The 72,089-nt window shown below is 35.7% G+C and overlaps 1 protein-coding gene across 1 annotated transcript; it reads right to left on the bottom strand.

Annotated features, from left to right (window-relative positions):
- Positions 1-30,603: 30,603 nt before the first annotated feature.
- On the bottom strand, positions 30,604-67,728 carry GBF1 (G-box binding factor). The gene is made up of 22 exons (XM_051208376.1): positions 67,514-67,728; positions 67,415-67,481; positions 65,963-66,231; positions 63,931-64,173; positions 62,499-62,568; positions 61,052-61,263; positions 60,057-60,155; positions 56,541-57,017; positions 54,321-54,523; positions 53,031-53,302; positions 51,288-51,412; positions 47,746-48,018; positions 46,485-46,804; positions 45,861-46,233; positions 44,676-45,263; positions 41,348-41,753; positions 39,033-39,475; positions 38,042-38,332; positions 35,602-35,943; positions 34,175-34,474; positions 32,262-32,574; positions 30,604-31,232 (listed from the first exon to the last, which is right to left on the bottom strand). The coding sequence occupies exons 1-22, from the start codon at positions 67,610-67,612 to the stop codon at positions 31,054-31,056; spliced, it is 5,964 nt and encodes a 1,987-aa protein (XP_051065055.1). The 5' UTR covers positions 67,613-67,728; the 3' UTR covers positions 30,604-31,053.
- Between the last annotated feature and the right edge of the window lie 4,361 nt (positions 67,729-72,089).

The following is a 72,089-nucleotide window of genomic DNA, read 5'->3' as shown; positions in this document are numbered from 1 at the left end:
AATGATAGGGTGTCTGATCGTGGCTGATATTGATGTTGTTGAGCAACGGTGTCATTCGTTGTGGAATGCCGCCTACGAGAGACAATGACATTGGTGTTTGTTGGTATAGTTATTGTATTAGTGGTTGTATTTGTGTGTTGTGATTTAGTCATTGATAATGTGATAATTGAGTGAATTGATGTGATGTGAGGTGATGTGATGTGATGTGATGTGATGAGATGAGATGTGTATTTTGGTTTTCGATGTGTTGATTGATTGTAAGATGGAGTATTAATTTTGGTGAATGTTTGTTATATTTGTATTTGATTGTTAGTAGTAGTTGAGTGTTGTTGTAATAATGAATGGTTTGTGAAGATGTTGTTTGTTTGTGTGAGTGGTAATGTGGTGTATGTGGATTTGTTTAGCCTGTAGATCTATTGGTTGCGCCCTATAATGATAGGGTGTCTGATCGTGGCTGATATTGATGTTGTTGAGCAACGGTGTCATTCGTTGTGGAATGCCGCCTACGAGAGACAATGACATTGGTGTTTGTTGGTGGTTGAGTGATTGGTGGTATAGTTATTGTATTAGTGGTTGTATTTGTGTGTTGTGATTTAGTCATTGATAATGTGATAATTGAGTGAGTTGATGTGATGTGAGGTGATGTGATGTGATGAGATGTGTATTTTGGTTTTCGATGTGTTGATTGATTGTAAGATGGAGTATTAATTTTGGTGAATGTTTGTTATATTTGTATTTGATTGTTAGTAGTAGTTGAGTGTTGTTGTAATAATGAATGGTTTGTGAAGATGTTGTTTGTTTGTGTGAGTGGTAATGTTGTGTATGTGGATTTGTTTAGCCTGTAGATCTATTGGTTGCGCCCTATAATGATAGGGTGTCTGATCGTGGCTGATATTGATGTTGTTGAGCAACGGTGTCATTCGTTGTGGAATGCCGCCTACGAGAGACAATGACATTGGTGTTTGTTGGTGGTTGAGTGATTGGTGGTATAGTTATTGTATTAGTGGTTGTATTTGTGTGTTGTGATTTAGTCATTGATAATGTGATAATTGAGTGAGTTGATGTGATGTGAGGTGATGTGATTTGCTGTTATGTGATAAGATGTGTATTTTGGTTTTCGATGTGTTGATTGATTGTAAGATGGAGTATTAATTTTGGTGAATGTTTGTTATATTTGTATTTGATTGTTAGTAGTAGTTGAGTGTTGTTGTAATAATGAATGGTTTGTGAAGATGTTGTTTGTTTGTGTGAGTGGTAATGTTGTGTATGTGGATTTGTTTAGCCTGTAGATCTATTGGTTGCGCCCTATAATGATAGGGTGTCTGATCGTGGCTGATATTGATGTTGTTGAGCAACGGTGTCATTCGTTGTGGAATGCCGCCTACGAGAGACAATGACATTGGTGTTTGTTGGTGGTTGAGTGATTGGTGGTATAGTTATTGTATTAGTGGTTGTATTTGTGTGTTGTGATTTAGTCATTGATAATGTGATAATTGAGTGAGTTGATGTGATGTGAGGTGATGTGATTTGATGTGATGTGATGTGATGAGATGTGTATTTTGGTTTTCGATGTGTTGATTGATTGTAAGATGGAGTATTAATTTTGGTGAATGTTTGTTATATTTGTATTTGATTGTTAGTAGTAGTTGAGTGTTGTTGTAATAATGAATGGTTTGTGAAGATGTTGTTTGTTTGTGTGAGTGGTAATGTTGTGTATGTGGATTTGTTTAGCCTGTAGATCTATTGGTTGCGCCCTATAATGATAGGGTGTCTGATCGTGGCTGATATTGATGTTGTTGAGCAACGGTGTCATTCGTTGTGGAATGCCGCCTACGAGAGACAATGACATTGGTGTTTGTTGGTATAGTTATTGTATTAGTGGTTGTATTTGTGTGTTGTGATTTAGTCATTGATAATGTGATAATTGAGTGAATTGATGTGATGTGAGGTGATGTGATTTGCTGTTATGTGATGAGATGTGTATTTTGGTTTTCGATGTGTTGATTGATTGTAAGATGGAGTATTAATTTTGGTGAATGTTTGTTATATTTGTATTTGATTGTTAGTAGTAGTTGAGTGTTGTTGTAATAATGAATGGTTTGTGAAGATGTTGTTTGTTTGTGTGAGTGGTAATGTTGTGTATGTGGATTTGTTTAGCCTGTAGATCTATTGGTTGCGCCCTATAATGATAGGGTGTCTGATCGTGGCTGATATTGATGTTGTTGAGCAACGGTGTCATTCGTTGTGGAATGCCGCCTACGAGAGACAATGACATTGGTGTTTGTTGGTGGTTGAGTGATTGGTGGTATAGTTATTGTATTAGTGGTTGTATTTGTGTGTTGTGATTTAGTCATTGATAATGTGATAATTGAGTGAGTTGATGTGATGTGAGGTGATGTGATGTGATGAGATGTGTATTTTGGTTTTCGATGTGTTGATTGATTGTAAGATGGAGTATTAATTTTGGTGAATGTTTGTTATATTTGTATTTGATTGTTAGTAGTAGTTGAGTGTTGTTGTAATAATGAATGGTTTGTGAAGATGTTGTTTGTTTGTGTGAGTGGTAATGTTGTGTATGTGGATTTGTTTAGCCTGTAGATCTATTGGTTGCGCCCTATAATGATAGGGTGTCTGATCGTGGCTGATATTGATGTTGTTGAGCAACGGTGTCATTCGTTGTGGAATGCCGCCTACGAGAGACAATGACATTGGTGTTTGTTGGTATAGTTATTGTATTAGTGGTTGTATTTGTGTGTTGTGATTTAGTCATTGATAATGTGATAATTGAGTGAATTGATGTGATGTGAGGTGATGTGATTTGCTGTTATGTGATGAGATGTGTATTTTGGTTTTCGATGTGTTGATTGATTGTAAGATGGAGTATTAATTTTGGTGAATGTTTGTTATATTTGTATTTGATTGTTAGTAGTAGTTGAGTGTTGTTGTAATAATGAATGGTTTGTGAAGATGTTGTTTGTTTGTGTGAGTGGTAATGTTGTGTATGTGGATTTGTTTAGCCTGTAGATCTATTGGTTGCGCCCTATAATGATAGGGTGTCTGATCGTGGCTGATATTGATGTTGTTGAGCAACGGTGTCATTCGTTGTGGAATGCCGCCTACGAGAGACAATGACATTGGTGTTTGTTGGTGGTTGAGTGATTGGTGGTATAGTTATTGTATTAGTGGTTGTATTTGTGTGTTGTGATTTAGTCATTGATAATGTGATAATTGAGTGAGTTGATGTGATGTGAGGTGATGTGATGTGATGAGATGTGTATTTTGGTTTTCGATGTGTTGATTGATTGTAAGATGGAGTATTAATTTTGGTGAATGTTTGTTATATTTGTATTTGATTGTTAGTAGTAGTTGAGTGTTGTTGTAATAATGAATGGTTTGTGAAGATGTTGTTTGTTTGTGTGAGTGGTAATGTTGTGTATGTGGATTTGTTTAGCCTGTAGATCTATTGGTTGCGCCCTATAATGATAGGGTGTCTGATCGTGGCTGATATTGATGTTGTTGAGCAACGGTGTCATTCGTTGTGGAATGCCGCCTACGAGAGACAATGACATTGGTGTTTGTTGGTGGTTGAGTGATTGGTGGTATAGTTATTGTATTAGTGGTTGTATTTGTGTGTTGTGATTTAGTCATTGATAATGTGATAATTGAGTGAATTGATGTGATGTGAGGTGATGTGATTTGCTGTTATGTGATAAGATGTGTATTTTGGTTTTCGATGTGTTGATTGATTGTAAGATGGAGTATTAATTTTGGTGAATGTTTGTTATATTTGTATTTGATTGTTAGTAGTAGTTGAGTGTTGTTGTAATAATGAATGGTTTGTGAAGATGTTGTTTGTTTGTGTGAGTGGTAATGTTGTGTATGTGGATTTGTTTAGCCTGTAGATCTATTGGTTGCGCCCTATAATGATAGGGTGTCTGATCGTGGCTGATATTGATGTTGTTGAGCAACGGTGTCATTCGTTGTGGAATGCCGCCTACGAGAGACAATGACATTGGTGTTTGTTGGTGGTTGAGTGATTGGTGGTATAGTTATTGTATTAGTGGTTGTATTTGTGTGTTGTGATTTAGTCAATGATAATGTGATAATTGAGTGAGTTGATGTGATGTGAGGTGATGTGATTTGCTGTTATGTGATAAGATGTGTATTTTGGTTTTCGATGTGTTGATTGATTGTAAGATGGAGTATTAATTTTGGTGAATGTTTGTTATATTTGTATTTGATTGTTAGTAGTAGTTGAGTGTTGTTGTAATAATGAATGGTTTGTGAAGATGTTGTTTGTTTGTGTGAGTGGTAATGTTGTGTATGTGGATTTGTTTAGCCTGTAGATCTATTGGTTGCGCCCTATAATGATAGGGTGTCTGATCGTGGCTGATATTGATGTTGTTGAGCAACGGTGTCATTCGTTGTGGAATGCCGCCTACGAGAGACAATGACATTGGTGTTTGTTGGTGGTTGAGTGATTGGTGGTATAGTTATTGTATTAGTGGTTGTATTTGTGTGTTGTGATTTAGTCAATGATAATGTGATAATTGAGTGAGTTGATGTGATGTGAGGTGATGTGATTTGCTGTTATGTGATAAGATGTGTATTTTGGTTTTCGATGTGTTGATTGATTGTAAGATGGAGTATTAATTTTGGTGAATGTTTGTTATATTTGTATTTGATTGTTAGTAGTAGTTGAGTGTTGTTGTAATAATGAATGGTTTGTGAAGATGTTGTTTGTTTGTGTGAGTGGTAATGTTGTGTATGTGGATTTGTTTAGCCTGTAGATCTATTGGTTGCGCCCTATAATGATAGGGTGTCTGATCGTGGCTGATATTGATGTTGTTGAGCAACGGTGTCATTCGTTGTGGAATGCCGCCTACGAGAGACAATGACATTGGTGTTTGTTGGTGGTTGAGTGATTGGTGGTATAGTTATTGTATTAGTGGTTGTATTTGTGTGTTGTGATTTAGTCATTGATAATGTGATAATTGAGTGAGTTGATGTGATGTGAGGTGATGTGATTTGCTGTTATGTGATAAGATGTGTATTTTGGTTTTCGATGTGTTGATTGATTGTAAGATGGAGTATTAATTTTGGTGAATGTTTGTTATATTTGTATTTGATTGTTAGTAGTAGTTGAGTGTTGTTGTAATAATGAATGGTTTGTGAAGATGTTGTTTGTTTGTGTGAGTGGTAATGTTGTGTATGTGGATTTGTTTAGCCTGTAGATCTATTGGTTGCGCCCTATAATGATAGGGTGTCTGATCGTGGCTGATATTGATGTTGTTGAGCAACGGTGTCATTCGTTGTGGAATGCCGCCTACGAGAGACAATGACATTGGTGTTTGTTGGTGGTTGAGTGATTGGTGGTATAGTTATTGTATTAGTGGTTGTATTTGTGTGTTGTGATTTAGTCATTGATAATGTGATAATTGAGTGAGTTGATGTGATGTGAGGTGATGTGATTTGATGTGATGTGATGTGATGAGATGTGTATTTTGGTTTTCGATGTGTTGATTGATTGTAAGATGGAGTATTAATTTTGGTGAATGTTTGTTATATTTGTATTTGATTGTTAGTAGTAGTTGAGTGTTGTTGTAATAATGAATGGTTTGTGAAGATGTTGTTTGTTTGTGTGAGTGGTAATGTTGTGTATGTGGATTTGTTTAGCCTGTAGATCTATTGGTTGCGCCCTATAATGATAGGGTGTCTGATCGTGGCTGATATTGATGTTGTTGAGCAACGGTGTCATTCGTTGTGGAATGCCGCCTACGAGAGACAATGACATTGGTGTTTGTTGGTATAGTTATGGTATTAGTGGTTGTATTTGTGTGTTGTGATTTAGTCATTGATAATGTGATAATTGAGTGAATTGATGTGATGTGAGGTGATGTGATTTGCTGTTATGTGATGAGATGTGTATTTTGGTTTTCGATGTGTTGATTGATTGTAAGATGGAGTATTAATTTTGGTGAATGTTTGTTATATTTGTATTTGATTGTTAGTAGTAGTTGAGTGTTGTTGTAATAATGAATGGTTTGTGAAGATGTTGTTTGTTTGTGTGAGTGGTAATGTTGTGTATGTGGATTTGTTTAGCCTGTAGATCTATTGGTTGCGCCCTATAATGATAGGGTGTCTGATCGTGGCTGATATTGATGTTGTTGAGCAACGGTGTCATTCGTTGTGGAATGCCGCCTACGAGAGACAATGACATTGGTGTTTGTTGGTGGTTGAGTGATTGGTGGTATAGTTATTGTATTAGTGGTTGTATTTGTGTGTTGTGATTTAGTCATTGATAATGTGATAATTGAGTGAGTTGATGTGATGTGAGTTGATGTGATGTGATGAGATGTGTATTTTGGTTTTCGATGTGTTGATTGATTGTAAGATGGAGTATTAATTTTGGTGAATGTTTGTTATATTTGTATTTGATTGTTAGTAGTAGTTGAGTGTTGTTGTAATAATGAATGGTTTGTGAAGATGTTGTTTGTTTGTGTGAGTGGTAATGTTGTGTATGTGGATTTGTTTAGCCTGTAGATCTATTGGTTGCGCCCTATAATGATAGGGTGTCTGATCGTGGCTGATATTGATGTTGTTGAGCAACGGTGTCATTCGTTGTGGAATGCCGCCTACGAGAGACAATGACATTGGTGTTTGTTGGTGGTTGAGTGATTGGTGGTATAGTTATTGTATTAGTGGTTGTATTTGTGTGTTGTGATTTAGTCATTGATAATGTGATAATTGAGTGAGTTGATGTGATGTGAGGTGATGTGATTTGCTGTTATGTGATAAGATGTGTATTTTGGTTTTCGATGTGTTGATTGATTGTAAGATGGAGTATTAATTTTGGTGAATGTTTGTTATATTTGTATTTGATTGTTAGTAGTAGTTGAGTGTTGTTGTAATAATGAATGGTTTGTGAAGATGTTGTTTGTTTGTGTGAGTGGTAATGTGGTGTATGTGGATTTGTTTAGCCTGTAGATCTATTGGTTGCGCCCTATAATGATAGGGTGTCTGATCGTGGCTGATATTGATGTTGTTGAGCAACGGTGTCATTCGTTGTGGAATGCCGCCTACGAGAGACAATGACATTGGTGTTTGTTGGTGGTTGAGTGATTGGTGGTATAGTTATTGTATTAGTGGTTGTATTTGTGTGTTGTGATTTAGTCATTGATAATGTGATAATTGAGTGAGTTGATGTGATGTGAGGTGATGTGATTTGCTGTTATGTGATAAGATGTGTATTTTGGTTTTCGATGTGTTGATTGATTGTAAGATGGAGTATTAATTTTGGTGAATGTTTGTTATATTTGTATTTGATTGTTAGTAGTAGTTGAGTGTTGTTGTAATAATGAATGGTTTGTGAAGATGTTGTTTGTTTGTGTGAGTGGTAATGTTGTGTATGTGGATTTGTTTAGCCTGTAGATCTATTGGTTGCGCCCTATAATGATAGGGTGTCTGATCGTGGCTGATATTGATGTTGTTGAGCAACGGTGTCATTCGTTGTGGAATGCCGCCTACGAGAGACAATGACATTGGTGTTTGTTGGTGGTTGAGTGATTGGTGGTATAGTTATTGTATTAGTGGTTGTATTTGTGTGTTGTGATTTAGTCATTGATAATGTGATAATTGAGTGAATTGATGTGATGTGATGTGATGAGATGTGTATTTTGGTTTTCGATGTGTTGATTGATTGTAAGATGGAGTATTAATTTTGGTGAATGTTTGTTATATTTGTATTTGATTGTTAGTAGTAGTTGAGTGTTGTTGTAATAATGAATGGTTTGTGAAGATGTTGTTTGTTTGTGTGAGTGGTAATGTGGTGTATGTGGATTTGTTTAGCCTGTAGATCTATTGGTTGCGCCCTATAATGATAGGGTGTCTGATCGTGGCTGATATTGATGTTGTTGAGCAACGGTGTCATTCGTTGTGGAATGCCGCCTACGAGAGACAATGACATTGGTGTTTGTTGGTGGTTGAGTGATTGGTGGTATAGTTATTGTATTAGTGGTTGTATTTGTGTGTTGTGATTTAGTCATTGATAATGTGATAATTGAGTGAGTTGATGTGATGTGAGGTGATGTGATTTGCTGTTATGTGATAAGATGTGTATTTTGGTTTTCGATGTGTTGATTGATTGTAAGATGGAGTATTAATTTTGGTGAATGTTTGTTATATTTGTATTTGATTGTTAGTAGTAGTTGAGTGTTGTTGTAATAATGAATGGTTTGTGAAGATGTTGTTTGTTTGTGTGAGTGGTAATGTTGTGTATGTGGATTTGTTTAGCCTGTAGATCTATTGGTTGCGCCCTATAATGATAGGGTGTCTGATCGTGGCTGATATTGATGTTGTTGAGCAACGGTGTCATTCGTTGTGGAATGCCGCCTACGAGAGACAATGACATTGGTGTTTGTTGGTGGTTGAGTGATTGGTGGTATAGTTATTGTATTAGTGGTTGTATTTGTGTGTTGTGATTTAGTCATTGATAATGTGATAATTGAGTGAATTGATGTGATGTGAGGTGATGAGATGTGTATTTTGGTTTTCGATGTGTTGATTGATTGTAAGATGGAGTATTAATTTTGGTGAATGTTTGTTATATTTGTATTTGATTGTTAGTAGTAGTTGAGTGTTGTTGTAATAATGAATGGTTTGTGAAGATGTTGTTTGTTTGTGTGAGTGGTAATGTGGTGTATGTGGATTTGTTTAGCCTGTAGATCTATTGGTTGCGCCCTATAATGATAGGGTGTCTGATCGTGGCTGATATTGATGTTGTTGAGCAACGGTGTCATTCGTTGTGGAATGCCGCCTACGAGAGACAATGACATTGGTGTTTGTTGGTGGTTGAGTGATTGGTGGTATAGTTATTGTATTAGTGGTTGTATTTGTGTGTTGTGATTTAGTCATTGATAATGTGATAATTGAGTGAGTTGATGTGAGTTGATGTGATGTGATGTGATGTGATGAGATGTGTATTTTGGTTTTCGATGTGTTGATTGATTGTAAGATGGAGTATTAATTTTGGTGAATGTTTGTTATATTTGTATTTGATTGTTAGTAGTAGTTGAGTGTTGTTGTAATAATGAATGGTTTGTGAAGATGTTGTTTGTTTGTGTGAGTGGTAATGTTGTGTATGTGGATTTGTTTAGCCTGTAGATCTATTGGTTGCGCCCTATAATGATAGGGTGTCTGATCGTGGCTGATATTGATGTTGTTGAGCAACGGTGTCATTCGTTGTGGAATGCCGCCTACGAGAGACAATGACATTGGTGTTTGTTGTTGGTATAGTTATTGTATTAGTGGTTGTATTTGTGTGTTGTGATTTAGTCAATGATAATGTGATAATTGAGTGAGTTGATGTGATGTGATGTGATGTGTATTTTGGTTTTCGATGTGTTGATTGATTGTAAGATGGAGTATTAATTTTGGTGAATGTTTGTTATATTTGTATTTGATTGTTAGTAGTAGTTGAGTGTTGTTGTAATAATGAATGGTTTGTGAAGATGTTGTTTGTTTGTGTGAGTGGTAATGTGGTGTATGTGGATTTGTTTAGCCTGTAGATCTATTGGTTGCGCCCTATAATGATAGGGTGTCTGATCGTGGCTGATATTGATGTTGTTGAGCAACGGTGTCATTCGTTGTGGAATGCCGCCTACGAGAGACAATGACATTGGTGTTTGTTGGTGGTTGAGTGATTGGTGGTATAGTTATTGTATTAGTGGTTGTATTTGTGTGTTGTGATTTAGTCAATGATAATGTGATAATTGAGTGAATTGATGTGATGTGATGTGATGTGTATTTTGGTTTTCGATGTGTTGATTGATTGTAAGATGGAGTATTAATTTTGGTGAATGTTTGTTATATTTGTATTTGATTGTTAGTAGTAGTTGAGTGTTGTTGTAATAATGAATGGTTTGTGAAGATGTTGTTTGTTTGTGTGAGTGGTAATGTGGTGTATGTGGATTTGTTTAGCCTGTAGATCTATTGGTTGCGCCCTATAATGATAGGGTGTCTGATCGTGGCTGATATTGATGTTGTTGAGCAACGGTGTCATTCGTTGTGGAATGCCGCCTACGAGAGACAATGACATTGGTGTTTGTTGGTGGTTGAGTGATTGGTGGTATAGTTATTGTATTAGTGGTTGTATTTGTGTGTTGTGATTTAGTCAATGATAATGTGATAATTGAGTGAGTTGATGTGATGTGAGGTGATGTGATGTGATGTGATGTGATGAGATGAGATGTGTATTTTGGTTTTCGATGTGTTGATTGATTGTAAGATGGAGTATTAATTTTGGTGAATGTTTGTTATATTTGTATTTGATTGTTAGTAGTAGTTGAGTGTTGTTGTAATAATGAATGGTTTGTGAAGATGTTGTTTGTTTGTGTGAGTGGTAATGTGGTGTATGTGGATTTGTTTAGCCTGTAGATCTATTGGTTGCGCCCTATAATGATAGGGTGTCTGATCGTGGCTGATATTGATGTTGTTGAGCAACGGTGTCATTCGTTGTGGAATGCCGCCTACGAGAGACAATGACATTGGTGTTTGTTGGTGGTTGAGTGATTGGTGGTATAGTTATTGTATTAGTGGTTGTATTTGTGTGTTGTGATTTAGTCAATGATAATGTGATAATTGAGTGAGTTGATGTGATGTGAGTTGATGTGATGTGATGTGATGTGATGAGATGTGTATTTTGGTTTTCGATGTGTTGATTGATTGTAAGATGGAGTATTAATTTTGGTGAATGTTTGTTATATTTGTATTTGATTGTTAGTAGTAGTTGAGTGTTGTTGTAATAATGAATGGTTTGTGAAGATGTTGTTTGTTTGTGTGAGTGGTAATGTTGTGTATGTGGATTTGTTTAGCCTGTAGATCTATTGGTTGCGCCCTATAATGATAGGGTGTCTGATCGTGGCTGATATTGATGTTGTTGAGCAACGGTGTCATTCGTTGTGGAATGCCGCCTACGAGAGACAATGACATTGGTGTTTGTTGGTGGTTGAGTGATTGGTGGTATAGTTATTGTATTAGTGGTTGTATTTGTGTGTTGTGATTTAGTCAATGATAATGTGATAATTGAGTGAATTGATGTGATGTGATGTGATGTGATGTGATGAGATGTGTATTTTGGTTTTCGATGTGTTGATTGATTGTAAGATGGAGTATTAATTTTGGTGAATGTTTGTTATATTTGTATTTGATTGTTAGTAGTAGTTGAGTGTTGTTGTAATAATGAATGGTTTGTGAAGATGTTGTTTGTTTGTGTGAGTGGTAATGTGGTGTATGTGGATTTGTTTAGCCTGTAGATCTATTGGTTGCGCCCTATAATGATAGGGTGTCTGATCGTGGCTGATATTGATGTTGTTGAGCAACGGTGTCATTCGTTGTGGAATGCCGCCTACGAGAGACAATGACATTGGTGTTTGTTGGTGGTTGAGTGATTGGTGGTATAGTTATTGTATTAGTGGTTGTATTTGTGTGTTGTGATTTAGTCAATGATAATGTGATAATTGAGTGAGTTGATGTGATGTGAGGTGATGTGATGTGATGTGATGTGATAAGATGTGTATTTTGGTTTTCGATGTGTTGATTGATTGTAAGATGGAGTATTAATTTTGGTGAATGTTTGTTATATTTGTATTTGATTGTTAGTAGTAGTTGAGTGTTGTTGTAATAATGAATGGTTTGTGAAGATGTTGTTTGTTTGTGTGAGTGGTAATGTTGTGTATGTGGATTTGTTTAGCCTGTAGATCTATTGGTTGCGCCCTATAATGATAGGGTGTCTGATCGTGGCTGATATTGATGTTGTTGAGCAACGGTGTCATTCGTTGTGGAATGCCGCCTACGAGAGACAATGACATTGGTGTTTGTTGGTGGTTGAGTGATTGGTGGTATAGTTATTGTATTAGTGGTTGTATTTGTGTGTTGTGATTTAGTCATTGATAATGTGATAATTGAGTGAGTTGATGTGATGTGAGGTGATGTGATTTGCTGTTATGTGATAAGATGTGTATTTTGGTTTTCGATGTGTTGATTGATTGTAAGATGGAGTATTAATTTTGGTGAATGTTTGTTATATTTGTATTTGATTGTTAGTAGTAGTTGAGTGTTGTTGTAATAATGAATGGTTTGTGAAGATGTTGTTTGTTTGTGTGAGTGGTAATGTTGTGTATGTGGATTTGTTTAGCCTGTAGATCTATTGGTTGCGCCCTATAATGATAGGGTGTCTGATCGTGGCTGATATTGATGTTGTTGAGCAACGGTGTCATTCGTTGTGGAATGCCGCCTACGAGAGACAATGACATTGGTGTTTGTTGGTGGTTGAGTGATTGGTGGTATAGTTATTGTATTAGTGGTTGTATTTGTGTGTTGTGATTTAGTCATTGATAATGTGATAATTGAGTGAGTTGATGTGATGTGAGGTGATGTGATTTGCTGTTATGTGATAAGATGTGTATTTTGGTTTTCGATGTGTTGATTGATTGTAAGATGGAGTATTAATTTTGGTGAATGTTTGTTATATTTGTATTTGATTGTTAGTAGTAGTTGAGTGTTGTTGTAATAATGAATGGTTTGTGAAGATGTTGTTTGTTTGTGTGAGTGGTAATGTGGTGTATGTGGATTTGTTTAGCCTGTAGATCTATTGGTTGCGCCCTATAATGATAGGGTGTCTGATCGTGGCTGATATTGATGTTGTTGAGCAACGGTGTCATTCGTTGTGGAATGCCGCCTACGAGAGACAATGACATTGGTGTTTGTTGGTGGTTGAGTGATTGGTGGTATAGTTATTGTATTAGTGGTTGTATTTGTGTGTTGTGATTTAGTCAATGATAATGTGATAATTGAGTGAATTGATGTGATGTGATGTGATGTGATGAGATGTGTATTTTGGTTTTCGATGTGTTGATTGATTGTAAGATGGAGTATTAATTTTGGTGAATGTTTGTTATATTTGTATTTGATTGTTAGTAGTAGTTGAGTGTTGTTGTAATAATGAATGGTTTGTGAAGATGTTGTTTGTTTGTGTGAGTGGTAATGTGGTGTATGTGGATTTGTTTAGCCTGTAGATCTATTGGTTGCGCCCTATAATGATAGGGTGTCTGATCGTGGCTGATATTGATGTTGTTGAGCAACGGTGTCATTCGTTGTGGAATGCCGCCTACGAGAGACAATGACATTGGTGTTTGTTGGTGGTTGAGTGATTGGTGGTATAGTTATTGTATTAGTGGTTGTATTTGTGTGTTGTGATTTAGTCAATGATAATGTGATAATTGAGTGAATTGATGTGATGTGATGTGATGTGTATTTTGGTTTTCGATGTGTTGATTGATTGTAAGATGGAGTATTAATTTTGGTGAATGTTTGTTATATTTGTATTTGATTGTTAGTAGTAGTTGAGTGTTGTTGTAATAATGAATGGTTTGTGAAGATGTTGTTTGTTTGTGTGAGTGGTAATGTTGTGTATGTGGATTTGTTTAGCCTGTAGATCTATTGGTTGCGCCCTATAATGATAGGGTGTCTGATCGTGGCTGATATTGATGTTGTTGAGCAACGGTGTCATTCGTTGTGGAATGCCGCCTACGAGAGACAATGACATTGGTGTTTGTTGGTGGTTGAGTGATTGGTGGTATAGTTATTGTATTAGTGGTTGTATTTGTGTGTTGTGATTTAGTCAATGATAATGTGATAATTGAGTGAATTGATGTGATGTGATGTGATGTGTATTTTGGTTTTCGATGTGTTGATTGATTGTAAGATGGAGTATTAATTTTGGTGAATGTTTGTTATATTTGTATTTGATTGTTAGTAGTAGTTGAGTGTTGTTGTAATAATGAATGGTTTGTGAAGATGTTGTTTGTTTGTGTGAGTGGTAATGTGGTGTATGTGGATTTGTTTAGCCTGTAGATCTATTGGTTGCGCCCTATAATGATAGGGTGTCTGATCGTGGCTGATATTGATGTTGTTGAGCAACGGTGTCATTCGTTGTGGAATGCCGCCTACGAGAGACAATGACATTGGTGTTTGTTGGTGGTTGAGTGATTGGTGGTATAGTTATTGTATTAGTGGTTGTATTTGTGTGTTGTGATTTAGTCAATGATAATGTGATAATTGAGTGAATTGATGTGATGTGAGTTGATGTGATGTGATGTGATGTGATGTGATGAGATGTGTATTTTGGTTTTCGATGTGTTGATTGATTGTAAGATGGAGTATTAATTTTGGTGAATGTTTGTTATATTTGTATTTGATTGTTAGTAGTAGTTGAGTGTTGTTGTAATAATGAATGGTTTGTGAAGATGTTGTTTGTTTGTGTGAGTGGTAATGTTGTGTATGTGGATTTGTTTAGCCTGTAGATCTATTGGTTGCGCCCTATAATGATAGGGTGTCTGATCGTGGCTGATATTGATGTTGTTGAGCAACGGTGTCATTCGTTGTGGAATGCCGCCTACGAGAGACAATGACATTGGTGTTTGTTGGTGGTTGAGTGATTGGTGGTATAGTTATTGTATTAGTGGTTGTATTTGTGTGTTGTGATTTAGTCAATGATAATGTGATAATTGAGTGAATTGATGTGATGTGAGGTGATGTGATTTGCTGTTATGTGATAAGATGTGTATTTTGGTTTTCGATGTGTTGATTGATTGTAAGATGGAGTATTAATTTTGGTGAATGTTTGTTATATTTGTATTTGATTGTTAGTAGTAGTTGAGTGTTGTTGTAATAATGAATGGTTTGTGAAGATGTTGTTTGTTTGTGTGAGTGGTAATGTTGTGTATGTGGATTTGTTTAGCCTGTAGATCTATTGGTTGCGCCCTATAATGATAGGGTGTCTGATCGTGGCTGATATTGATGTTGTTGAGCAACGGTGTCATTCGTTGTGGAATGCCGCCTACGAGAGACAATGACATTGGTGTTTGTTGGTGGTTGAGTGATTGGTGGTATAGTTATTGTATTAGTGGTTGTATTTGTGTGTTGTGATTTAGTCAATGATAATGTGATAATTGAGTGAGTTGATGTGATGTGAGTTGATGTGATGTGATGAGATGTGTATTTTGGTTTTCGATGTGTTGATTGATTGTAAGATGGAGTATTAATTTTGGTGAATGTTTGTTATATTTGTATTTGATTGTTAGTAGTAGTTGAGTGTTGTTGTAATAATGAATGGTTTGTGAAGATGTTGTTTGTTTGTGTGAGTGGTAATGTTGTGTATGTGGATTTGTTTAGCCTGTAGATCTATTGGTTGCGCCCTATAATGATAGGGTGTCTGATCGTGGCTGATATTGATGTTGTTGAGCAACGGTGTCATTCGTTGTGGAATGCCGCCTACGAGAGACAATGACATTGGTGTTTGTTGGTGGTTGAGTGATTGGTGGTATAGTTATTGTATTAGTGGTTGTATTTGTGTGTTGTGATTTAGTCAATGATAATGTGATAATTGAGTGAGTTGATGTGATGTGAGTTGATGTGATGTGATGAGATGTGTATTTTGGTTTTCGATGTGTTGATTGATTGTAAGATGGAGTATTAATTTTGGTGAATGTTTGTTATATTTGTATTTGATTGTTAGTAGTAGTTGAGTGTTGTTGTAATAATGAATGGTTTGTGAAGATGTTGTTTGTTTGTGTGAGTGGTAATGTTGTGTATGTGGATTTGTTTAGCCTGTAGATCTATTGGTTGCGCCCTATAATGATAGGGTGTCTGATCGTGGCTGATATTGATGTTGTTGAGCAACGGTGTCATTCGTTGTGGAATGCCGCCTACGAGAGACAATGACATTGGTGTTTGTTGGTGGTTGAGTGATTGGTGGTATAGTTATTGTATTAGTGGTTGTATTTGTGTGTTGTGATTTAGTCAATGATAATGTGATAATTGAGTGAGTTGATGTGATGTGAGTTGATGTGATGTGATGAGATGTGTATTTTGGTTTTCGATGTGTTGATTGATTGTAAGATGGAGTATTAATTTTGGTGAATGTTTGTTATATTTGTATTTGATTGTTAGTAGTAGTTGAGTGTTGTTGTAATAATGAATGGTTTGTGAAGATGTTGTTTGTTTGTGTGAGTGGTAATGTTGTGTATGTGGATTTGTTTAGCCTGTAGATCTATTGGTTGCGCCCTATAATGATAGGGTGTCTGATCGTGGCTGATATTGATGTTGTTGAGCAACGGTGTCATTCGTTGTGGAATGCCGCCTACGAGAGACAATGACATTGGTGTTTGTTGGTGGTTGAGTGATTGGTGGTATAGTTATTGTATTAGTGGTTGTATTTGTGTGTTGTGATTTAGTCAATGATAATGTGATAATTGAGTGAGTTGATGTGATGTGAGGTGATGTGATGAGATGTGTATTTTGGTTTTCGATGTGTTGATTGATTGTAAGATGGAGTATTAATTTTGGTGAATGTTTGTTATATTTGTATTTGATTGTTAGTAGTAGTTGAGTGTTGTTGTAATAATGAATGGTTTGTGAAGATGTTGTTTGTTTGTGTGAGTGGTAATGTTGTGTATGTGGATTTGTTTAGCCTGTAGATCTATTGGTTGCGCCCTATAATGATAGGGTGTCTGATCGTGGCTGATATTGATGTTGTTGAGCAACGGTGTCATTCGTTGTGGAATGCCGCCTACGAGAGACAATGACATTGGTGTTTGTTGGTGGTTGAGTGATTGGTGGTATAGTTATTGTATTAGTGGTTGTATTTGTGTGTTGTGATTTAGTCAATGATAATGTGATAATTGAGTGAGTTGATGTGATGTGAGTTGATGTGATGTGATGAGATGTGTATTTTGGTTTTCGATGTGTTGATTGATTGTAAGATGGAGTATTAATTTTGGTGAATGTTTGTTATATTTGTATTTGATTGTTAGTAGTAGTTGAGTGTTGTTGTAATAATGAATGGTTTGTGAAGATGTTGTTTGTTTGTGTGAGTGGTAATGTTGTGTATGTGGATTTGTTTAGCCTGTAGATCTATTGGTTGCGCCCTATAATGATAGGGTGTCTGATCGTGGCTGATATTGATGTTGTTGAGCAACGGTGTCATTCGTTGTGGAATGCCGCCTACGAGAGACAATGACATTGGTGTTTGTTGGTGGTTGAGTGATTGGTGGTATAGTTATTGTATTAGTGGTTGTATTTGTGTGTTGTGATTTAGTCAATGATAATGTGATAATTGAGTGAATTGATGTGATGTGAGGTGATGTGATGTGATGTGATGAGATGTGTATTTTGGTTTTCGATGTGTTGATTGATTGTAAGATGGAGTATTAATTTTGGTGAATGTTTGTTATATTTGTATTTGATTGTTAGTAGTAGTTGAGTGTTGTTGTAATAATGAATGGTTTGTGAAGATGTTGTTTGTTTGTGTGAGTGGTAATGTTGTGTATGTGGATTTGTTTAGCCTGTAGATCTATTGGTTGCGCCCTATAATGATAGGGTGTCTGATCGTGGCTGATATTGATGTTGTTGAGCAACGGTGTCATTCGTTGTGGAATGCCGCCTACGAGAGACAATGACATTGGTGTTTGTTGGTGGTTGAGTGATTGGTGGTATAGTTATTGTATTAGTGGTTGTATTTGTGTGTTGTGATTTAGTCAATGATAATGTGATAATTGAGTGAGTTGATGTGATGTGAGGTGATGTGATGAGATGTGTATTTTGGTTTTCGATGTGTTGATTGATTGTAAGATGGAGTATTAATTTTGGTGAATGTTTGTTATATTTGTATTTGATTGTTAGTAGTAGTTGAGTGTTGTTGTAATAATGAATGGTTTGTGAAGATGTTGTTTGTTTGTGTGAGTGGTAATGTTGTGTATGTGGATTTGTTTAGCCTGTAGATCTATTGGTTGCGCCCTATAATGATAGGGTGTCTGATCGTGGCTGATATTGATGTTGTTGAGCAACGGTGTCATTCGTTGTGGAATGCCGCCTACGAGAGACAATGACATTGGTGTTTGTTGGTGGTTGAGTGATTGGTGGTATAGTTATTGTATTAGTGGTTGTATTTGTGTGTTGTGATTTAGTCAATGATAATGTGATAATTGAGTGAATTGATGTGATGTGAGGTGATGAGATGTGTATTTTGGTTTTCGATGTGTTGATTGATTGTAAGATGGAGTATTAATTTTGGTGAATGTTTGTTATATTTGTATTTGATTGTTAGTAGTAGTTGAGTGTTGTTGTAATAATGAATGGTTTGTGAAGATGTTGTTTGTTTGTGTGAGTGGTAATGTTGTGTATGTGGATTTGTTTAGCCTGTAGATCTATTGGTTGCGCCCTATAATGATAGGGTGTCTGATCGTGGCTGATATTGATGTTGTTGAGCAACGGTGTCATTCGTTGTGGAATGCCGCCTACGAGAGACAATGACATTGGTGTTTGTTGGTGGTTGAGTGATTGGTGGTATAGTTATTGTATTAGTGGTTGTATTTGTGTGTTGTGATTTAGTCAATGATAATGTGATAATTGAGTGAGTTGATGTGATGTGAGTTGATGTGATGTGATGAGATGTGTATTTTGGTTTTCGATGTGTTGATTGATTGTAAGATGGAGTATTAATTTTGGTGAATGTTTGTTATATTTGTATTTGATTGTTAGTAGTAGTTGAGTGTTGTTGTAATAATGAATGGTTTGTGAAGATGTTGTTTGTTTGTGTGAGTGGTAATGTTGTGTATGTGGATTTGTTTAGCCTGTAGATCTATTGGTTGCGCCCTATAATGATAGGGTGTCTGATCGTGGCTGATATTGATGTTGTTGAGCAACGGTGTCATTCGTTGTGGAATGCCGCCTACGAGAGACAATGACATTGGTGTTTGTTGGTGGTTGAGTGATTGGTGGTATAGTTATTGTATTAGTGGTTGTATTTGTGTGTTGTGATTTAGTCAATGATAATGTGATAATTGAGTGAATTGATGTGATGTGAGGTGATGTGACGTGATGTGATGAGATGTGTATTTTGGTTTTCGATGTGTTGATTGATTGTAAGATGGAGTATTAATTTTGGTGAATGTTTGTTATATTTGTATTTGATTGTTAGTAGTAGTTGAGTGTTGTTGTAATAATGAATGGTTTGTGAAGATGTTGTTTGTTTGTGTGAGTGGTAATGTTGTGTATGTGGATTTGTTTAGCCTGTAGATCTATTGGTTGCGCCCTATAATGATAGGGTGTCTGATCGTGGCTGATATTGATGTTGTTGAGCAACGGTGTCATTCGTTGTGGAATGCCGCCTACGAGAGACAATGACATTGGTGTTTGTTGGTGGTTGAGTGATTGGTGGTATAGTTATTGTATTAGTGGTTGTATTTGTGTGTTGTGATTTAGTCAATGATAATGTGATAATTGAGTGAGTTGATGTGATGTGAGGTGATGTGATGAGATGTGTATTTTGGTTTTCGATGTGTTGATTGATTGTAAGATGGAGTATTAATTTTGGTGAATGTTTGTTATATTTGTATTTGATTGTTAGTAGTAGTTGAGTGTTGTTGTAATAATGAATGGTTTGTGAAGATGTTGTTTGTTTGTGTGAGTGGTAATGTTGTGTATGTGGATTTGTTTAGCCTGTAGATCTATTGGTTGCGCCCTATAATGATAGGGTGTCTGATCGTGGCTGATATTGATGTTGTTGAGCAACGGTGTCATTCGTTGTGGAATGCCGCCTACGAGAGACAATGACATTGGTGTTTGTTGGTGGTTGAGTGATTGGTGGTATAGTTATTGTATTAGTGGTTGTATTTGTGTGTTGTGATTTAGTCAATGATAATGTGATAATTGAGTGAATTGATGTGATGTGAGGTGATGAGATGTGTATTTTGGTTTTCGATGTGTTGATTGATTGTAAGATGGAGTATTAATTTTGGTGAATGTTTGTTATATTTGTATTTGATTGTTAGTAGTAGTTGAGTGTTGTTGTAATAATGAATGGTTTGTGAAGATGTTGTTTGTTTGTGTGAGTGGTAATGTTGTGTATGTGGATTTGTTTAGCCTGTAGATCTATTGGTTGCGCCCTATAATGATAGGGTGTCTGATCGTGGCTGATATTGATGTTGTTGAGCAACGGTGTCATTCGTTGTGGAATGCCGCCTACGAGAGACAATGACATTGGTGTTTGTTGGTGGTTGAGTGATTGGTGGTATAGTTATTGTATTAGTGGTTGTATTTGTGTGTTGTGATTTAGTCAATGATAATGTGATAATTGAGTGAGTTGATGTGATGTGAGTTGATGTGATGTGATGAGATGTGTATTTTGGTTTTCGATGTGTTGATTGATTGTAAGATGGAGTATTAATTTTGGTGAATGTTTGTTATATTTGTATTTGATTGTTAGTAGTAGTTGAGTGTTGTTGTAATAATGAATGGTTTGTGAAGATGTTGTTTGTTTGTGTGAGTGGTAATGTTGTGTATGTGGATTTGTTTAGCCTGTAGATCTATTGGTTGCGCCCTATAATGATAGGGTGTCTGATCGTGGCTGATATTGATGTTGTTGAGCAACGGTGTCATTCGTTGTGGAATGCCGCCTACGAGAGACAATGACATTGGTGTTTGTTGGTGGTTGAGTGATTGGTGGTATAGTTATTGTATTAGTGGTTGTATTTGTGTGTTGTGATTTAGTCAATGATAATGTGATAATTGAGTGAATTGATGTGATGTGAGGTGATGTGATGTGATGTGATGAGATGTGTATTTTGGTTTTCGATGTGTTGATTGATTGTAAGATGGAGTATTAATTTTGGTGAATGTTTGTTATATTTGTATTTGATTGTTAGTAGTAGTTGAGTGTTGTTGTAATAATGAATGGTTTGTGAAGATGTTGTTTGTTTGTGTGAGTGGTAATGTTGTGTATGTGGATTTGTTTAGCCTGTAGATCTATTGGTTGCGCCCTATAATGATAGGGTGTCTGATCGTGGCTGATATTGATGTTGTTGAGCAACGGTGTCATTCGTTGTGGAATGCCGCCTACGAGAGACAATGACATTGGTGTTTGTTGGTGGTTGAGTGATTGGTGGTATAGTTATTGTATTAGTGGTTGTATTTGTGTGTTGTGATTTAGTCAATGATAATGTGATAATTGAGTGAGTTGATGTGATGTGAGGTGATGTGATGAGATGTGTATTTTGGTTTTCGATGTGTTGATTGATTGTAAGATGGAGTATTAATTTTGGTGAATGTTTGTTATATTTGTATTTGATTGTTAGTAGTAGTTGAGTGTTGTTGTAATAATGAATGGTTTGTGAAGATGTTGTTTGTTTGTGTGAGTGGTAATGTTGTGTATGTGGATTTGTTTAGCCTGTAGATCTATTGGTTGCGCCCTATAATGATAGGGTGTCTGATCGTGGCTGATATTGATGTTGTTGAGCAACGGTGTCATTCGTTGTGGAATGCCGCCTACGAGAGACAATGACATTGGTGTTTGTTGGTGGTTGAGTGATTGGTGGTATAGTTATTGTATTAGTGGTTGTATTTGTGTGTTGTGATTTAGTCAATGATAATGTGATAATTGAGTGAATTGATGTGATGTGAGGTGATGAGATGTGTATTTTGGTTTTCGATGTGTTGATTGATTGTAAGATGGAGTATTAATTTTGGTGAATGTTTGTTATATTTGTATTTGATTGTTAGTAGTAGTTGAGTGTTGTTGTAATAATGAATGGTTTGTGAAGATGTTGTTTGTTTGTGTGAGTGGTAATGTTGTGTATGTGGATTTGTTTAGCCTGTAGATCTATTGGTTGCGCCCTATAATGATAGGGTGTCTGATCGTGGCTGATATTGATGTTGTTGAGCAACGGTGTCATTCGTTGTGGAATGCCGCCTACGAGAGACAATGACATTGGTGTTTGTTGGTGGTTGAGTGATTGGTGGTATAGTTATTGTATTAGTGGTTGTATTTGTGTGTTGTGATTTAGTCAATGATAATGTGATAATTGAGTGAGTTGATGTGATGTGAGTTGATGTGATGTGATGAGATGTGTATTTTGGTTTTCGATGTGTTGATTGATTGTAAGATGGAGTATTAATTTTGGTGAATGTTTGTTATATTTGTATTTGATTGTTAGTAGTAGTTGAGTGTTGTTGTAATAATGAATGGTTTGTGAAGATGTTGTTTGTTTGTGTGAGTGGTAATGTTGTGTATGTGGATTTGTTTAGCCTGTAGATCTATTGGTTGCGCCCTATAATGATAGGGTGTCTGATCGTGGCTGATATTGATGTTGTTGAGCAACGGTGTCATTCGTTGTGGAATGCCGCCTACGAGAGACAATGACATTGGTGTTTGTTGGTGGTTGAGTGATTGGTGGTATAGTTATTGTATTAGTGGTTGTATTTGTGTGTTGTGATTTAGTCAATGATAATGTGATAATTGAGTGAATTGATGTGATGTGATGTGATGAGATGTGTATTTTGGTTTTCGATGTGTTGATTGATTGTAAGATGGAGTATTAATTTTGGTGAATGTTTGTTATATTTGTATTTGATTGTTAGTAGTAGTTGAGTGTTGTTGTAATAATGAATGGTTTGTGAAGATGTTGTTTGTTTGTGTGAGTGGTAATGTTGTGTATGTGGATTTGTTTAGCCTGTAGATCTATTGGTTGCGCCCTATAATGATAGGGTGTCTGATCGTGGCTGATATTGATGTTGTTGAGCAACGGTGTCATTCGTTGTGGAATGCCGCCTACGAGAGACAATGACATTGGTGTTTGTTGGTGGTTGAGTGATTGGTGGTATAGTTATTGTATTAGTGGTTGTATTTGTGTGTTGTGATTTAGTCAATGATAATGTGATAATTGAGTGAATTGATGTGATGTGATGTGATGAGATGTGTATTTTGGTTTTCGATGTGTTGATTGATTGTAAGATGGAGTATTAATTTTGGTGAATGTTTGTTATATTTGTATTTGATTGTTAGTAGTAGTTGAGTGTTGTTGTAATAATGAATGGTTTGTGAAGATGTTGTTTGTTTGTGTGAGTGGTAATGTTGTGTATGTGGATTTGTTTAGCCTGTAGATCTATTGGTTGCGCCCTATAATGATAGGGTGTCTGATCGTGGCTGATATTGATGTTGTTGAGCAACGGTGTCATTCGTTGTGGAATGCCGCCTACGAGAGACAATGACATTGGTGTTTGTTGGTGGTTGAGTGATTGGTGGTATAGTTATTGTATTAGTGGTTGTATTTGTGTGTTGTGATTTAGTCAATGATAATGTGATAATTGAGTGAATTGATGTGATGTGATGTGATGAGATGTGTATTTTGGTTTTCGATGTGTTGATTGATTGTAAGATGGAGTATTAATTTTGGTGAATGTTTGTTATATTTGTATTTGATTGTTAGTAGTAGTTGAGTGTTGTTGTAATAATGAATGGTTTGTGAAGATGTTGTTTGTTTGTGTGAGTGGTAATGTTGTGTATGTGGATTTGTTTAGCCTGTAGATCTATTGGTTGCGCCCTATAATGATAGGGTGTCTGATCGTGGCTGATATTGATGTTGTTGAGCAACGGTGTCATTCGTTGTGGAATGCCGCCTACGAGAGACAATGACATTGGTGTTTGTTGGTGGTTGAGTGATTGGTGGTATAGTTATTGTATTAGTGGTTGTATTTGTGTGTTGTGATTTAGTCAATGATAATGTGATAATTGAGTGAGTTGATGTGATGTGAGTTGATGTGATGTGATGAGATGTGTATTTTGGTTTTCGATGTGTTGATTGATTGTAAGATGGAGTATTAATTTTGGTGAATGTTTGTTATATTTGTATTTGATTGTTAGTAGTAGTTGAGTGTTGTTGTAATAATGAATGGTTTGTGAAGATGTTGTTTGTTTGTGTGAGTGGTAATGTTGTGTATGTGGATTTGTTTAGCCTGTAGATCTATTGGTTGCGCCCTATAATGATAGGGTGTCTGATCGTGGCTGATATTGATGTTGTTGAGCAACGGTGTCATTCGTTGTGGAATGCCGCCTACGAGAGACAATGACATTGGTGTTTGTTGGTGGTTGAGTGATTGGTGGTATAGTTATTGTATTAGTGGTTGTATTTGTGTGTTGTGATTTAGTCAATGATAATGTGATAATTGAGTGAATTGATGTGATGTGATGTGATGAGATGTGTATTTTGGTTTACGATGTGTTGATTGATTGTAAGATGGAGTATTAATTTTGGTGAATGTTTGTTATATTTGTATTTGATTGTTAGTAGTAGTTGAGTGTTGTTGTAATAATGAATGGTTTGTGAAGATGTTGTTTGTTTGTGTGAGTGGTAATGTTGTGTATGTGGATTTGTTTAGCCTGTAGATCTATTGGTTGCGCCCTATAATGATAGGGTGTCTGATCGTGGCTGATATTGATGTTGTTGAGCAACGGTGTCATTCGTTGTGGAATGCCGCCTACGAGAAACAATGACATTGGTGTTTGTTGGTGGTTGAGTGATTGGTGGTATAGTTATTGTATTAGTGGTTGTATTTGTGTGTTGTGATTTAGTCAATGATAATGTGATAATTGAGTGAATTGATGTGATGTGATGTGATGAGATTTGTATTTTGGTTTACGATGTGTTGATTGATTGTAAGATGGAGTATTAATTTTGGTGAATGTTTGTTATATTTGTATTTGATTGTTAGTAGTAGTTGAGTGTTGTTGTAATAATGAATGGTTTGTGAAGATGTTGTTTGTTTGTGTGAGTGGTAATGTTGTGTATGTGGATTTGTTTAGCCTGTAGATCTATTGGTTGCGCCCTATAATGATAGGGTGTCTGATCGTGGCTGATATTGATGTTGTTGAGCAACGGTGTCATTCGTTGTGGAATGCCGCCTACGAGAAACAATGACATTGGTGTTTGTTGGTGGTTGAGTGATTGGTGGTATAGTTATTGTATTAGTGGTTGTATTTGTGTGTTGTGATTTAGTCAATGATAATGTGATAATTGAGTGAATTGATGTGATGTGATGTGATGAGATTTGTATTTTGGTTTACGATGTGTTGATTGATTGTAAGATGGAGTATTAATTTTGGTGAATGTTTGTTATATTTGTATTTGATTGTTAGTAGTAGTTGAGTGTTGTTGTAATAATGAATGGTTTGTGAAGATGTTGTTTGTTTGTGTGAGTGGTAATGTTGTGTATGTGGATTTGTTTAGCCTGTAGATCTATTGGTTGCGCCCTATAATGATAGGGTGTCTGATCGTGGCTGATATTGATGTTGTTGAGCAACGGTGTCATTCGTTGTGGAATGCCGCCTACGAGAGACAATGACATTGGTGTTTGTTGGTGGTTGAGTGATTGGTGGTATAGTTATTGTATTAGTGGTTGTATTTGTGTGTTGTGATTTAGTCAATGATAATGTGATAATTGAGTGAATTGATGTGATGTGATGTGATGAGATGTGTATTTTGGTTTTCGATGTGTTGATTGATTGTAAGATGGAGTATTAATTTTGGTGAATGTTTGTTATATTTGTATTTGATTGTTAGTAGTAGTTGAGTGTTGTTGTAATAATGAATGGTTTGTGAAGATGTTGTTTGTTTGTGTGAGTGGTAATGTTGTGTATGTGGATTTGTTTAGCCTGTAGATCTATTGGTTGCGCCCTATAATGATAGGGTGTCTGATCGTGGCTGATATTGATGTTGTTGAGCAACGGTGTCATTCGTTGTGGAATGCCGCCTACGAGAGACAATGACATTGGTGTTTGTTGGTGGTTGAGTGATTGGTGGTATAGTTATTGTATTAGTGGTTGTATTTGTGTGTTGTGATTTAGTCAATGATAATGTGATAATTGAGTGAATTGATGTGATGTGATGTGATGAGATGTGTATTTTGGTTTTCGATGTGTTGATTGATTGTAAGATGGAGTATTAATTTTGGTGAATGTTTGTTATATTTGTATTTGATTGTTAGTAGTAGTTGAGTGTTGTTGTAATAATGAATGGTTTGTGAAGATGTTGTTTGTTTGTGTGAGTGGTAATGTTGTGTATGTGGATTTGTTTAGCCTGTAGATCTATTGGTTGCGCCCTATAATGATAGGGTGTCTGATCGTGGCTGATATTGATGTTGTTGAGCAACGGTGTCATTCGTTGTGGAATGCCGCCTACGAGAGACAATGACATTGGTGTTTGTTGGTGGTTGAGTGATTGGTGGTATAGTTATTGTATTAGTGGTTGTATTTGTGTGTTGTGATTTAGTCAATGATAATGTGATAATTGAGTGAATTGATGTGATGTGATGTGATGAGATGTGTATTTTGGTTTTCGATGTGTTGATTGATTGTAAGATGGAGTATTAATTTTGGTGAATGTTTGTTATATTTGTATTTGATTGTTAGTAGTAGTTGAGTGTTGTTGTAATAATGAATGGTTTGTGAAGATGTTGTTTGTTTGTGTGAGTGGTAATGTTGTGTATGTGGATTTGTTTAGCCTGTAGATCTATTGGTTGCGCCCTATAATGATAGGGTGTCTGATCGTGGCTGATATTGATGTTGTTGAGCAACGGTGTCATTCGTTGTGGAATGCCGCCTACGAGAGACAATGACATTGGTGTTTGTTGGTGGTTGAGTGATTGGTGGTATAGTTATTGTATTAGTGGTTGTATTTGTGTGTTGTGATTTAGTCAATGATAATGTGATAATTGAGTGAGTTGATGTGATGTGATGAGATGTGTATTTTGGTTTTCGATGTGTTGATTGATTGTAAGATGGAGTATTAATTTTGGTGAATGTTTGTTATATTTGTATTTGATTGTTAGTAGTAGTTGAGTGTTGTTGTAATAATGAATGGTTTGTGAAGATGTTGTTTGTTTGTGTGAGTGGTAATGTTGTGTATGTGGATTTGTTTAGCCTGTAGATCTATTGGTTGCGCCCTATAATGATAGGGTGTCTGATCGTGGCTGATATTGATGTTGTTGAGCAACGGTGTCATTCGTTGTGGAATGCCGCCTACGAGAGACAATGACATTGGTGTTTGTTGGTGGTTGAGTGATTGGTGGTATAGTTATTGTATTAGTGGTTGTATTTGTGTGTTGTGATTTAGTCAATGATAATGTGATAATTGAGTGAATTGATGTGATGTGATGTGATGAGATGTGTATTTTGGTTTTCGATGTGTTGATTGATTGTAAGATGGAGTATTAATTTTGGTGAATGTTTGTTATATTTGTATTTGATTGTTAGTAGTAGTTGAGTGTTGTTGTAATAATGAATGGTTTGTGAAGATGTTGTTTGTTTGTGTGAGTGGTAATGTTGTGTATGTGGATTTGTTTAGCCTGTAGATCTATTGGTTGCGCCCTATAATGATAGGGTGTCTGATCGTGGCTGATATTGATGTTGTTGAGCAACGGTGTCATTCGTTGTGGAATGCCGCCTACGAGAGACAATGACATTGGTGTTTGTTGGTGGTTGAGTGATTGGTGGTATAGTTATTGTATTAGTGGTTGTATTTGTGTGTTGTGATTTAGTCAATGATAATGTGATAATTGAGTGAATTGATGGGACGTGAGGTGATGTGATTTGCTGTTATGTGATAAGATGTGTATTTTGGTTTTCGATGTGTTGATTGATTGTAAGATGGAGTATTAATTTTGGTGAATGTTTGTTATATTTGTATTTGATTGTTAGTAGTAGTTGAGTGTTGTTGTAATAATGAATGGTTTGTGAAGATGTTGTTTGTTTGTGTGAGTGGTAATGTTGTGTATGTGGATTTGTTTAGCCTGTAGATCTATTGGTTGCGCCCTATAATGATAGGGTGTCTGATCGTGGCTGATATTGATGTTGTTGAGCAACGGTGTCATTCGTTGTGGAATGCCGCCTACGAGAGACAATGACATTGGTGTTTGTTGGTGGTTGAGTGATTGGTGGTATAGTTATTGTATTAGTGGTTGTATTTGTGTGTTGTGATTTAGTCAATGATAATGTGATAATTGAGTGAGTTGATGTGATGTGAGTTGATGTGATGTGATGTGATGTGATGTGATGTGATGAGTTGTGCATTTTGGTTTACGATGTGTTGATTGATTGTAAGATGGAGTATTAATTTTGGTGAATGTTTGTTATATTTGTATTTGATTGTTAGTAGTAGTTGAGTGTTGTTGTAATAATGAATGGTTTGTGAAGATGTTGTTTGTTTGTGTGAGTGGTAATGTTGTGTATGTGGATTTGTTTAGCCTGTAGATCTATTGGTTGCGCCCTATAATGATAGGGTGTCTGATCGTGGCTGATATTGATGTTGTTGAACAACGGTGTCATTCGTTGTGGAATGCCGCCTACGAGAGACAATGACATTGGTGTTTGTTGGTGGTTGAGTGATTGGTGGTATAGTTATTGTATTAGTGGTTGTATTTGTGTGTTGTGATTTAGTCAATGATAATGTGATAATTGAGTGAGTTGATGTGATGTGAGGTGATGTGATTTGCTGTTATGTGATAAGATGTGTATTTTGGTTTTCGATGTGTTGATTGATTGTAAGATGGAGTATTAATTTTGGTGAATGTTTGTTATATTTGTATTTGATTGTTAGTAGTAGTTGAGTGTTGTTGTAATAATGAATGGTTTGTGAAGATGTTGTTTGTTTGTGTGAGTGGTAATGTTGTGTATGTGGATTTGTTTAGCCTGTAGATCTATTGGTTGCGCCCTATAATGATAGGGTGTCTGATCGTGGCTGATATTGATGTTGTTGAGCAACGGTGTCATTCGTTGTGGAATGCCGCCTACGAGAGACAATGATATTGGTGTATGTTGGTGGTTGAGTGATTGGTGGTATAGTTATTGTATTAGTGGTTGTATTTGTGTGTTGTGATTTAGTCATTGATAATGTGATAATTGAGTGAATTGATGTGATGTGAGGTGATGAGATGTGATGTGATCAGATGTGTTATTTGTTTTTTGATATGTTATTATGTGTTATATTTGTATAGGTCCCATTTTTTTGCGATTTCATGGTATTTGTTCTTATTCTGTTTGCTTGGGTTTACTGTACCTGCTGCATATATATTTCTCAGGAATTTTATAACCATACTGATTTTCCGTAGTGCTTTCCTATTCGTTGTTTAGTGGATGATATCGTCTAAATAATCTTCCGGTTCTTGAATATTTCGGTATTCTTTGATTGCTGGAGAATAGGTGGTGCTTTCTCCACTTCATTTTGTAGTATTTTTTATGGGATCAGAACGTTTTGCGTGTTGATCTTTAGTTTTATCAGATACAAGGAATTGTAAATATGAGTGTGATATGTCCAATTTCGCAATGTACCGGACCCGTTCAGATTGGCGAAGAGATGTTCGTTTAAGGTTGAAGGATACTAGTTAGACTCTAGAGCTTCATTTAGTCCGATAGGTAATCTGTACATAGGTGGACAGTTACATTTATCTTCCTGACGACCGCTACTGGTGCGGCCCAGTCTGAGTTTACAAGTTCAATAACATCCATTTTCTTAAGACGTTCTTATTCCTGTTCAACTATTGGAAGGGCAGCATAGGGGTACAGGTCTTTTCGGTCGAAAGACGGGATTAGCTTCAGGTTTGAGTGTTAACAATGCTTTGACCTTCGTACATTCTCTTAATCCTTCTTTAAACACGTGATGTCTTTTTATCACGACATTTTTTCTAGTCCCACTCTTAGGGGTTATCAGTTTTGATCTGTCTGGAGATGGCGTTAATAGAATTGTGTACTAGTTTAAACGTCTCTATAAGATCTAACCTCAATAAGTTGAGTGTTGGATATACTATTGTATTCGTTGTCACAGCACCTTTAGAACGATGTAGGGTACTTCTCCAACAATATTTAACTTCCCATCAGATGCACTGTGTTCTAGTTGTGTTGTTAGATGAACTGTAGGTCTGCCAATATTCTTCCGAGTTTCTGGGCTGCTTGGGGTAATATCAGATGTTGTATCAAGTTGAAGGCGAGTACGGTGTTTATTAATATCCAGAGATAAACACTTTTTTGGCGGTAAATTCGTGGTCGGTTATGCGATAACAATATTTTGTTAACGCACCAGATCTATATTTCTTGAAATGAGATTTCATATTAATCTATGATTTATGTTTAGGGTAAAATTTAGAACAAATCTACTATTCAATCTGCTGTTATGATTGTCGACTCGATTTGTATGCGTTCGATGAATATTATGACTTAATGTATTGGTTATTGCCGATTAATCGTTTTTCATATCCTGACTATAATTTATCAGTCCTATTAATAGTGTAGCTGAACTAAACGACCTAAACAGAAGTTATCCATCTGTCTTCTCGTCATTTACGTCCTAAACACTTGGGACCTAGTTCAATTGAAGAATATCTATATTTTGTTCATGTTCTAACATAACAGATGATAAGTTACAATTGAATCATTTTGTGTTCCTTTTGTTTGTATCATGTAAGGTACATTCAATGATACTGTTATAAAATCTACGTTATTTCAATTGTTTAAAATGAGTTACTTTCAGTGAGTTTCTTCAATGAATATGATTCACTTGAGCTACAAATCTTCTTCACCATCTGGATGATTTCCAGATGGATTATTTCTTATTTAAAAAAAGGTAGATCATTTTTGTTATCTTCAATTTTATTTATGAATGAAACAATTTAGAAGAAAAAGAAGAAAACAATGATGGAAATGATCACCATAAAAAATAAATAGTCGACTATACTCAAAAGTATTTGTACAGTAGTAGTAATAGTAGTGGTAGTAACGAAAAATATACGTGTGTGTGTGTGTGTATACAATGTGTGTGTATTATATCCATTCTCCAATATACGAATGGTTCCTTTAAAATTCTAAGATGAAAACAATATGACATTCAGATCAAAAGAAGCCGTTGAATAGATCATAATCATGTGATTGGACAGAAGGGGGCGAGAATAAACAACTAGCACAATCACAACTTGGAATAATGAAACTGAAAATTGTTTCTATGATAATTATACTACTTTATATTCTTATTAGTAGACAATAATCATATATAAAAACGGATTATTTTTTTAAGGGATAGAAAGACTTAGCTCTATACATGAGAGAATAAGAAAGTGCACACCTCATATACATCGGGGATAATTAATATCTAACAATTTTGTTGTTGCCTTCGCTTCCTATAAATTGTAGATTGTTGAAAAATTTTGCTTTGGTGTTGCCATTTCAGATAATTCCACTGATGATTTATTAGTGTCATGAATTGAACATTGTTCCACCATTATAGGAGTATCGGAATGATTGACGTCATTATGTAATTTAGTTTCAGTAGTTGACTCTGACGTTTGTGCATATAAAACTATTAAAAAAACCAAGAAATATGTAATCAAGTTAAAGTACTATTGTGATTGGGTAATTGGGAATATGAACGACATACAATAAATATATATGTATATATATTTAATGATCATAAGTTAAACAACCTTCATTTAAATCCTAGAAACAGACTGCCCCCAAATGCCATGGTACGGTTGAGAGTGAGAAGAATCAGCTCTGCCTCTCGAAATGCTCTCACATGGCCACGCACATACAACCACTGCCAAGGAAGACCTACTCACTGCCTTCCCATGGTATTACTGTTGTTTACGCAATTGAAAGAACGAAAAGCGAATGTTCGCTGTTTTAACCGGGTCGGTGGACACGGAGGGTCTACACAGGAGAGTTGAGAAACCCTCATTCCAAATCAATGGTCTACATGGGTTCCAGGATCCTGAAGGAACAAAAGGCGTATGAATCAACCGTTGGTTGGTTCATCTCCTGACGTTGCTCTACTGTCTTGTGGGTTAAACTGTTTGGTTAAAGGCTCCGGGTGTGGCTCCCTACGAAAACCACTTGCTTTGGTCTGGGCATCCGGGCAGTATCTCAACTCTTACACTAATCATATGATTTATGTGGTGCATATCTATTTGTTGCCTCTTTGTATCAATGTTTATGTGTTTAAATAAATAAAATAAATAGAAACATATTAGTCTTTTCCTCGAATTCCTTTTCAAGGCAAAACACTACTTCTTTGAGATCACGTGCCGATGCAACTCAGACAACCATCGAAAAGCAGGAAACACTGGAGAGCAGTTTTGTTTAAATATAGGACTACTCAGTAGTGAGTATTCACGACATCCTACTGGGAATCAAACCAATGACCTTCAGGTCTTGCCTTCCGATCACTAAATCGGCATCTAACATCGTGCAACAACAATAGTCTTCTATACTGAAGAAAATAGTTGACAACATAAAAATATGTTGTTATAAACACAGATATATTTTATTCTGTAGTACCCTGGGACTACAGTCCTTTCGAACTATGTATATTTTCACTAAAAGTACTTACCTTCATTAACTGCATTTACATTATCATGATTCATTGACGATTCATGAGTGAGTTCATCATCAGGTCCAGTTATAACTGGTGGATCATTTGAATTAGTAATAACATTAGTCATATTTGTTTCTGGTGAATTATTTGGAAATAATTGTTCTAATAATTCAGGAAGAAAACTGGATAAATGTTTTTCAGTTAATTCCCATAGAATAGCTGAATTTGAATTTGGATTAGAATCTTTAATTAGAATTGGATTGAGATCATGTGTTCCAGTGCACATGACTAATAACACATTCTTTAATGATTCACGTACAGCATCGGTCTTTAATTAGAACAAAAATGTTATCAATTTAAAGATTTTCCAAGTTAAATGATAGTAATCGATAAATCTAATGTTTAACAATGTGGATTGGATGTGCTCATCAGATCTAAACTACTTTGACATCACAGATAATCAATTATAAATTAGCCTAGCTTGAAAACATTCATCTTAATCTACATGGAATGGTGAATAATCTATATCTTATTGGTTTGAATGTTATGGGCTTAGTCTTACAGAAAAATATGAATGTGATGTATGTGATAACAAGTTCAATCATTTGAAACCGAATAGGCAACTTATAACTTTTGCCTTGGAGAGTTAATAAAGTAATAGTGAATTCCAATGGATCTATTAGTAAATGTCAAGTTGATTGATATAATGGACAGGTCATTAATCCTAATGTAACACAACAATAAATTATTGAGTCACCTAGGTGAAATTAACACAAACCTTGGCATTGAGTGACTAAACATAAGCTTAATTAACAGAACTTCAACCTCAACGTTATTCATTCAAAGTGATAAGTGTAATATCTCGATGAGAATAATGAATAGTAAATTTTGGGATGCACTTATGCACCAATACTATATGTATAATTGTTAAGTAACTAAACTATTCATATTCGTGCTCTTCTTATTATGAGCTTTATTTTGACCTATGAACTATTATTATACGTTTTACCATTCTTGAATTATGCCCTGTCTATTAATCACTACCTCCCTTATTCAAAGCCATTTTTGGCCAAATCTTGTACAAATGTTGTTTTCTATTTTATGGTATGTTGTGGTCTGTCTGATTGGTATATAAACTCAGTATGTTTGAAATACATGATTCATATCGCAGAGGCTGGGATTGGTGTTCTGGACTTAACTGGCTGGGCTAGGCAGGAAGCAGGACCAATAAATACTCTAGACTGCTCGTACGTGTTTTATGCATCATTGGTTCGATCGATAATTCACTGTACTCTAATTGGTGGTACCATTACGTTATATATTAAAAGGGCACATAGGCCACAAGTTATAACAATAAGTGAATTTGAGAGATAATTGTCATAATAAAGTAAGGTTTTACTTTAGATGGCGATATATGAATCAAGTATTGTAAGAAAAAACAAATAAAAATTAGATATGTTATTTGCGTTATTAGTGAGACAGAAATGAAAAACGAGTACTTAAATCATATGATTATCGGTTAGTTAGTAACATGCTACCTAATTGATAATGTGACAGAACTGTAAACTAAGGCATTCAATATCCTATTATAGTCGATTGGAACTAGACCACCATGGAAAACCTGGGGGCACTGGACGGTCGTTTCGTCCTAGTGTGGGACTCCTCAGCAGTGCGCACCCACGATCCCGCCCTCCGCAAGATTCGAACCCAGGAACTATCAGTTCCGTGCCAGGCGCTTAACCAACTAGACCACTGAGCTGGCCGGCATCCAACGGTGTTAATGTCTAACTTCAACCAATCCTATTTATAAAGTTGAAATTATCTACACTATTTCATCATATTTCATAAAATGAATTACGGTATTGTATATTACACGAAGAAATATCAATTGAATCATCCATAACAAACTTTAAATAAACATGATTTACCAATGAATCAGAATTACTACTAGCCAATATATATTGTTCCATATAAGCAAGCATACGTATCCATAATGTATTAAATGTATCTAATTCATATAATGGACGAAGATGTTGTAAATAAACTTTAGTTAATAATGGAATAGCTCGCATACGTGGATCAGCAAATTCAACAGCATGTAAATGATGAGCATATCCAGTGTTGTAATTATGATTATGATTAATATCATGTAAATTTCTTGAATTCGTTGTAAACACTTCTTCAAGTGTAATACTATCTAAGAAACCAGATAATAAAGGGAATAGAACCTAAAGGAAAAAATATATTTATGACAAAAAAAAAGAAACGAATTATTTATACATGACAATTGAATGGTAGAAGAAAATGACTTCATTTCAATATCTGAATGAATAACTACTCAATAGAGAAATTCAAGTTATAACATTTTAAATTATTGATTCTATGCAAAGATGAATGGTGGCGCGTTCCATTCTATTTGAGACTAGTCAGCTGGATGTGCCTACACTGGCTAAGCACTATCTATATTTGTTTAAAATGCTTGTGATTTAAAGCTATATAGAGGTAATCTGCATAGAATGCACATATGCCAATAAGAGACTGATCAATTGCAGTCCTAAATAACAATGAGAAGATACAAGTAAAAATAACATCAAGTGAATTTATTGATTTTATGGTTTAATGTGTGAAATAGGATAAAGAACATCATCAAAAGATGAACTTGCATGGTAATTAGAACACATAAAAGTGTATTTTAATCAATCGAAATAAACCACTTGGTTTCGGAAAAAAGTTGTATTCATTAACTTCCAACTAATATTGATTACTTCCAGGGTGGCCTGTTTGAATATCTGGGTTATCTACTCTTGACATCTGAATATTTCAACAAGTTATCTGTGTTTTTTTTTTGTTTTGTTTTAATACATCATTATGTCAATTAATTGCATGACCTATTCAGATACGTTTATGACCTTTCGGTGTATAGGTTACAAAAAGCACAATCAGCGACATCGTGATGGCTGGCAATATACACTAAAAAGAATGGACATTATTCAGATGTCGATTCCTGGACTGTTTACATCTAACTGGCAATATAATATTGATTAAAGCCATTAGTAATAATAATAATACTCTTGAAAGTAGTGAGCCTATAATTTATGGACGACCTTTAAACGACTCTAGACTGACATTGAAAGTGTCCACTTAATAACTAGGACTAAATGAGATTTATAAACCTGTGTGAGGAATTCCAATTACGATTTACAGTTGAATAATAACATTAGTAATTACATTTGGGGCTTTCATCATGAACTGACATCAGCATGAATGAAATCCGTGCTAAAATCCTTCGTCCATAAATTATAGTCTTAACTTAAACACATATATATATTAGTTAAATAAAGTTTTATTCTCTTACTTCATTAAAACAATTTTCCCATTGTTTCCCATTTAATAAATGTAAAGTTGGTGATAATAATGCTTTTTGTAAATAAGTTAATGCATCTGTTCTAACATCACGACGTAGATCAGAACATAATCTAGCTGTAGATTGTAATAATGGACGCCAACAAATATTCCATAAATGATCTAAATTGATTGAATTAATATTTGTATTTATTATTCCAATATTATCTTGTTGATTATTTGTTAATTCATCATTTACTATAATAGATGAATTCAATTGACCAGGATTAATTCTTGTCCATTCTCTGTATATTGAAGTGGCACGTGTAAATAATATATTAATCAAATCTAGAATCTAGAAAAATAGGTGGCAAAAAAGGGAAGACATAACATATCATATACAAGACAACATATAGATATATTTATTTTCAATAGTTGAGATCATGAGTCAAGTGCAGCTAGATCACAATGGGAAACCTGGAAGCGTTAGACGACCGTTTCATCTTATTGTGGGACTCCTTAGCAGTGAGATAGTAATTCATTGAAAACAATGGTAGATGTGTCACTCAATTTCGTGAATTAGTTGAAGTCAGACATTAACACCGTTGGATACCGGCCATCTCAGTGGTCTAAAGGTTAAACGTTCGCGCACGAGACTGATAGATCCTGGGTTGCGACCACGCGAGGTGGGATCGAGGATAGGCACTGCTGAGGAGTCCCACAACAGGACGAAACGGTCGTCCAGTGCTTCTGTAATGAATAAGGACACTAGTGGGCACAATCAAATGTATTTGAACACAAAATTACAGAATATCTCATTAAAATCTGAGAACAATACAATAGTTAATTTGCAAAATATCAGTCAATTGTCTCAAAACTGACTGTTGCTTTTGCAAATATCAGTCCATTGTCTTAGATTTAATTGTTCCTGCATTTTCATACTATTTACTTTCCGCTCCCGTTCTTTCCTCTTCGATCTTCTACTGAAATACATTCTATTCCTGACTATCGTTATATACTACTTATGTGTATATAAGTAGCATCAACTGACTCATGATCTCAACTATTGAAATTACCATAATATCCACAAAAAACCCTTCTGATATATTTATTTGTCAGACATTTAAGATATTATAAGAATCTGAATACAAATTCATGAAAACGAATTCTGTCATTTGCATCTTGTAATCATATATAGAGCACGTAATTAAATTTCATATTGGTGAGTTAGTAAGTCTTGCACATGGATGACGTATACATCGAATTTTGCACCCCTTAAACTTTAGATAGGAAAAAAGTACTAGGAAGCTATGTTACAAAGTAAGATACTCGACAACTGAGACACTATAAAAAAAACAGCTCTACTCAATTCCAGCAACACAACTACTCCAAAAGATCAATCTTGTTAAGATTTATTGAATAAAACCGAAAAAGATTGAATTTACAACCAATCCATGTCAGTTACATTATAATCAAGTGATTACCAATTGCAAAGTTTCTCCTTATACGTTGTACTTAGAAACATAGCATCCATTCAAGCATAAAAATACAAATAAATTGAGCATTGGGTAAAAAGTTAATAACAAATATATTTTTTGTTTGATCGTAATGAGTAGAAAAATTGTATTTTTGACGTTTCGTGACTCAATGTAAAACACTTCTTCAGACTAAATGAAAGTTACACTTGGAATATTAGACAACTCACAAAACAAGGGTATTTTTATAATTATGTATGACACTGAGATCCAGACTCTATAATCATTTGATGCTGAGATAAAACATACACCTAGAAGTCAACGTTTGCTAGATTTCTATGAACGCTCGATACTTCCTCTAAAAACTCTTCAGAAGCTAGAAAAAAGTGCTACAAATACTTCGACTAAACAGCACTCTTTGGAAGCTTCCAAGCGGAATCTAGATAATGGTGATTCATTGATCGAAGTGGGTTATAAGTAAGCATCAAACGATCAAGTAAACCAAGTAATGTCTGTAGAGTCAATCAACTTTAAGAGAATTTTGGGATCTCAGTGTCATGTGTAGTTATCAAAATACCCTTGTTTTTGTGTGTATTTCTATTACTTGAAGTATAACTTCCTATGCTTCTGCATTTCTTTTCTATTCAGGATTTAGGAATGGAAATTTTTAGGGTCCAAGAAATGTCTTAGAAGTACTGAAAATAACTCTCAGTTAACGTTGGTCATTAAATTATGACTACTGATCAGGTAAAAAAAAATCTGGTATATACATTGTATTTCTGATAGAGTACTTGATTAATGATTGAATCAACTGTGAACTTATGGTTGATGCTTCGCAAAACTTTATCTACAATCCAACATTTGTTTTCTTTGCACTGAAAGATGTAAGTCATTCTTCAAATGTAGCAAGTAGCATATATGTATATACGAAGTAATATAAAATACTAACTAATTAAATTGAAATACATTACAATTTACCTGTACAGCAATGACACTAGTAATAGGACTAAGTACAGTTTCACTAAATACCACGCCTTTTTCAGATGTCTTCAATTTTCCATGCTCAAGATGTTGTTCAGTATCCGAATCTGAATCAGATAAGGCATAATTGGGACGATTCGTTGGAAACTTTAAATGATCAGAACGACGATGGTGTCCTGATTCCGTTTTAATATTATTATCATATGAAGATAAAACTCGATTATTTGCGTTTCTTGGAGGTAAATTAATGCAGGCTTCAACAAAAACACGTAATGCTTCAACAGCACACTAGGAGTAAACAAAATAAATATTGAAAAAACCTAATTAGAAATATATATATGCACGATCATTCTACTCAAGCATTGAAGACCCTTATTCGGCTTTAGCCTTTTAGTGTTGCATAGTTTGTTGGGCTAAACATGAGAATGTGATTGTAACTAAATCGGACTGACAGACCATAAAAATTCGAGAAATCACATTTCATGAAAGAAATGATATATTATAACCATGGATAAAACGTGTCCCTAGACCTCGAGAGATGTTGTCAAGGGATATTTGTGAATTATGCATATTTATTAAGTGAGTTTTTCAATTCGATTGTAAGTTCTACCTAATAGATTGGACCAATGACAAATCTAGCAAACGATAAGTGCCCATGATTCGCCAAGAAAAAGCTTTAGTTTTCAAGAGATAAGACACCAATGGTGGTTTAATTTTCTAACCGATGAACACACATACGTGTCGATTCGGTGAGTCGATCAACTTTCTTTCTCATGCTCGGTCTTTCCACTGGAGTAGTCGATTGGGATCGTGTATAGAAAGATTGTGTATTAGTATCAAGTCTCGGACACCGGGAGAAATTAGTGTGCGAACTAAATATCAGACTACTTACATGGCAACTTAAGTTAAAACATTCAACAGATAAGCATAAGGTTATGAGAGACTGCATAAACAATTGAAAACAATAGGAATGAAAATTATTACAAACCTCAAAGTTATCTGGTGTAATGTGGGCTGGATCACGAATTAAAAATGCTAAACAGTCAACAGCTTGTTCTAAAGTTACTGGATCACGTGAACCAATCACCACTTCGTAACTTAAAACCAAAGGAGATATAAGAAGAGATGATTTCTCCCATGTTGTTTGTGCCATTTTAGTAGGAAGCTTATGGATTACTTCATATGACTCTGAAACGTCTGTTATGTCATTTTCGATAACCTCTGATGATGAGTTTTTCTGGATTTGTTCACCATCATTTCCGGATACAGACATCTTCGAACTGGATAAGTGTAAAGATGATTTACTTGCTACTGCTGAAACCTCATGAACAGTATGATGTGTTTCACTATCGCTTGTATAACCACGACTAGATTTATACGGATTCGAAGGATGATTTACACTCATTTTTCGAGGAATATCTGAACTAGAATCTAAATGGATATATAAAAAACAACTTCGTTGTTAAGTGAATATGTAGCATTTACGTATAACGTGTAACATGTTGCAGATTTGAATGAAGTAGATTGTATTAGGACTGTAATTGGCCAGTCATTTATTGGTAAATGTCCATCCTATGCGGATTATTTCAAGACAGAAGCATTATAAACAGAGATGATGGTGGATAGCAGTAGGATCCAAGATGCATGTTTCGTCCTATTTGAGACTCGTTAGTAAAAGAGCTAATGGCATCCTGGACTCAGTAGATAAGTGAGTAACGTAATAGTGTTCGAGGGGACCGGCATTGGGTTCGAGTCCCAGAGTGCACATCAACTCTGGGACGCACTCAGCCAACGAATCCCAAATTGGACGAAACACGCGTCTTTGATTCTACTGTTAGCCACCATCATCTCTACCTATAACTTGTAGTATATTTAAGTAACTGAAAAATTCTAAAATCCTCGACTAAAACTTAATAAACTTTTTCCGAATATCTATGACGTGTATACGACATATCCATTAACTATTCAACTTGCAACTGTAATAAGAGTTAACTCTAAAACTGAATTAGCAAATTATGAATCTCTCGCAATAAAAAACCGATTGAACACATAAATATTGGTACAAGGGGTCACCAAATATATATGCGCCGCACAAAACAATGAGAATGGGGAGAAAAAAAAGATAAGGAGCGTAAAGAAAAAAAAGAAGAAGAGGAACAAAAACGACCAGATTAGTGTAAGGAAGTGTAATAATAATAATTATAATGGGGAAACGGAAAGGTACAATCAGAAGAAATCCTTCAGTTAAGGAAGATACAACCACTTTTTATGAAGAAAGTAAGAGAAGGGTACAGCAGGATCGCCATTGGCTTCTATTCTGAGCCGTATCTGATAACGTCTCTAACCACTGTGCTGCATCAGCTCTCCGACTCCAACCAGGGAATCGTGAAGGACCTTTGCAGCTTTCTTTCATACCACGGCACCATGTCATACACTGACCACATTGAACAGATAAGAGTTTGACAAGAAGTGTTAAATGGACAAAACAATTAGTTCTTGAAAATTTCAATCATAAAAGAACTAGTCAGTTAACAATGATGACCATACTACTAACTTCTTTCCAATTTCATATACGAATGAAAAACAGAATACATCCAAAAAGTGGGATAAGTATAACGAAAAAAAACTTTATAGGCTAAAATGAATGTAGATATTATGTCAGGAAAAAAAAACAGGCTAATGATCAATTGCAGTTCTAACCATCAATGAAAAAATTCAAACAACCAATGTGTATAAAAGAAATCTTTGTGTTAAATACAAAGAAATAGTAAATTATTACCCTGATTCTTTGTTGACTTTTATTTGGACACATAAATATTGATACAAAATGGCATCGAATACATATGCATTACACAAGTCACTTGATTTGTGAGTGGGTTGGGATACTGCCTGGGTGCCCAAACTGAAGCAGGTAGGTTTTTTCTTAGCAGGGTCACATCCGGAGCCTTCGACCTAAAGGTCTAGTCCACAAGGCAATAGTGCAACGTCAAGCGATGAAGTACCACGGTAGCCGGTTACCAACAATAAGTTCATGTTCCATTTGTTCCCTCAGGATCCTGGAGTTTGTGTGTACCATTGGTTTGGAATCAGAGTTTTCCAATTCCTTAATGATATGATTTAACTAAACCAGCATTGTGTAATGAATAAATATTCTTAAAACCATGTCAAATAAGTTTGCTAGTGATTGAAGTATATACATATGAAAAGTGAAGTAAACTAAACAACTTATTGATAATAGGATCATCATTATCAGCCACATGGATAAATCAGAAGAAAAACAGTGGTAGCTCAAAATTAACTTACATGAGAACTTCTCTTCACTATTACATTTCGCTATTGTTGTACCCGTTAAAAGCATATTAGCTCTTCGACCAGCTCCACATATCTCTAATAAACCAAAAATAAGTTTCCAATCAGTAGTTGGGTCTGGTAGATCAGCAGCATGATTTCTTAATAAATCAGTTAAACCATTAATCACTTGTCGAGCAACACGTGAACCATGTTTAAACAATAATAATAAAGATGAATTATTACTACTACCACTATTGTTAACAAAGAATGTAGAAGATTTTTTATGTGTATGACGTGAATTTGATAATTTAGGCGAAGAAATACTTGCTTGTGATGATGATGTTAATGATGATAGATTAACAGAATACATAAGATATTCACCATGATTTAGTAATAACCAATAAAGTGTTGCAAAGATCTGAAATTTTTTTTTAAAGATAATGAAAGAAAAATGAACTATTTATTAAAACCAATAAATTGATGATTGAAATAATGATAAAGAAAAAAAAAACAACAACAATAAACTAAAAACTTAAACGGCGAGACTCTAATTTAGGGACGAACCTTGAACGAATCTTAAATGACTTTGACAATTATTAGCCAATCAGAAGACAGTTAGTATAAAATGAAAATATATTATAAATAATAAATTACAGTGGATATTCTTCTTTTACATGATTTAAAAACTTGTTAAGGTTTAATAAAGGTTCAGAGGTTCTGATTTCATAATGCATATGGTATAGAAACTCGTCCATAGGGTTAGGTTAAGGTTAGAGGTTAGAGTGCTGAGAAGCGATCGGTTTACAACGGATTTTAGAGGTTAGGGTTAGGGTTAGTGTAGGGATTACAGTTAGGGTCAGGGTTTAGGTTAGGGTTAGGGTTGTAGCCTCTCAATAAACACCCTAACCCTATGGACGAGTTTCTATACCGTATGCATTATGAATTCAGAACTTCTGAGCCTTTATCAAACCTTAACAAGTTTTTTAATCATGTAAAAGAAGAATGTCCACTGTAATTCATTACTTTTTTGTAATATATTTTTACTTTATACTGTCTTCTGATTGGCTAATAACTGAAATTGCTCAAACGCCTCTCATTGGCTCGTCCCTAAATTAGAGTCTCGCCGTCCCATCTGTTGTAGCCTCTCATTAACCACCTCCTCTCTAAAATCCGCTGTGAAGCGATCGTTACCATCGCGTGTTGAACTTGGCTCCGTGACCTTGAAATTGCTCAAACGCTTCTGACTGGCTCGTCCCTAAATTAGTCTCGCCACTTAAACTCTTATCTTACTATTTCTGAAAAATCAGTTATTCAATAATAATACTTTTATAATGCATTGAAATTGGCCGACAAAAGGTTGAAAACAAAACAATCACTTTAAAATTTTAAGAATTATACTGTCATTGTCACCCGGACTGTGTATGAAGAGTTTTTATTTCGGTAGCCTGTAACTCTTCCAGAGTTACGGCCGGTCCCAAGCCCGGGTAAACGAATAGGGTTGGGTATGGGGTTAGCGACCTCATTTCGTAGAAAAAATAACTCGCTAAAAAAACGCTAACCAGAAAAAAATAATATGGGAACATAATATGACTACTGTCGGAATGGTAATTTGTGGAGACTAGGAATTTTAATAGTTGAATTTATGAATCGATCTAAACTAGACCATCATCGAAAACCTGGAAGCACTGGATGACCGTTTTGTCTTAATATGGGACTCCTCAACAGTGCATATCCACGATCCCGCACATAGGACTCGAAACAAGGACTATCGGCCTTGTGCAGGAACGCTTACTCTAGTGACTACTGAAACAGCATCTAACGGTGTTAATGTCTAACATCATAGCATAATTATTACCGATGGTATAAATTAAGTGTTCATTGGTACATGTCACTATATTAATACTTAACTATAGATTATTCAAGGAGATTAGATATGCTTTGAGGTTTTAATTATCAAAATATCATTATAGTCATCTTGTATGGAAATTATATTAGTATGATACAAGAAAACTATGGAGATATTCTACTGATTTCTAAAATGACCTATAAACATGTTATATTTATACAAATTTCAATGAAAATCACTTCTGTATTTGGAAAAAACCAACAACAAAAAAAGATTACCGGTGAGCTACAATCCCATATTTAATAAGGATTTTTTTTCTGAAGTGAATATATGAATTACTTAAAAGCCTACTTACTACCATTGTCACTGAGTTATCAATAAAATAAGATCTGACACTGAATATGAATCAGGTCATATCGCCACAATGTATCAGTGAAGTAGGCTCAGATAAGAATAAGTCATTTGAGGTATTTAAAACAATTTAGATAACACCGATAGGTGGATAGGATTTCCATCAGTGACTGAAATATCATTTAACAATAGTTCAATACATACGACTACGCTATAAACTGAACAAACGTGAGTGATATATAGAGTCTGAACACCGATTATCACGACGTGCAATGCTAACCGGTGTTGGAGATGGTTGGAAGAAAGTTAAGGGTGGCCAAACAGAAACCTGGCATCAGTCATTGAAGTCACTAACTTCTAGTCTGAGTCATCTTGGTAGATGCAGACTACTCGGTTGGGGTCCGCGTGACTATCGTAACGAATGGTTGGAAACTCTTGGTGACATGGTTCAGAATCGATCACAATGGCGTAGGTGTATATATTCTCTGTCTTCCCTTAAACTATGAGATTAAAATTGCTTCATATCTTCCTTTCTACGAACTAATTCTTTGTTCCTGTACTATATCCTTATTGCAATCTTTCTTTTATATATTACCTCCTCTGAATTAACTACTTCTATGAATTCGGTGTCCATCTTGTTGTGTTAATGAGGTATGACAAATTGGAGCGATGCATATATGTGCCTTGTCCTACGTTGTAGCTGACTGATATGTAGAGTCAAATTTTAAAAGCCATAGACCTTGAAAAACCAACTTCAAAGGCAAAACATATATTAATATAAAATATGAAAGGGATGAAATTATCAAAACTGTTTATATCGGTACACTAACACAAAAAACTCTAAACCAAATGTATCACAAGCTTTTTTTAAGCAAAGATGGATAGTGGCTAGCAGTGAAATCCAGGACGCGCGTTTCGTCCTATTTGGGACTCGTCAGCTGGATGTACCTGCATCCCAGAGCTGATGTTCAATCCGCACAGGATGCACATATACCAATATGAGACTGATCAATAACAATGGGAAGATACAAGTAAAAAAACAGCAAATGTGTCACATTCAGAAAAAAAACATCGTGATTCTTATATTACATAGGATTACTTTAAAATAAAATATTGGAAAGGTCATATACAAAAAAAACCAACTTGACTGGTTACTTCATGTCGACGTAGTAAACAGATGGCTAGACGTAGGAAACCAACAATCACTCTTTCAACAAGGAGATTTGAAGAACGTGCAGACAACAGTAGATCAACAAGGTAATATCTGACTAGTGACCAGAAACATACCAACCGATCACGATTACGCATTAATACACGAATAAGTAGTTCTAGACAGAATACACGACAATCATCCGACGAAGTAACACCGGTGGCAGTGAATGGTGAATAATATGATGTACTACCATTACCAGTCCATTGTATTGATGCTGCTGGAGTAGGGGGCGGAAATACGTGCATTGTTGAATTATGTTGACTCTGATCTTGAGATGAAACGCCTATATTCGATACTTCAGTCTCTGTTAAGGTGGTACTAGGTAAAGAACTTGAATCGATTGGTGCTAATGATGATGATGATAAACCTGAATCAATATTTAAACATGAACTTTGTACCGACCGATCTGAGGGATGAGAATTATCATGCTGTAAACTTTCCACAGAGAAAACGGAATTAGAAACAAAATTATGTGAAAGCGTAGTATAAGAATCCCCTCGTGTAGCACATAACAGAGCCTGTAAGAGTGTTGAAAAAAAAACGAAGACAAACAAATTCTAGACAAAATTCGATATTCATTCAAAATAAAAATCAGAATTCCTATTTAGGCAATAACAATCAGAGATTACTTTACTAATCAGTATTTATTTATGAACCTATGGTTCGTCACCAGCTGCTATGGGACTGCATCTCCTTACGTTGCTCCACTGCCTTGTGGATTAGACCTCTAGGTCAAAGGCTCGGGGAGTGGCCTCCTAAGGAAACTGCTTGCTTTGGTTTGAGTGCCCGGGCAGTATCCCAGCTCACACAGAAATAGAATGACGATGTGTGGAGCATGTATATGTGGTGTCTTATTGTAGCAATGTTTATGTGTTTAAATAGATAATAATAATAATAAAGTTACTCCCTATCAATCAAGGCATACTAAGTTTGACATAGAAAACATATGGTTAATCTAATACAGTTGATAAAAGTAAAGGTGAGACAATTGATCTGTGTTTACCAATCGAGATCATCTATCCAACGAAAAATCAATAAGTCCCAATAAACAATAAATATCGATAGAGAAATATATACCTCACTCCAAAAAATCAAAAAAATCAAACTCAACATACCTTAATTAGTTCAGTTAATGAAGCGTCAACTAAGAATTTACTGTCTTCAATTAATTGATCAATACGACATTGAATAACAATGTCCGAAGCTAATCGAGAAGATGTTTGTGCATCTAACTGACTACGATTAACATATGATAATAAATGATTTTGATTAATTAATAAATTATTATTGAATAATTTGCTTTCATCAGGATTTGCCATCTTCAATGATTGATAATCAAGTGATGAAGATATTTCAATATCTTTACTTAAAATGATCTCATCATTTTCATCTTCATTATCATTTTCATCATCTTCTTCATCACCAGAACCAATCCATGAAGATCCAGTAGTTAAATATTGATAGAATGAACTGAATACACCTAATTCACTAATAATTGATTGAAGGACAAAAAGACGAACATAACGAATTTAAAAAAAAGAACGTTATCAGTAAACATGTAAATCAATATTTCATAGAACATTTAAAAGAACGATCGTAATTACAGATCAGCCTACCATTGAAAGTTATATATATATATATATATATATATATATATATATATATATATATATATATAGACTAAGATTAGGCACATGAAATCAAGAAGCTATTGTAAGTGAAAATTTGAAGCAACTTACCGATTATTATTAGTGTTTTGTAAACAGGATGCTTTTTGACGGCGTCTGTGCGAATGACGTGAATTTTTTGATTCCTTCTTTATAGGTATACAGCCTTTTGTAGTTATATAAACTTTACGAGAAGATGCTAGAAAGTCTTGTGATTCAAGTAGTTCATTGGGTAAAAGATTTGCACGAAACAATTGTAATAAACAGTCTAACAATGAATGCCACCCATAACGTAAAATATCTGCATGTCTAGATGAAATAGTAAACACTAAATAAAGCGCTAAACAAGCTTTTGTATTGCGTCCAAGCATAATTGGTAAATTTGTAGGATTCTAAAATGTGAAATAACATAACCAAAAAAGAAAATCATATTAATGTGTCGGATAGTGTAAATATGTTGACATAGTTCAACTTGTACTAAGCTAAACAGCCCTGAAAACTACATTGGGATAAAAAGATATATACACAGACGAGTGAATAATATGCACAAACTTATGCATAACACTATGAATGATATTGATTGTGCGAATTTCGAAACCATTTATTAAATAAAACTTCAGTACATGACAGTTGTTTCAAATCCTTGGCTACACGGTTTATATTTGACTCCTCAGATGGCGTTCTGAGTGCGGAATCGTGGAGTCCCATTCTACGATGAAACGGCCATCCAGTGCTTCCAGGTTTTTAATAGTGATCTAACATTGATCGGCTCATGATCTCAACTATTCAACAGTTTCATTCAAGGCGCAAATATTCTCATGTTTTAGCATATTTACATTTCATTATTTGTATGATAAAATATTCAAAGCAGAAAAATGACCAGACAAAAACCTGGCGTCAGTCATTGAAGTCACTAACTTCTAGTCTGAGTCATCTTGGTAGATGCAGACTACTCGGTTGGGGTCCGCGTGACTATCATAACCAATGGTTGGAGACTCTTGGTGACATGGTTCAGAATCGATCACAATGGCGTAGGTGTATATACTATCTCTCTTCCTTTAAACTATGAGATTGAAATTGCTTTATAACTTTCTTTCTACCAATTAATTATTCCATCCTGTACTATGTCCTTACATGCAATCTTTCTTTTACAAATTACCACCATTCAATTAACTACTTCTATGAATCCGGTGTTCATGTTGTTGTGTTAATGAAGTGTGGTAACTTGGACCGATGCATATATGTGCCTGGTCCTACGTTGTAGCTGACTGAATTGAAAATAATAATAACAATTAATAATAGTTCGAAAAGTAATTGAGACATAAACACTTACATCGTTAGCAGTTAATAAAGTTGTAAATTTACACAGAGAAATAACTAAATTGTCCAGTACATCACTCATTCCATAATAAGCAGCTATTGTGGCACATCGATTAAATCCATCAATCGCTTTAGATTGTACTTCAGGATCAGTAGTTTTATCAAAGATAAACGACAAAGCAGATACTGTAGGTCCCCAGATTAATTCAAATAGATCAGCATCAAATGCACCAGTTTGTACATGAATGAATAGGGCTTGTTTAGTGGATGAACGACGTAGAAGGCACTATGAAATAGTATTGTAGTGAACGAGAACATAAGTGGGGTACAATTGAATGTATTTGAACACAAAATTACAACACATCTTAGTAAAATCTGAGAACCATACAGTAAATACTTCATTTGCAAAATCTCAATCAGTTGTCTCAAACTGAACTGTTCCTTTTGCAAATATCAGTCAATCGTCTCACACTTTATTGTTCCTGCATTTTCATACCAATTGCTTTCTGTTCACGTTCTTTACTTCTCGACATTCTGCTAACGGACATTCTAAACTTCACTATAGTCACGTACTACTCATGTCGATATAAGTAGTACACAGTATATGAAGCTTACTTACGCCTGTCACTCCTCGTGAAGGAGCATAGGCCGCTCATCAGCATTCTCCATCCAACCCTATCCTGGGCAATCCTTTCCAACTTTTTCCAGTTGTTATTCATCCTTTTCATATCTGCTTCTATTTTCCGACGTAACGTGTTCTTCGGCCTTCCTCTTTTCCGCTTCCCTTGAGGATTCCAAGTTAGGGCTTGCCTCGTGATGCAGTTTGGTGATTTGCGTAATGTATGTCCTATCCATTTCCATCGTCTTTTCCTAATTTACTCTTCATCTGGAAGCCGATTTGTTCTCTCCCTGAGAAGGCTGTTGCTGATGGTATCCGGCCAATGAATGTTGAGTATCTTGCGTAGACAACCATTTATAAATACTTGTACATTCTTGATGTCGGTTGTTGTAGTTCTCCAAGTTTCAGCTCCATACAGTAGAACTGATTGTGTTGACGTTCGTATTGAAGATTGTGACTTTGATATTGGTTGAAAGTTGTTTTGAGTTCCATATGTTCTTCAAATGTAGGGATGCGGCCCTTCCTTTGCCAATCCTCGACTTTACGTCTGCATCTGAACCTCCTTGTTCATCGATGATGCTTCCCAGGTATGTGAAGGATTCTACATCTTCCAGAGTTTCGCCATCAAGAGTGATTGGATTGCTGTTCTTCGTTTCGAATTTGAGGACCTTGGTTTTCCCCTCGTGTATGTTGAGGCCTACTGATACAGAGACTGCTGAGACACTGGCCTTCGTTATCTGCATTTGTTCGTGTGTATGCGATAGGAGGGCTAGGTCATCTGTGAAGTCCAAATCGTCTAATTCAGTCTGAGCTGTCCATTGTATGCCATGTTTTCCCTCAGATGTCGAGGTCTTCATAATCCAGTCGACCACCAGAAGAGGAAGGGAGAGAGTAGACAGCCTTCTCTGACTCCGGTCCTTACTTGGAATCCATCTGTCAGCTGTCCTCCATGCACTACTTTGCACTGTAGTCCGTCGTATGAGCTGCGGATAATATTGACAATCTTCTCAGGAACTCTGTAGTATCGAAGAAGTTTCCATAACGTTTTACTATCTACATGGTCGAATGCCTTTTCATAATCAATGAAGTTAATGTACATTGAAGAGTTCCACTCAATTGTTCAACGATGATCCGTAGTGTCGCAATTTGGTCTGTGCACGACCGATCCTTACGGAATGCAGCTTGTTGTTCTTGAAGTTGGACGTCTACTGAATCTTTCATCCGATTCAGCAAAATTCTGTTAAAGACTTTTCCTGGTACTGACAGTAGTGTAATGCCTCTGTAGTTTTCACATTTGCTCAGGTCTCCTTTCTTTGGAATCTTGATGAGGTGTCATTCTTTCCAGTCCATCGGCACTTGTTCCTCCTCCCGAATCGTTTTGAATAGAAGGTGTGGCATGTTTGTAGTTACTTCGATGTCTGACTTCAGTGCTTCAGTTGGTTTATTGTCGGGTCCTGCTGGTTTCCCACTCTTGATTTGTCTGATGTCCATTCTGATTTCTTTCATCGTTGGTGGATTGACATCTATAGGAAGATTTGTGTGTGCTGCTTCGATGTTCAGTGGATATATGAAGCAGTATATATAAAGACACTTAAACAACTTAAATTATTTACATATATTTCTGTAGCGACTATAAGAATAGAAACTCATCTATGGCATATATCATATTATTATTATTATTACTATTATGGTTTGTATTAGTATTAATATTTACCCGTATTGTAATGATGTAACAAAATATTTGCAATTAAAATATGATTATTAAAATCCTGATTTGCCATTATTAACAAAAGAGTTGAATTGCAAAGTTTTTGCAAGTTATCAACTAAGTCCATTACCTGCTAACTCCATTAGGCTTATAATTATTAAAATAACTTAATTCTTCATTTTTATTTACCTTGTTGGTTAATGATAATAATGGTAATAGTAATAGTAAAAGCAGTAATAATAATAGTAATGATAATAATAATAATAATAATGGTCCTAATTTTCTCCACTAAAATACGGTTTTATTCTTGTAGGTGCCCTGGTACCTTTGCCAATACTTAATGATGAGTCCCGAAGTTCATATTCACTAAACATTCTAACCATCATTATATTGATTTTACAAATGAAATTTCTTTCTTGAGTTAGTATTAATCGTTATTGATAGTTATATAACACATAACGGTAGTAGTAGCCTAGATATGTTCATTCTTCACCATTCTTTCGATTGTAAATCCTAAAATCTCGTCGGAATAACATTTCTGTTGTCTTTTTAAAACATTCTCAAAGGTTTATTCTTTATTTTCATCATTGCCACTAGATTGATTTGACCCCTTTAGTTATTTACATCTTGTAATGCTAATTAAGTATGGTATCACAGGTCAACGTACAACTGTGCCAGACTCTATGTTGATGATGTCTGTCTGTCTGACTGACAGATATCAATATGTTAGATACAGGATTTACATATTATTCATTGTATGAACTATGAAAGTGTAACTCACTAGTCCTGTATACGAGAAATATTATTTCATCATATAAAATTAACAATATATTGGAACCAATTAACATTTATCACATTCTGAATATAATCTAATAAGATATGGATCCACCTAGAGGAGTTGGACAACCCTAACTACAAACCATTGGTGTACATGGGCTCCAGGATCCTGAGGGAACAAATGGAGTTCGAACCAATTATTGATCACCGGTCACCATGGGATTGCATCTCCTGACGTTGCTCCATTGCCTTGTGGATTAGACCTTTAAATCAAAGGCTCGGGGAGCAGCGCCCCTAAGAAAACCATCTGCTTTGGTCACGGCACCTGAGCAGTATCCTAGCCCTAACATACATCGAATGATTTATGTGGTGCATATCCATTTGGTGCGTTACTGTACCTATGTTTATGCGTTTAAATAAATAAAATGTAAAAACAACCATAAATTCTTACTTTCCACAAATAATTCTCACGAACTAAACCAGTTTGTTCAATAGGCATTACAATTTCATGATTATGAATATTATTGTAAATGGATTCCAAGAGTTTCGGATCAAAATCTTGATTTCCATTCATACCTAATAATGAAAATGTAGTCGAAATAACTAAAGTGAATATGATATATTCAGTGTATTAAGCTATCAAGTGTATGAATTCTGTGTCAATTTCATTCAAGATTTATCCAAATTTACAATGAATTTTTCAATTAGTATCAGCTCGTGACACAGATAAACAATATAAGGAATTTTTTATGGCGGCGATCTGCAGCTCAGGTGGACCTATAGGATGGAAATCTCAAGGATCCAGGATCATCAAAGCATCCTTCAAAACAAATGAGGGGATCACAATTTCATGCAGTACTATGCATCCACCGATGATAGCAATGAAAATTATAAGGATCAGTTATATGGGAAGCTGTGGTCGGCCGTAGAGATGTATCCGAGGAAAGGACCTGATCATCCTGATGGGAGACCTAAACGAGAAAATCGGAATGCATAACACCAGGAATGAAAGTACCATGAAACGACATGGACTGGCACAAATTAGAAAAGCAAATACACCATTCTCAAAAATAAAGAACATCTGGAACTCAAAACAACTCTCACACAACAACAAAGTCAACATTTTTAAAATGAACATTAACACAGTTCCATTGAACCGAGCTGAAACTTCGACAACCACTACCACCATCACCAACAAGGTAAAATTATTTATATACAGCTGTCTAGGCAAGATACCCCAGATCCGTTGTTCAGAGATAATCGATGATAATCTTCTCTAACAGAGAACATACCACCACCTCCCATGTTAAGGGGAAATTAGAAAAAGATGCAGAAGGTGGATAAGACACACTTTGTGGTCACCATAAAATTATACCATAGAGAAAGCCCTTACTTGGAAATCCTCATTGCAAATGGAAAAGAGACAAATCAGAAAGCACACGGTGTCGAGTGTTTTAGCGTGCCATCAAAAGTATAAATAGAATTTTCCACAAACTGGAAAGGCGACCTCAGTCAGAAATATTCGTAAACTCTTGGTTGGCGGCTAATACATCACGAGGGGTAACAGCCATAAGTGACCCAGAAATTGGAATGTAATAAGAAGTTTCCGGACGATAGGAACTTTAAGAACCGAACAGTGAACTGCATACTAAATTTCATCATTTCCTGAAGGCTAATGGAAAATTTTAGATGTGTAAATTAATTTAAATAGGTAGAAATTCTTGCAATTGACTCAATAACTGGAAGTTTAGACGTTCGAATTACTGAGACGTATCTTTATAATGGTAAAATTCTATCCACTGAATCATAAGATAAATTTACAATAGGATTTTAAACACCAAACCGAGGGAGTAAAAGGCTAACTGAATGTGCTTAAGCTCCACTGCCTTGTGGATCAGACCTTTAGGTCGAAGGCTCCGGGTATGGCCCCCTAAGAAAACCACCTGCTTCGGTCTGTGTACCCGGTCAGTATCATGGCCTGCACACAAATCAAGTGACTTATGTGGCGCATATGTATTCTGTGCCTCTTTGTGCCAATATTTATGTGTTCAAATAAATAAATAAAAGTGGTTAAGCTGGTAGACATTTCCAAGACATTTTATCATAAATAGCCTAATTAATGACGATACGGAAAAGTCGTGAAATATTCATTTACTCAATTTTCAATGATTATTTGATAAAATCATTAACTAACCACTTAAATTCTTTTTAAAATCTTCCATACGCATTGGAGCATTCTGTCGTTTAGAATTTGGATTATGCTGATCTGTATTCAACATAAGAATAGCGTAAGCTAATGTAAAAGCAGCATCAACATCAACAAATGGTGATTGATTTGATGTATACCAATGTTCTGCAAAATGTTCTATTATACGTTGAATAAGTGGTGCTTCACCAGGTAATCGAAATGCTTCCAAATAGACACGTAAAGCTTCATCAATTGGAACTCCAACAAAATTAAACTGCCTTTTGAATATAAACAAAATATGTATTAAAATACATACTAACCAGTTAAGGAATATAATATGTGTGTAATAGGACAAGTAAGAAGCACACCTGAAAAGATGGAGTACATAGAAGAAATTTTAGTCGCAAATTCTCCACGATCCAAGATTTTTAGAATTTAATCATCAACTTGTTGCCAACACACGAAACGAGTAGAAGCAAGATAAATAAATACTAAGTGAACATCCTACAGAGCAGTTGTTGATTGTTAAAAGGTTAAACTGAAGGATGGTGCTATTTCTACATTGCAGTTACAAATTGGAAAGATGAATATAAATTATAGAAGGAATAAAAAACCTTAAGTTGTTTCTTAAGATCTTTTAATTAAAAATCGGTCTCACAATGCATACCATCTTATTCTGGATGGAAGTAAACATAGTGAACTGTACTAGTTGGTGATCATACATTTGTCGGAAGTTGACATCAAATAATAAATGAATATCAATAACGAACTACTTGTATCAATCTAAGGTTTTGAATTTTAAACCATCAAGGGAGGTGGGTTGATGAACAAGGGGAAGAACGAATTTATAACCTCAACTCCAGTGGAAATCTAAAGGTAAGGAGGTGATTTTTTTTTAAAAAACAGATGGAACCGATGAATGACAACGTCAAACAAAATAGTATGCTAATGATTTAAAGTGATTTTGTTTGCTTCATTGAGATCGATTTTGAGTAGTGTCAAATAGATAAGTGTTACCTTGTAAACATCAACAAATAAGTTTATAGCTTACTTCATCATCAACCAATTGATGATCATATGATTTAATTTTGCCGTTTTTCGCTTCTAATATACTTTGTGTTATGTTGCTTACTAGCTGGCACAGTAACCAGAATCCCCTCCCCCAACCTACATCCCAGCTTAAATTGTAAAATCAATATTACAATTCCAATCTAAACTAAATCACCTTGAATAAAAATAAAAAAGGAAAACAGTAGTAAGAAAAAAAGGCAAAATATGCAAAATAGTTTATCTCACCTAACAAATGCTATTAATACATCAGTATTTTCACGATCACTAATATATTCACCAATCATTCGTTTTTCTAAACGTGGATTTTCACGAAGAAACAATGCTAATTCATCATAATTTAATGGTTTTTGTAAAATATCATTCTCTTGTAAAAATGTTATACCACGTTTCGGTTTTGTATTAAAATGATCTGAACCCAATATTAATAACTAAAATAGGATAAAATAGTTTTCAAAAATAACTTACAATTAGGATGTGTTGTATTAAGAAAAACAAAATCAAAATTTGAATACCTAAATCTTTGATTTATAAATATTCCCAAATGCCCTGGTACGGCCGAGAGTGGAGAGAGTCATATCTCCCTCTCGAAATACTGTCCCATGCCTAAGTGTATACAGCCACTGTCAGGGAAGTCCTTTTCAAGGCAGGGGTGTTTACGAAATTGAGAGAACGAAAAGTGAATATCTGGTGCTTTAACCGAGTTGGTGGATATGAAGGATTCACTTAGGGGAGTTGGAAAACTCTCATTCCAAACCAGTGGTGTACATACACTACAGGATCCTGAAGGAACAGATGGTGTATGAACCTATTGTTGGTCAATGGGTACCATGGGACGGTATCTCCTAAAGTTGCTTCACTGCCTTGTGGATCAGACATTTAGGTCGAAGGCTCCGGATGTGGCCTCCTAAGAAAACCACCTGCTCCAGTTTTGGCACCCGGGCAGTATCACAGCCCCCACATATATCGAATGTGATTTGTGTGGTGCATATGTATTTCATGACTCTTTGTATCAATATTTATGTGTTCAGATAAATAAAAAAATAAATTTATGGATCGAACCTGTAAGAAAGCATATCTAAACCATTTAAACAATCGGTATAAAGACAATCATATTAGAAAATGTAGATTCACTGGTTAACTTTAAACAAACAAACAAGAAGAAAGTAAGGAGTATGAAACTACACAAAACATTATGATAAAAACTAATGGCATAAAATTTCGAATATTTTATCAGTATTGAAAATTCGTCAGTCAGTAACAACGCAGAACTTTGTACGTACGTACATCAGTTCGAGCTGTCATACCACATTAGCACAGCGATCCAGTTGTCGATTCAAATCCCGTAGTGGTAGAGGTAGTAAAAGTATAATCAGTAATCGGAAAGATTAGGGTTTGAAGATGTTATGCAAGGAGTATAATCCAGTGAAATAAATTTGGAAAGAGAAAAAAGAAAGGGACATGAAGAATTCAGAAGATTAGAATTTGAGAGAACACAAAGAGTGGATTCATCTGCGCACACCATTGCAAACGATTTTCAGCCATGTCATTCAAGGTCTCTAACCATCGGTTGCTTCCATCTCGTGGATCCCAACCAGGTAGTCTACACCTACCAACATGGCTCAGTCCACTTGTCAGTGACTTCATGAACTTGTGCCATGTCTTGGTCTAGTCACCCCTAGTTTTCATCCAACCTACTCCTACACCATAAAACATCACACGTCGTGGTAGTCGGTGGTTGGGCATACGTAATACATGACCCAGTCATCTCAACTGATGAAGTTTCATTACTTCATCAATTGATTTGCCATCCTTACCTAGTACCCCTTTCCTAACAACTGCATCCCGTACTCAGTGGTCTCAGGATATACGAGCAATGCTTCGAAGACACCTATGATCGAATATTAGTGACCTACGAATATCCTCTACTCTTACCAGCTATGTTTCACTGCCATAAAGTAGGACGGAACGAACTGCTCTGCAGTAAACCCGTTCTTTGGTTGGTAGACGAATATCTCGCCTACGCGATAAATGACGCAAGTTGACAAAAGCTAGTCGAGCCTTCTGTATCCGTGCTGAGATTTCGTCACACACCAGACCATAAGGGTTGATGAGACTCTCAAGATAAATGAAGCGATCGACAAGCTCAACTACTTCATTCCCTATCATTAGCTTGGGTGTCGATGCAACCCAATCCTGAAGAATAAATTCACAATATCATCTACTTTACATGAATACTAAGAAATAGAATTGGGTTTCTATATTTAACTAATGAAGAAGATGATAGCCTCATTCATTATATTTAAGATGTACAATTGTCATACGTGGCATCATATTATAATCAACTAAGATATGAGTGATCAACGGTCCAAATCTGAGAAGAAAAACCTGTTTAAGTCAACCAACTCAAATGTTTGCTAATCTGACAGACCTAGCAATAAAACCTACCTTCTTTTTGGACTTGGAAATGTTTAATTCCTCTCGAGATGGCAGTTTTGTTAAATCAACAAAATGACGATTAGGTCGTACTCTATACTTACTATCAATAGTGCTACTTTTATCGATTAATGGTAAATAATCTGTCGAATTTGGAGATTTGTTCAAAGAATTTTGATCTATTATTGTCGCTTGTGATGCACCGCATTGGACCTCAATAGTGTTCAATACAGCCAACAGGGCATCCAATGCTAGTAAATGAGTACCCATTAAACGTACAACAGGAAAAGCATTTTTGGCCAACATTTTTGTAATATCTTCAAACAGATTAGAACAATACGGATCACAATCATAATTTATATAAAGCTCTGCAGCTAAACCAGGAACGAGAAATAAACGAACAACTGAATCCAATGCAATTTCACGTCGTTCATAACCCGTTGATTCATTATCTGAAGAAATGATAGCAGTTAATCTTTGCAGATAAACCTATAAAGTGTCCAGATAAAAAAGCATACAAATAAAATAGACGAAGAGACAGAAAATTCACGGTTCAATAAGTCTTAACAACAGAACCAACAAAAGCCAATTACTAAAACAATAAAAGTCAATGTGTAATGATTATTACCTATGATTCGACCCACATTGTTAATTATTAAAGAATAATGCGACAAGCATAAGTATTTTACTTTCTTCAAATGGGCACTGCATGAATATCTCCCCACCGATCACACTGTAGGTAGTCGCGTACGGTTTTCAATCTATATGACTGGTTTGCCTCCACTCCATATAATCATACACTTTGAAATGCGTGATTATAAAAACTTTAAAGTACAGTTCAAATGACATTAGAAGAAACCTACGGGTAAACGTCTTCCAACTTTTTGTGTATTACACAAACTGGTCAACATTAACATCTAGTATTCTATACAATGGTACATTACTGGATAGCACATTCTGCCCTCAAACGTTGGGTTAGGGGTTCGAAAATCTATCCATCCACTTCGATTTGGGGAGCCTGACAGTATCAATAGGAAGGTACCATAATAAAATGACGATATATGTGACAGTGATTTGTAGTATTCGAATTTAACAGTCGTTTATTGAGTAAAACTGAAATTCATTCAACATTCAGGTGTTGAAAATGAGGTGGTAAAATATGCAATTCGAAATAAAAACGCATAACCAGCTTCATCTAAACTTGGACTAAACCCTCAGTGATTATTCGTCTAGCTCCAACACAATCACGGAGACAAAAGAAAGCAAACTTGTGGTTTGAAAATTCATTCTACTAGTTGAATTTATCGGGAATAGTGTATTTCCCAACACATTAGACAGTAAATTTAAACGAAAACGTAATGCATGTATAAGCCACATGTTCAATATAACCGAAATTCATAATAGAAGGGTTTATCTTCACTAAGTTTCCTTTGGTCATCAATAAAGACACCCTTCGATTTTTCATCACAGAATAACAGTTTAGCTTTATAATTAACAAATGTTTAGCAGTCCTTCGATGGATTAAAATTGTAAGTAGGGCTAATAAGAATTCAATGAAATGCAACTTAGTGATTTTAGTCTCTTTAAACTACGTCTGCTACTGTTTTAATGCTTTCAAGTTTAATGAATCAAAATACCTGTAGGTGAAGTGTAATGAATGATACAACAAAACAATCAACAAATTGATAAAAATTATCAAATTACTTGTTCAATGAATAAAAAGAAAAGAACAAACCTATTCATAGAAAATAAAACTAATTTTCAACTATTATAAGCTATTTATTTATTTATTTTTATTTTAACACATAGATATTGGTACAAGGAGGCGCCAAATACATATGGACCACACAGATCTTATTCGATATGTGTGAGGGCTGTGATACTGACCGGGTGTCATTTGTTCCTTCAGGATACTGGAGCCCATGTGCAGCATTGATTTGGTTTGGGATCCGGTTAAAGCGCCCGACATTCGCTTTTCGTCCTCTCATTTTCGTAAACGACACCCCCGTCACGAGAAGGCAGTGAGTAGGACTTCCCTGGCAGAGGCTATATACGCGTGGCCATGTGAGAGTATTTCGAGAGGGAGGGTGGACTCTCCCCACTCTCGGCCGTACCAGGGCATTTGGGGGCATATGCTATTTAATGACAAGTCGTACTACTCAGATTAAAATCATGATTTAAATTTGATGAATAAATAGGATAGAATTAACTATCTAAACTATTACTGATAGTTCGATGCGTATCTTTGTACATCTGAGGAATTGTTTATATCATTTATCCAAGATTAGACATAATGAGCTCTTTTGGCTTTTGCCAACTTACGTCACCTAAGGCAAACGCGAGATATCCGTTTATCAATTAAAGAGCGAGTATACTGCAGTATACAGCAGTTCATTCTGTTTTAATTCACATCTGCGAAACGTGGCCATTTAGAGTAGAAGAAACTTGTAAGCTACTAGTAATTGACCACAGATGTCTTAGAAATATTGCTCACATCTGCTAGGATCACCGGGTAAGTAATAGTGAGGTTAGACGCAAGGTATTAGGGAATGATGGTAAATCAGTCGATGAGATGGTTGGGCCATATGTTGCGTATGTTTGAACACCGATTACCACGACGCGCAATGCTGACTAGCGTTGGAGACGGCTGGGAGAAAGTTAGGGGTGGCCTAACCAAGACATGGCACCAGTCTGTAAAGTCACTAACTTCTAGTCTGAGTCATCTTGGTAGATGCAGACTACTCGGTTGAGGTCCGCGTGATTATCGTAACCAATGGTTGGAGACTCTTGGTGACATGGTTCAGAATCGATCACAATGGCGTAGGTGTATACACTCTTTTTCTTTCCTTAAACCGTAAGATTAAAATTGCTTCATACCTTCCTTTCTACGAGCTAATTCCTTCTTCCTGTATTATATCCCTATATGCAATCTTTTATATATTACTACCATTGAAGTAACTACTTTTAGGAATTTGGTGTTTATATTGTTGTGCTAATGAGGTATCGAAACTATGCATATATGTGCCTGGTCTTACGTTGTAGCTGACTGACTGACTGACAAGACTAGTCAATACGTTTCACAATAAGTACTTGAATGCGCAAAACAGGAAACCTAAATCCAAGGTGTATCTACGTCTTCGGGAAAAGGATTCCATACCGCTTGTGAGTGCCACGAACAAATTATTTACGCGACCATTTAAATTCATTTTGATACAGTTTACATTGTATAATAAATTATTTGAATAAGATATTTGAAATAAGATTTTTCCAGAATTCAGCAAAATGTTCTGTCCTTTACAGTGACCGAATGGTTACATGTACTCTGTCTAGTTGCAATATGAATTATGTGTGACGCAAGCATGCAACAAATCTATTCATACCATCTCTTCTCTGAGTAATTAGGATATAAATTAGACCCTGAACAATTCGCTAGCATGAAAAGAAAGCAACGTACAAGATAGGTAGAAAGTTATCGATCAATACAACAAGTAATGGAACAGAATCAAATTGAAGTTTTAAATTGCTTACTTCCATTTGTAACTTCAACTGACTCCTCATGGATTCGAACAGGAGAAAGCATACACGTAGAGTAGCAGCAAATTGCCAAACGTCTTCTGAATATAATAGCTATAAATAAAACAAAATATCATTAATACTACAGCACTTTTGAAATAAGTAAAAGAGTGGAATACAATGATTATAATTATTATCATTAACTAATAATTAAACTTATCTATGAAGTGTTAAATTAGTTTATTCAAGTTAACAACAGAGTTGTTATTCTATAACACACTATTAACTAGAATAATAAATGTTCAGGGGCAATCAATGTGAAGGTTTTTCTTTTTCTTGCTTTTTTTTGCTTGTCGATAAAATCTGTTCGTAAAACTAAACAAACCCGTCTTTTGAAAATTCTGATTTTATACTGTTTAGTTCCTCAGCAGGAAATGCTAATGTCGTAGTAGGACGAATAGTACATATGAATTAGAGACTTAAACAAAATCTATCAACAACAGTGTAAGGTGTATGGAATGGGCTTCAGCTCTATATAAGAATTCAGAAAGAATCACAGTACTCCTCTTTTAAATCTCCACATATCCTTTTCACATCTTTCAATTTCACACTAAACAGAGAACATTCAACATTCCTAATGAGGTAAGACATTGAGGTTGGTTGTGAAATAGTGAATGAATTTAATCACTGAGACATAGATCATTAAAGTACATAGCTTAACATTATAACTCAAAGGATTTGCCAAGTACTCAGGGTTTTTTTTATTTTCCGAAACTTTTACCGTTTTTCGAAGAGATTGGTGGTTTCATGTCCCATCTCAAGTATACACACATAAAACATTGCGATCTTATGGAGTTAGTTCTTCCAAGATGGAGATTGAACGTACTATGCAGATTTTATTAGTAAATATTTATTAAAATACTATCATACTACGTTAAATAATATTAGCATATTAAACTGAATTATCCTTAAATAAAAACAAAAATAAGTAATTTTTTACACTTTCGTACCAGCATCAAATATTTGGTTAAATCACCTCGAACTAAATGAAGTAATCGTGGACTACTGGCTATCGCATCAGCCCCTGTCTCTAGTGCGATTGTAATAAGTCCTAACGAAATAGAAATCACACTCTCTTTATTATGCTCAGGAGAAAGGGAATGTATGAGATTAGACAGCAATTCACATACAGTTTCAATAGTATACGGTTGTGGTTGAGGATCTTCAAAAAGAAAACAAGAAAAAGCAATTGAAAGTAAACGAACGAGATAAAAAAAATATTGTAACGTTACAATTAAAAAAAAAACAAATACTGTGGTAAAATTTCATAGAGACGTGATCAGATGCTGTAAAAGACTGCAAACTACTACCAGATACTTTATACGAATATTCGTCAAGATTAGAACGAATAGTTTGACAGTAATTGAACGCGCCGAGTATAGAGAAGTCATTATATGTGAAAATTATATTTGAAATATTCTCAGCGATTGAAATTTAACTAATTCCAACGTTTCGTCCAGCTAACTTGTCTGGACTTCTTCAGGGTAATAATCTATCATACTATCATACGTCAGTCAGTCATACGAAACGTAGAATCTAGCATATTTGCGTACATCAATTCAAATTGCCACACCCTACGAGCATAGCGAGATGGAATTGTAGCGCAAATCCCAAATTAATAGAGGTAGTGTTAACTCAGTTTTACATTCTCTTTCCTTATTCAGTTCCCTTCGATTTTGTGTATTGTTTTATACTACTTATTAATATTCAGTAAATAGTTGTATTCTTGGCAATTTCTAATCAGGTTCACTCATATTCTGAAGAAAGTTTATGTAAATTATTTTGCAATCGAATTATACTATTTAAAGGAAAAACCAAAGGCACAACTGACACAACCATAGAACTTTTAATCTACATTGTTTAAACCAACATATTTATCCTTCAATCCTAATGGTTAAATCACATGATAATTTTGTTTGTTAAGTTAAATGACATCTCAAGGGAGAACATAAACAGTATTTATTTATTTGAACGCATAGATACTGGTACAAAGAGGCACCATATATATATATATATATATATATATATATATATATATGCGCCACACAAATCTCATTTGATTTGTGTAAGGGCTGTGATACTGCCCGGGTGCCCAAACCGAAACAGGTACATAAACATAAACTTACTATAAACTACGAATCACTACGTTAACAGTATAATAATCTTCAAGTTTTATCATTAATCACATTAAAAATCTAGTAGTGAACATACATGATTTCACTAAACAAAGAGAATGGTACCAAAGGATTACATTATTGTACTCTAACCATTGATTACGTTATCTTCAAACCTATAAGCGTAACCCTATGTCTACATAAGACACTTATAGCATATTTTGTGGATAAAAACGAACTGACGGATCGAAAGGCATTCGAAGACACACACAAAGACACATACCGACTGTTTGCAAATCATCAGACTGTGTATCAGGTTGAGAAAGCATTGTCGAATTTTCAAGTTGTACAGTCTACAGTCGAAAGAAAAACTAAACTTAAGAAAACAATTGACAGTCAAAAAATACAGAAAAGTGATAACCAAAATAAAACCTTTTTTTATAGTGTATTGTATAATAACAACACTGTTTAAATCTTTTGCCTAATGTGTTCGGAAATTCACTATTTCCGATTAATTCAACTAGTATCGAACTAAAAAACAGATTTTCAAACCACGCACTTCGAAACTTCCATAGATGGTTGATTTTCAGGAATACGCCAAAAGTCACATGAATAACTGAGCGTCTTTCACTGTGATTGTCGATTAAAGTGGTGATAAAACACTTGCTTTCTTTAGTCTCTGTGATTGTGTTGGAGCTGGTTTTGCGTTTTTATCTAGAATTGCGTAGCTTGATACGAATCATAACATGAAAGGAATAGAACTTGTAGTATGTTACTTGATTCACTGGGAATTTTAGTGAAAATGGCAATGCAGTTTATTATATATTCATCCTTTTTATTCTCTTTTAAGTGAAGCGATCGAACTGCTGTTGGTATTTCGAAATTCAAACGGATGAACAAACGCACAAAGTTCTCATTCGGTCAATCAAGTTCACATTTCATCAAAATCTTGTAGCACCATTAGTTTTTGGTCGGAAATGGAGTAAAACGCCAAGAGAGAATATTTCCAAGAAATGTGACGTACTGAATTAACATTAGTCTTTTTAAATTGTTACCGTGTTACTCCTCTCAAGTTGATGAATTGAAACGCTGATATAAATTTTTATAATCACGTAATCGGTATACCAGTGAATCAGGAACAACAGTGAGATGGAAAGCAAGTGTTAATTTTATTACGGTACCTTCCTACTATTCAGGTTTTCTTGTAGACAACCATGGCGACAGTAGTCAGACATCGGGTAGCAGCTGATAGAATGTTGGACCATAAATCTGTATATATTCCCTTAAATATCAAAAAGTTATGGATAACTGAGTTGCTTCTACAGTTATTTTGTGATAAATTATTTGACAACTATATACCCAGACTTATACGTAACAATCAAGAATAATGACGATAATCATAATGACATCAATCTGACGTGCCTCTTGGGAAACTTAATGATGGATAATAAATATGTTCTTCACTACACGGACGATGTTTGCTTTTATGGATCAGACACCCAAATAGAAAAATATTCACAAATGCCCCTTACGACCACACACAGTAAATTGATCATTGATTTAATTGACTGGATTTCTAATAGTGTGTGTCAACATTACAAGATCTGCCCAGACACTAATGAATTGAATTATCACGCCTTAAATCCAGGTAATTTTAAATAATAGGTGATGCGGTGTATACAATTGCGTTTCGACTGCATTTACAAAAAGCTTACTGGTTGTTGCACAACTCGATCTGTTTTAAATCCAACTAGAGTTGGTAGACGGCTGAAAAATAACTGAATCATGGAAGCCAAACACAATTCAGCTGTTCTTCTAAGTAATTCACTCAATTTTGGTTCAAAACATATGCGGAAGCAACTCTGTAGGATCTCACGAATAGCTCGATCTGAGACGAGAGCTCCAGCAGGAACGAGTAATAATGTCCGTAATAAATGCAGCACTTTCATTAGCACAACCTACAAAGCAAATGAGACAAGGGAAGTTATTTAACGTATCAAAAACCCGAATGATATGATTCAATGTCCAGTGCGACTTGACAATCGAGTACAGATTTATCTACTCAGTTTTGGACGAAACTTTCGCGTGAAGGCTATTGGTACTGTCAGGCTCCCCAAATCGAAGTGAATGGATAGATTTTCGAACCGCCGATCTTACGGTTGAATGCGCAATGCACTATCCACTAATGTAACGGTGTATAGAATGTTAGAATAGAGATGGATGAACTCTTATATTGACCACTTTGTATGAGTAATATACATAGTTGGAAGACGTTTATCCATTGTTCACTTCTAATACCATTTAAAACTTTACCTTGAAGTTTTTATAATCACGCATTTCAAGGTGTATGATCATACGGAGCTGATGCAAACCAACTGCATAGATCTAAAACAGTACGCGAATACCTACAGTGTGGTCGGTGGGGAGATATTCATGCAATTCTCATTTGAAGAAAGTGAAATACTTATGCTTGTCGCAATATGCTTTAATAATTAGCGATGTGGGTCGAAGCATAGCCAACAATTATCACAGTTTGGTGTGATGCCGTGCTACATAATGGTTTGCAGAAACATGAAATCAATCCCATTGCTAAATAAGTGAACTTTAAATAACTAGGAAAAGAAAACTACAAGCGGAAACAGTGATAACCTTTATCCAGTTACTGGTTACCTAGATCAATCCTAATGTATTAATTTGTGCCAAAGGCTTATGAAAAGTGCAACAAACATAATTATTTTAACCCCTTAAAATTCCACCGAAAAGGTCAGCAGAAAATAAGTCAAGATTTCGTAAAGTAAAAGCAGTAATTATCGGCATTATTCCTCCTTATCACTTTTAGCATAGGCGGTGAAATTAAACATGTAGAAACCGGCTCAAACGGCGAATCTTCGTGGGGTTTTCGAAATATATTCAAGTCAATAAACATCATCACTAGCACACCTCGTTTTCACAAACTAGTAGAAAATGGCCATTACACTAACTGGAACTCATGTCCTAATTCGTTACGATTGGTATTTTAAGAGAATATACGAGCTTATTGAGAAAATATGGAACCAAGAATTTACGTACATAAGACGGGCAAAGTTGAAATTCGATTCTCATAACAAGGATAAACCAACTGACATCTTTTTTCAACCAGATTCAAACTGTATATGTTCGTATAATTCCGCATAAAACGACATTAGTTTTCGTCAAATATGTCTGCAAGTTGATCAACAAACACTGAACATCCTCCGAGTTTTTTACATCATGCGAGTTTGAAATACAATTAGCTTTTGAGCAAGTAAGTCTTATTATGCGTTTTACTCTTAATCAACAGATAGTAAACCTAGACAAAAGTTTCTGGAAGAAATATTCGCTCAGTAAAAACTCATTCCATGTGTGAGATACAGTTCTAATGTTCTGATTAGATTATGTATGTTTCCTTTTTTTCTTGGATTCATGTCGCTCATAACTCTACCGTGCTAACATCTTTCCCACTAACCACATAAATAAATATTACCCAATGAACGGAGATGTTGACCAATTGCATCGTAATTTAGTGTGTGAATTTTAAAGATCCTAAGCAAACGAATTTCTTAGGCTATTCATTTGATCTTCATTCTTTTAAAGCTCTACCATCGGACTAGTGTTAAATTATAGGGATGATTTATTAAACTACGCCTATTTTGGGGCTCAGTAAGAACTTTAAAGTAAAGGACATTAATATAAACAAAAAATAAAGCAATCACACTTCAAGAAATCTACCTCTGCAGAGCGTGGATCAGTTCCCACAAAGCGGGCTTGAGTACTTGCATCGGCAATCGCTTCTACTGCTAATCCGATAGAATTTAGCGACCCAGTTTTATTTAAAGATGATTCGTCTGATTTAGTAGAGGGTAATTCCAAAAGTCCATAGGATAGAAACTTATCCACAGCTGTTAATGCAAGACCCGTAACCGGACCTGTTGTATCTTCTGAACGGATAACCTCAAGGAATGGTGTAAGATAAACCAATGGTTCCAGTTCATTAACACCTAAATTAAATTACGAAAAATGGATAAAGACCTCACACAAATGAAACTTATATTCTCAATACCACAAATCAGAAAAGCAAAATAATTTACCATTTATAATAAGTATCTAGTAAACGGCAGGTTTTCCAGGGTTCTGGTTTTTCTTTTATATCTCCGAAACATTTCACATGGTTAACATAGCATGGACGTTTACTTTTCTTCCTACAAACCTTAATCTTGAGAATTTTCTACGAGAACCCCGACCAATTGACAACATTTAAAATTAATTTTTTAACACATAACTTTCACGGCTTTATGATTGTAATAAACGTATCTTTGTGGCCTGCTAAGCATAGCTGTCGTAAACACAGTATTTCTGAGTAAGGGTTCTACTGAGTTGGTAGAAATGATTTTTATACAACAACCTCATATATACGTTGTAGCTATTCGTCTGCCTTCGCTCCCTAACTTATTATAGCTTACCTTTGTCAGACGTAACTTTATTATTGAGTCCTTTATCCCAATGTAACATATAGCTCGGAAGGACTCACTGCACTCGTTATTGATGGTGGTAACAGGCGGGTAGAAATGACAACTGATGATGGTAACAAGGACAACCGATAGTAAGGAAGGTAACTGATTGTTAACAAGATGAACTGGGGCACTATCAGAGGTAGAGTCGCTAAGAAATTTGTCATCACGCCATAGTCAACGAAACCATTTTATCCTTAGACCTTAATTTCACTTGTTGTAATGAACCCTAACTGCGTCATTACGATATACAGGGCCGATTGTGACTTTGAGGTAGCAGCTGAGAACGGGGGAAGAAGATCTAACTTTCATGCTCAATATTTGCTAAATGTAGGGCAATGCCAAAGTAATTACGCGTACTCTATAGCTTGTCCTTCTAAACAATTTCATAGGTCGAGCTAAACTTAGTGATTTAAAATGAATTTAAGTCAGCAATATAAATAGTTCTAAGGCATATCAATCACTATGACATTTTCTAAAAACAATCAGGAAGAATACAATTTTCGTGAAAGCTGATTCGTTAAGTCATCGCGATTATTAAAACAAGGAGTATCCAGAAACCTATGATTAACGACTGACTACGTACAATATAGTAGAAATATTAGTATAAAATATACTCTGGGATTTAATTTGTACTCAAAAGGTACATAAATACTGAAAACAAACGACTTACTTTTGGATACATTTAGGATAGACCTTAACTGGTTAAAACTCAATAACAGAGGCCTTTTAATATCATCCTAAAAGTTATAAGTGAAGTATTAACACTTACTTGATACATCCTAAAAGAATTCCTGTGACTACACCGCAAAGCAGTTAGCATAAGTGAAACTTCTGATTGTATCATGCACAGAGCATTTGAAGGGGCCATCTTTGAGTGTGCCGTTTAACTTACATGCAGAAACAAGACGATGACAGCCACGTATCCTTAGTCGGAAAAGTATGAATTTTCCTCCAACAATGACCTACGAAATTAATATACACAGTGTCCAATATATTTGTGACTGACTTATACAAACAAGTGTAGTTCAGTTTCAGTTTTGAAAGAACAGGAGGCTTGATGGCCTGCGTTGGTCCTGATAATTGTGGTCTCTCAGTTGATCCAACTTTTTTTATAGGGTCGACAGATGGAGCCTCAACCACGTACTGAAGTAATGAATTCTACTCGTTGATGGTCCGATGGGAAAGTCGATAGTCAACTGACAAGTAATTTGTTCTGGGCTTGTGAACTTTTTTGGAGTGTCCTCGTAAATTCTCTGTTTTGGAAGACAAGAAAAATGAGGACATATCAGGTGCAAATTTATCACTAAGCAATTTGTAGACTGTAATCAAGTCGCCTCTAGTTCTGCGATATGACAACGGGTAAAGGTTCAGCTTGGACAGTCGAGATTCATACGGAAGCTTCGCTATTCCGGGAATCAGCTTAGTCACCGTTCTCTGAACCTTTTCCAGAAGCTCACTGTCTTTTTTTAAGGAGGGGCTAACCGCTTGTATGCAGTACTCAAGTTTAGGACGAACGAACACTGTATACAAAGTCAAAAACGTTTTAGCGTCGACATGACCAAAAGCTCTACGTATTGACCATAACGTTCTAAAACCTTTGGCGGCCATTGCACGGCGGTGTGCAGTCTTGGCTAACGGTGACTCCTAAGTCATTGTGTGTCTGGACAACAGGTATCTCAGTGTTATTTATCGTGTATATATCTGTACCTTGATGACCGATATGCATCACAACACACATGAAAGTATTTACCCGCAACTGCCAGGTTTGAGACCGTTTAGATAGCTTCTACAGGTCACTTTGGAGTTCTAAGCTATCGCCCTTACTTCTTATCGCTCTCCGTATATTGACATGGTCAGCACATAGCAAGACCGATGATGATAGGAGACGAGGAAGGTCATTCACGTACAAGCGGAATAGCACTGGCCCAAAAGCTGTCCTAGGGCACTCCACTAAGTACAGTTTCCCAGCTAGATAACTTTGAGTTCACCCGTACTCTTTGTTGGCGCCCATCTAGGATGTATTTTATCCACATCAAAAGATTGCCTCCGATTCCGACGTTTCTTAGCTTATATAACAGCCGGTTGTGCGGAACTTTGTCAAAAGCTTCGCTGAAACCAATGTAGGCTATGTCTACAGGTAACTTTTGGTCCTTAATAGCTCACCAGCTTCTACGAGCGACTAATAAGTTGGTGAGACAAGAATAATCTATTCTAAAACCGTGCCGCTTCTCCCAAAGGATCCGGTTCTCATCGAGGTACTTAAACAACTCCTTCCGAATAATCTTTTCTAAGATTTTAACAACCACACCTCAGGTCTATGTTTCGTACCTGTTTTTGAAGACAGGATTTGCTATGGCGTTCTTCCAGTCTTTTGGTAAACGACTCTGCGTTACGGATAGATTAAAGCATATACTTAAAGGGTTCGCAACGAAGTTAGATAATTCCTTCAGTAGCCTAAGTTGCAATTCATCGGGCCCCGTGGATTTACCTATGTCAAGCTTATTTAGAAGACCAAAGACATCGAGTTCTTTTATGATCATGCTATGCAGTGTATGTGTGGGGGGATTTTTATGCGCTGACGGGAAGGGTGCTTCTATGGTGCTTCTATACTTTGCTAAAGTAGTTTGAGAATACTTGAGCCTTACCAAGGTCGTCCTCCACTAGTGACGCGGCAGTACTGTCTCACCATAGTGCAGGAATATTTACTCTTCTTTTTGTCCTTTGTTTTATATATGAATACAAGCGTTTAGGACATTCTACGGATTCTCTAACAATTTTTTCTCCGTACAGCTTTCTAGACTTGAGGAGGGTCGAGGTACAGGTATTCCTAGGTTTTCGATACTGAGATTCTGCCTCATCAGTCCCTAGTAACCTAAATCTATCCCACATTTTTCTTCTTTTACGGAGAAGAATGTGGACCTTCCTACTGAACCATGGTGGATAGTTTTTCGGCCTCCTTGATATAGTCCAAGGGATGTGGGGTGCGGTAACTTTTAAGTATAAATTTCGAAATGCGTCCCAAGCCGTTCCAACAGAGAACTGTGGGTCTATTGTCCAATCTACTAACGATGCTGAGTGCATGATATCTAGTATGTTTGCTTTCCAGACGTTAGGTCTGGATTGAACTAACGCGTGCTCGTGATTGACAGTTATATGGAAGTCGAAAGTTAAAACTGCGTGACCACTTTTACCTAGAGGTTCGCAACGTTATCCTCATAGTGAGTAAATATAAGATCTAGTAAGAATGATTCAGAGTCCGGGTCATATTTGGTCACTCCTTTCACATGTTTCACCAGGGTACATGTGATAACCTTATCAACTAGTTCCTGCTCGAAGGAATTATCTGACGGTTCAGTCAGCAAATTTTCCCAGTCTCCCATAGGTGCATTAAAGTTCCTTAGGATTAGACATCGATCACTTTGTGACCAAGTATTGAGACTGCTTAGCAGGACCTCATTTACCTCACAGCTTGGACTGCGATAGACCAAACCAATCAGCAGCTCTTTTCGTTTGCATTTCAAGCGGCAACTAGCTAATTCACACGTTCCACTCTCATAGGATACATTGTCGATAATGATGAGTGGGATAGCATTCCTCATGAATAGGGCTACTACCCCTCCTTCACGCTTTTGTATTCTGTCGGCCCTTATCAAAGTAAAACCCTCGAAATCAATTTCCATGCTATCTATAGACTGTCAGTCAGGTTTCTGTGACTGCGATTATGTCTGGCTTTGTAGAGTCAATCTGTACACTTTTAGCAAGGTGACTCCGGAGATATTTTGAGGCATGAGTTGATTAAGTAGCTATTTTATCAGCACGACGTCATGCTCAAAACAAGTTTTTGGTTCAGAGCTTACACCCTCCTAGATTCTATGAAAAATAACTGATCTGTCACTGTGATCAGCCTTCGATTTCTCGACTACTTTTATCGGAACAGGATTCCCTTTTATGTTGTTTCCTCCTTACAACCTCTATACATTCGTCAACGTTGCTTGGAGAAGCAAACACAGTCGCGTCAGACATACTGTGGGATTCCGATGGGTTGTCGATGACTTGCGATTGCGGCTTGTTAGCGTTTCCCGCTGGATACCATTTAGAGGACGGGAAACATAAGATGCTTTGTTTCTTGAGTTTTTAGTGAAGATAGACCTCTTTGAAGACTGTTTTTCCTCCTTTGGTCAGTGTGAGTCAGCTGTTTTCGAACTTATCTGAGTTTGCTTCACACCAATTTGCGTGTCGACAGAGCAAGTACTGTCCAATGTGTCCCGACTACGCTTGCAGCATTGAACAATCAGATGGCCTCGGTTAGCAAGCTGTTTGCACCCGAAAGGCACTGTTGACAAAGCCATACGCAACCGTTTTTACTGGACCGTTCGAAAGCCTCAGGCGTTAAATTCGTGTAAACTTCGTGGTCCCACTCATACTGGTGTAACATAGTAATTCCAACCTGAACCTAGTAAAATTCAGATTATTAGTCCCATTGATAGTTATATAAGAGTGGAATTTGAGATTTTTTATTAACTATGCTTTTATTTAAAAACAAATTTACTACGACAAACTGTTGTAATGTAACCAGGAGATAGTTTACTTAACCTTATGAGTTTAAATCTGTCAACTAAGCAGGATATGGTGAAGTCCATCTCAAGACCAAGTTATTCAAACTAACTTTGCACCGTTAACTGACTAGAACATCACTGCGAATGTGTTTGGCTTCGGTGTAATAATAACTAAGCCACAACACGTTTTAACACTTAGAGAAGATCAAAAATGGCGAGCACAGGGAAACTTGATTGTTGTGGTCTGACTCGACAATTCAGGCGGGGTCACTATTTAACTTTTTCCTCCTCATATTAAATATACTATTCTATCTCCGGCACAAAAGTGCTGTTCAAAAGCCTTAGAAAACATGCTGCTGACTGTCACGTAGGACAAATTAGCATAGGCATTAATGGGACTTCAACGTAAAGTCTGAGAGACTTGCAGCGGTAAATAAATCTCCAAAATCAATGACTCTGTAAGTCTTTGACATTTGATGTCGACCGCATTAGTTTTATTGAAGTCACCTAGCTGAAGGCTAGTCATCCGCACCAGATCACGAGTGGATACGCTGTGCTATACATCTACAACGTCTAGTTAGCTTAGATTGATCACCTATCGATACATCGATATTCTACTAAACATATCTTTGAACCTCTTTTCTTCTGGCTTCTGACTTGACTGTGTTGACATACTTTGATTATAAAAATTGTTACTTATCTAGGTGCTGACAAGCTCCGAATACATACAGCATCTTTAGACTTAGTGGATATATCATGGCAAATCTATACATTTGGGACTTTACCCAT

The sequence above is a fragment of the Schistosoma haematobium genome, chromosome 5, assembly GCF_000699445.3.
Source record: "Schistosoma haematobium chromosome 5, whole genome shotgun sequence".
Classification (NCBI taxonomy): domain Eukaryota; kingdom Metazoa; phylum Platyhelminthes; class Trematoda; order Strigeidida; family Schistosomatidae; genus Schistosoma; species Schistosoma haematobium.
This window is presented reverse-complemented; position numbering and strand designations above follow the sequence as displayed.

Excerpts from the sequence above, each read along its gene's own strand:
- GBF1 (XM_051208376.1), bottom strand. The coding sequence starts at position 67,612 with ATGGCCCCTTCAAATGCTCTGTGCATGATACAATCAGAAGTTTCACTT. Across the intron at positions 64,174-65,962 it reads CTGATCCACGCTCTGCAGAG|GTTGTGCTAATGAAAGTGCT; the intron begins GTAGATTTCTTG and ends TTTGCTTTGTAG. Across the intron at positions 53,303-54,320 it reads GTATTAATAGCATTTGTTAG|GCAGTTTAATTTTGTTGGAG; the intron begins GTGAGATAAACT and ends TATATTCAAAAG.